This window comes from Primulina tabacum, chromosome 2 (assembly GCF_025594145.1).
Source record: "Primulina tabacum isolate GXHZ01 chromosome 2, ASM2559414v2, whole genome shotgun sequence".
NCBI lineage: Eukaryota > Viridiplantae > Streptophyta > Magnoliopsida > Lamiales > Gesneriaceae > Primulina > Primulina tabacum.
In genome coordinates this window covers 5,370,821-5,432,263 of record NC_134551.1, presented here as the reverse complement: position 1 = coordinate 5,432,263, position 61,443 = coordinate 5,370,821, and the positions used below count along the sequence as shown (strand labels likewise).

The window sequence follows — 61,443 nt, the reverse complement described above, 5'->3', positions numbered from 1 at the left end:
CGCAAAGTTAAAGTTTTGAGGAACAAAGATATCGGCATCGTTAAAGTTCTTTGGAGGAACCATTTGATCGAAGAGGCCACGTGGGAACCAGAGGATGAGATGAGAGAGAAGTATCCTGAGTTGTTCGTGCAGTGACGTCAATTTCGAGGACGAAATTCCTCTAAGGAGGGGAGATTGTAATAGCCAAGCCTGGTGTACGGTACGGTTTAAGTTTTCATAAGTTTATTGACTACTTGGTCAAGTTTAGGTATAGTTTGGATGTTAAGAGTTTCTTATGATTTATAGTATGGTTGGTTATAGATGATGTGTAGTGCTTTTGTAGCGGCGTTATGATTAAATTCATGATAAATTGTATATTGATCCAAATGAGGTGAGGTCTTTTCCATTAGAAAGATAAGACATAGAGGTGTAACTCTCTTATTTTGAGTTTTGTTCAAATCATTGTGGAAGGTAAGCCAAAAGTGCCCCGAAGTGTTTCCTGTGTTTCGACGTTCCTCCAGTGACACATGTTGGGAGAATGGGCATACCTTTTTACTCAGACGTCCAATTGATCTGAAATTTTGAGGGATTTAAGATAAGACATAGAGCTACAACTTTGTAGTTTACCACTTTTCCAAATTATGAAGGGAAGAGGCGTTTCAGAAGCGATCTTTGGAGTGGCAGTGCGCAGAGTGCGCGCCCGAGCGGGAATAAATGTCCGCCCGGGCGAGCCTACTTCGAAAATTTTGGATTTCTGGCCGAGAGTTATGCGCTCGAGCGGAAAAATATGTTCGCCCAAGCGGCCAGCAATGTTTAAAAATCGTGTTTTGGTATTTTTAGTGTTTAAATACAAGTGTTTGCCCTCATTTCTCTCATTTCCTCCATTCTTCTCGGTTCTTCACTTCAAGGGAGAGCTAGGGTTCTCATTCCTTCTTCATTTTCTTTTATTCAAGCTTCTTGTGAGTTATTTGTGTTGAGAGCAAGATTATTTTGGGATCAAGGAAGCTAAGGTAAGCTTTTGGTTTGGTTATTTCTTAGTTTTTGGTGTTGGAGATGTTATGGGTTTGTGTTGGTGTTGATTCTTTGGCTTTTATGGTATTGTTGTTGGGTTATTGGGTTATTGATGGTGCAAATTATGGTTTATTGTTGTAGGATTGCTACCAAGAGTATAGAATCAAGGTTTCAAGTGGTTGTAAATGGAATTTCATTCTTGTGCTCACATGATTATATATGTATTGTGTTTCAAAGGTTTTATTGTGTTATTCCCTTCATTTGATTCACTATTATGTATTGATACCTTTGTTGTATATTGTGGAGGCAATTGATGTCCCAACTTTGAGAAGGGAATACAAAAGAGAAAGAATATCAAAGTGTTTGATGAAATGTCACAAAGAAAGAGTTTAAATGTTTTATGGATTGATAGATACATAGTCAGAGATTGCATGCAATTAGTTGATCAACGACCATAGGCTTATATCCCTCAGAGTTGTCGATTTATATCGATGGGATAAGAGCACCACAGACAGAGTTACTATTGATATCAATCCACCATAGTAAAGAGAAATACCATCTCATTGTTATGCTATTGCTACGATATACATGTTTCAGAGTTGATGGTATTTTATGTTTTCAAAGCCATGTTTTACAGATTATTCTATGTATCATTGCTATGTAAGAGTTCCACTTGCTGAGTTTTATACTCATTTCAGTTATTTCATGTGATGCAGATAAGAACGACGGACCAGAACGTTGATTGTGGCCCGGAGTCATATGCATACGAAGTTGGAAGGAAGATGTTATTTTGCAAGTATTTTTGGATCATGATCATAGGAATGATATTTTGTATTTTATTATATCATTTGAATGATCATTTATTTACCTTTAAACATTTTATGGTGATGTATTTTGAAACTCCTTCCATTTGATAGAAAATTTTAAATTCCGCTGCTATTTTTATTGTAAACGGGTCGAGGTGTCACAACAATGTTGGATGCTAAAAATTATATTCGATCCAAAAGACAAAGAAGTATGGTATATGGGGAAGTTGGTTGTCTGATGCGATATTTTCAACAACAATTATCTAAAAATCCATCATTTTACCATGCTAATCAGATGGATGTGGAGGAACAGATAACAAATGTTTTTTGGGCTGATGCGAGAATGCTAATCGACTATGAGTATTTTGGTGATGTTGTGTCACTAGATACCACGTATTGTACGAACCGTGCATACCGACCACTTGCTATCTTCTCAGGTTTCAATCATCATAAAGGAGCAGTGATTTTTGGTGCAGCACTTTTGTATGATGAGACCGCATCATCATTTAAATGGTTGTTCGAAACTTTTTTAGAGGCACACAAGCAAAAAAAGCTTCTCACTATCTTCACTGATCAGGATCAAGCTATGGCAAAGGCCTTACAGGAGGTGATGCCTGAGGTATTTCATGGATTGTGCACATGGCATTTGATGCAAAATGGCATCAAACACTTGGGAAACTTGATGAAAGATGGTTCTCATTTCTTAATTAATTTTAAGAGATGCATGTATGGCATTGACGATGAGACCCGATTCGAGGAGGCTTGGAGTGTTCTACTAGTACAATATAATATTCAAGAAAACACATGGCTGCAATTCACTTACAATATAAAGGAGAAATGGGCAGCTTGTTACATGAACAAGGCTTTCACACTTGGTATGAGAAGCACACAACTCAGTGAAAGTGTCAATTCTGATATCAAGAGTTGTATGAAACCCGACTTAGATATAATGCAATTTTTTAAGCACTTCGAACAGGTCTTGGAGGAAAAGCGGTACAATGAGCTAAGATGTGAATTTGAGACACGTCAAAAATTACCGAGATTAAAGCTAGAGAGTTCTCCTATGTTGCGTCAACTTTCTGAAATTTATACCCTCACTATCTTTCATCTATTTCAAGTAGAGTTTGTTTTGTTCGCAGCTGTTTACATAAAATATAAAAATGAAACTCAACCATTATTTGAATATGTTGTCGGGCGAATTGATAAAGAAGGAGAATGGAGGGTGTTAGGATTTATTTTGTCCGACAAATGCTAAAAATAATAAAAATATCAGAATAAAGTTAGGAATAGTAAATTTGTGTTTTGTCAGAATTAAATGTTGTGCCAGATGTTACAACATCTCGGACAACATCTACATGCAGCGGAAAATTAACTTTTATAACACAAATTGACTTGAAATAAATAGATGGACGAGATTAAATATGCACAAGTATTTATACTTGTGCGGTGCCTTATGGCAAAAAATAATCACTAGAAAACTCAATCGTTTACAAAAAACCTAACACTAGTGATTGTATCAAAAATCAATTTCCTCAACAATTTGAGAAAATAAAGCTTTCTAAAATAAATAACCAAAACAAAAATAAACGTAATCAAGAAAGCAAAACTTGATCCCGGAAACCACTATCAACTAGATGCAATCTTCAGTCAACATTGTTACGGATGTTGTCTATAGATGTTGGCACCATTCAACTTAACACGGGAATCACCACTCTAAACAGCAACGGCTTCGAGAATAATTTTTCTCTGCAAATCTCTGCAACGTGTGTGTATGTATGGTCGATATTGAAGCGGCGGCTATCAATGAGCTTTTCTTCTTATTTATAGGTGAAGAATCATATCTTCTCAAGGAAACCTAAAATACAAGGAAAGTGAGAGTTTTATTAGGAATAAACTCTTTTTAAGCACTAATACCATATCTCTTGAATTAAGATCTCATTATCTAAGGAAGGCAAAATCATATCAAATATTTGCTCAATCAAATTAACAAGGAAAACTCTATTAGGGAAATAAATAAAATATATCATTTAAAATCGAAATCTTATTTCCCTTCATTCTCCCCCTTTTTGCCTTTTTTGGACAAAATGAGATCAAACTCATTTATCCTCGTTAAGATCAAATCAACTCCCCCTGAAAAAAATACTGTTAGTACGTGGTGTTGTTAGAATTGTTGGCAACACTTTACACAACACCTGCAACAGTTCCATTGACAGTTAGAGATATTAGCCAAGACAAGAATACAAACAGAAATATTAATAGACAATTAAGAGCAGAAATAGAAACATTTAAGCCAACAAAATCTAAACATCATCATCTTCATCCTCCTCATCCTCAGTTTCTTCATCCTCACTGTCCTCTTCCTCTTCATCATCCTTGGTCCCTGACGGACCAGCACCAGTTTGATCATCTCCCCCTTTTTGTCCATGAACGACCATATCTAACATGACACTGATGGCAGTAGCCAAACTCTCATAGTAGGCCAAGTCGGCCTTAGCCTGGGCAATTTTCTTAAGAGCATGATTGAGATGGGTATGGGCACCCGCTACGGTAATCTTCACATAACCAGGTTTAGGTGGTCGAGAGGTAGACGCAGGAGATGGTCTAGTAGCAGTCGGTGCGTTGGATGAGTCTTTCCATGGAAGGTCAACTTTGCGGTTTCCTTTGAACAGGGCCTTGGCAATTTTGATTGTTTCTCGGGAATCAGACAGACCCTCGTCAACATTGCGAACAAACCCTTGAGACACCAGTATCCCATAGATCAGACTGGGAAATGGGAGTTTGGATGACTTTAATCCCCCATCAGCATACTGCATCACAGTGTAAAATACCATACGCCCAAAATTAAGAGTGCCATTGCCAATGGCAAACAGAGTCAGTGCTTGAGATTTGGTAACCACCGTGGTGTTTGTGGACGGCGTCCAATTCCGGGTGGCAACCTTGTGCAGGACAGAGTATAGGATCATGAGTTTAGCAGCTGAGACCTTGTGTGGATGGACAGGGAATTTGCCAATCAATCCACCAGTTAGTACAGAGACTACCTCATCAAGATCTGGTGGAGGGCCTTCAGGAACAGATGGTGTGCTGTAGTAATCATTAATGATTTGCGGGTCAAAGTTATATATCTTGTTCCGTACAAAAACCTTGCCAAATTTGGCCGATCTTGGATCACTGACCCCCGATGAGAGATTGCCATAGAATTCAGCCACAGCTTTATGGCAATAGGGCAATACAGATGAGACGGTAGAGAGCAGACCACCAGTTTTAAGAAACTCGATCAAATTGTTTCGGGAGAAGGCTGCCATATCAGCGTTGCGTTCTTCAACAAACTCCCTGTTGGTATAGAGATCCCAGTTGGAGAGTGACTTCTCAGTATAAAACTTGGAGTTGTAGCTACCGTCTAGATCATACTCGCTAAGATCAGTGTTGTCAGAGGTGTCGGCAACATCGTTGACAGTATCCTCGTCCACTGCCTCGTTTGTTTCAGGGGCTTCATTGACTGCAGCAGGAGTATCAGCAGAATTGCTGGAATCAGTGGACTTTTCAGTTTCTTGGGGAGCAACAGGAGTGACAGGGGCGTCACTTTTCTGATTTTTCAGGTTGGCCATAAATTGGGCCAACGTGATTCCTTCTGCAGTGGAGGGAGAGATCTCTTGTGGAGGAACATGGGTTGTTTGCTCAGTGGTGTTAGTGGCATTGATGGAGGTAGAATTGCCTTCCGTAGGCGGAGGGGCACTCTTCTTGCGGGCCACAAACTCATAATTCGCATCATCAGAGTCATCACCGGAGGTGTCTGCTGGATCAATCAGCGAGGGGAGAGTGTATGGCTGACCCTTGTATCGGAAACGTTTGCCCGGCATGAGGTCTGGGTTATACCAGCTTGTCGTTTTGAGCGTCTTTTTGGAGGAGATGGAGGATTGAAAACCCTAATGATAGGTGGGTTATCAATATCCTGTGGATTACCAGGCTCACCTGGCTGAATAATCTCCAGGGCACTGCGTCTTCAACAGCAAGTATCAAAGGTAGCGGCGATTCCACAGTGGGTGTTGTAACAGATGTTGTCGTGCTGGGGGCAACATCATCTGTGTTTCCCATTTCACTTCGAATATCATGGGGGTCAAATCCCTTTCCTGCCATTGATGGTAGATCGAAAATTAATTTATGAACAGCGAGGAAAGTAAAAAAAATTTTGAAACAATGAAATATTCCTTCAGAGAGAAATTTCGAGATGCCGCTGTGAAATTTAGAGAACCGATTAAGTAAACAGAGATGAATTAGGCGGTGTAACTCACATAGATAATAATGAGCGCACAGTACAACGGTAAGAAAATTAGTAACAGATTATTCAAAAAGAACAACGGGTAGAAAAATAACCGTTACTGCCTTCAGAGATTATCGCAATAATTTTGTGCAATATCAGTTCAAAAATTAACTCCAGACATAAAACCCACATCGAATTATAGCTCCACTTACCATCAAGGTGCACATTAATTCGATTTCCTGCAAAGATTGGATTTGTCACAAAACGTCTTTGTTGTAATACAAATAACCTCATTACCCAATTCACACTGTTATGTTTATGCATGACTTATGGATGCCTAAAAACAGAATGGAACATAGATAAAAACATGAGAGCAAATATGAGATATGTTTACAGATGAAGTGTTGTCACAAATTTTGGCAACATCTCCAGTCAACACCCATAGTTCCTGAAAACAAAATTTGATAATTTTCACACTCAGTGACTTAATAATCTTTTTAACCTAGAAGTGGTAGCTCCCACACTAGAGGAACAGTCTTCCTTGGACTCTTCTAGGTAGCTTTTTTTCATTTTCTTCTATTTCTGTGTTAATTTTAGAAGGGGTAGCTCCCACACTAAAAGCACAGCCTTCATTGGGCTCTTTTATGTAGCTTTTTCCATCTTTCCTTCTAATCACAGACCCATCACTTGATTTTTCAATTTTACTTCGTTTACTTGTCACATTCGTTAGAGTCAAGTGACCACACTTCAAATCTTTCTGTGACTAAGTTCACATGTAAAGGTGTGAAGTTTGATAACAAGGAATTGTAGGTGCAACAGAGAATTATGCTACACATGTTCAACACATCATATCACAGTATGAATGCAATGCAGAATGTCTAAGTCCTAGAAATGTATATGCAAATGAGATGTTGTCCGAGATGTTGTAACATCTGAGACAACATCCAAGAATGATTAGGCAGAACACATGCTGAGAGATTTTCGAAGGTTGGAAAATCTCTCAAAATCCAATGCTTTGGTGAATATGTCGGCCAGTTGGTTATTTGTATCAACAAACTCCATTTGGATCAATCCTTTCTCTACAAGATCTCGAATAAAATGATGTCTTATGTCAATGTGCTTTGTTCGAGAGTGTTGTACTGGATTTTTTGAAATGTTAATTGCACTAGAATTATCACAATACACGACTAAGGATTCACTTTTAAGCCCATAATCTTCTATCATTTGATTCATCCATAAAAGTTGGGTGCACGCATTTCCAGCTGCCACATATTTTGATTCAGCAGTGGAAAGTGAAACACAGTTCTGTTTTCGACTATGCCAAGAAATCATATTATTGCCAAGATAGAAACACCCCCCAGAAGTGCTTTTTCTATCATCTAAATCCCCAGCCCAATCAGCATCAGAAAATCCTACTAGGTTTGAGTTGGCTCCATGTGTATACCATAATCCTAATTCAATTGTTCCTGCTATGTAACGTAAAATACGTTTAACAGCTTTCAAATGAGAAATTTTAGGATTGGATTGATAGCTAGCACATAAGCAAACACTAAACATGATGTCAGGGCGACTGACAGTCAAATACAGGAGGCTACCTATGATGCTACGATATAAGGTGTTGTCAACATTTTCGGCAACATCATCTTTGCATAATTTCTCACTCGATCCGATAGGAGTTTTCATGTGTTTTGGGTTTTATTTGCAAATTTCTTAATCAAATTCTTAGCATACTTGCTTTGACACAAAAAGATGTCATCATGCATTTGTTTAATTTGCAAACCAAGAAAGAAATTTAGCTCACCAACCATGCTCATTTCAAATGTAGATGACATGCACTCAACGAAATCATCAGCATGCTTTTGAGAGAAAGAACCAAAGATTATATCATCAACATATACTTGACAAATAAGAATCTCACCTTTGGACTTTTGAATAAAAAGAGTTTTGTCTACCTCACCTCGTTTGAAGTCAATTTCGAGTAGATATTCAGTCAATCTCCCATACCATGCACGTGGTGCTTGCTTCAAGCCATAAAGTGCCTTCTTCAACTTGTATACATGATCCAAATGGTGTGGATCCTCAAAACCCTTAGGTTGTCTAACATACACTTCCTCACTCAAAATACCATTTAAAAATGCACTTTTAACATCCATTTGAAAAAGTTTGATTTTCATGTAGCATGCAACGGCTAGTAGTAGTCTGACTGACTCAATACGGGCTACAGGAGCAAAGGTCTCATCAAAATCAACCCCCTCAACCTGTGTGTACTCTTGAGCAACCAATCTTGCTTTGTTTCTAATGATGTTTTCAGACTCATCGGTTTTATTTTTGAAAATCCATTTTGTACCAATTATGCTACCATGGTCAGGAGGTGGAACCAAGTCCCACACATCATTTCGAACAAATTGCTCAAGTTCATCATGCATAGCATTAATCCAAAACTCATCTTTCAAAGCTTCGTCAACATTTTTAGGCTCAATATTTGATATAAAACATGAAAATCTAACCTGTGAGTATGTAGAACTCATGCAAATCAGTCCAGCTATTTTTCGATAATCAATCTTTTCTTTCTTCCGAGTTTGAACATCTCCACGCATGTTTCCAATTATTTGAGATGATGCATGGTTTTTTTGAATTTTGCTTGGAATACTCGATCCATCATCTACTGTATCATCATTGCAATGCGGTTCTTCAGATTCAGTGTCTTCAGTGTCACATGTTGTGCCAGATGTTGCAACATCTGGGGCAAAATCTGCATTTTCCAGTGAGATTGGATTGTCCAGAAGGTCTTCAACGTCATCTTCAGTAGTTTTCCTCTTGAGATCTGCACAATCATCAAACACCACATTAATGGATTCCATAATAGTCCTAGTTCTTAGATTAAACATGCGATAAGCTCGACTATTTGTGGCATAGCCCAAAAACAAACACTTGTTGCTCTTTGAATCAAACTTTGCAAGTTGATCCCTGTCATTCAAAGTGTAGCAAACACAACCAAAAACATGAAAATATTTAAGGTTAGGCTTCTTTCCCATAATGATTTCATAAGAAGTCATGGTTGAACCACTTCTTAAATAGACTCTATTCGATATATGGCATGCTGTATTAATGGCTTCAGCCCAAAAACGCTTTGATATATTCTTTGAGGCTAGCATCACCCTTGCCATTTCTTGCAGAGTCCTGTTCTTGCGTTCGGCAATGCCATTTTGCTGTGGGGTTTTTGGTGCTGAAAATTCGTGTGAAATACCTTTCCTGTCACAGAAGGATGAAAATGATATGTTTTCAAATTCTTTACCGTGATTAGTTCTGATCCTTCTCACTTTTAAATTGTGGAAGTTTGAGATTCTTGTGAGTAATTGTTTAAACACATCATAAGTGTCCGATTTCTCCCTAATGAAGCTCACTCATGAGAACCGCGAGAAATCATCAACACACACAAAAGAATACTTCTTACCTCCAATGCTTTCTACTTCCATGGGACCCATAAGATCCATGTGCAGTAATTCCAGACAGCATGTTGTCCCAGATGTTGGCAACACTGGGTGCGACACACGCGTCTGTTTTCTCTTTTGACAATCTCCACACACATATGATATTCCAGATGAAAGATTAGGCATACGTCTAACTACATGGTACTTACTCAAGTTCTTCAAGGTTTTGAAATTTGCATGTCCGAGTCTTTGATGCCAAAGGTCAAGTTCGATGATTTGCACATGTTTGTACGAAAGTTCCTCACTTATTTGATAGCAATTATCTGAAGACCTTGTACTTGTCATTATGCACTTGTTAGATTCATCAAAAACTTCACAAGTATGTTTATCAAACTTAACAAGCAAATTATCATCACACAGTTGGCTTATGCTTATCAAATTTGAATTTAATCCTTCAACATGAAGCACATTGTGAAGCTTTGGTAGTCCTTCAACTTTCAAAGTACCATTTCCAACAATTTTTCCCTTAGCTCCCCCTCCATATGTAACTTTGCCACCTTTTTGCTCAACATAATTGGTGAGACATTCTCGTGATCCAGTCATGTGACGGGAGCTTCCACTATCAAAGTACCAATGACCTGCAGTGTTAGTTTTTAACGAGGTATAAACAACTTTACAGTGAGTTTTTACCTTTGAGACCCAAATTTGTCTTACTGTAGGTCGATGGTGGGAGGTGTTGTGGAAAGTGTTGGACAACATTCGGGGCAACATCCGACTCGACTTTTGATTCTTGCGATCATCCCTGAGTTTAAAACAGTAGGGCCTGATATGACCAGACTTAAAGCAGTAATGACCTACATACCTGCGTTTTCTTTTCTTAGCGATTGGTGCAGTAGGTTGTCTTTTTGATGAAGAGCTTTTGATTGGTGAATTGGATTGTGGTTGTGGAGATGTATCAGCTTTTCCCTTCATAAAAACCGTAGACTTGGAATATTCACCTATTTCAAACACACTGTCTTTGAACCCTAAGCCTTTCTTGTCATCTCTTCCCATCAAAATATGGATTCAAGCTTGGATGTGCTTGAATTAAACTTGGACAAGGTTTCTGTAACGCCCCGAAAATTTAAAAGATCCACGCAAACCACATGCATGCAATTATTAAATTCCTTGTATATTTTAATTAATTTTTTTAATTGCATTAATTAATTATTTTGTGCATTTTGCATGTTTAAAACATATATTTCTACATTGTTGCATTAAAATGTATTTTTAAAGGGTATTCGAGTTGCGATCGAGGAACGGAGACTGGTGGCTGAAAAATAGAAAATATTTTTATTAAATAGTTGTGTTTAATTATTTAAAATACGGGTGATGCTTTTTTCTTATTTTTGAAAATATGGGATTTTGAGGTGATTTTATACGTCGGGACATAAATTTTATCGGTGTTGGTTTTTTAACAAAAATACGAACTTTTAGGGCAACCCGGCTAATAAATTCACAAACCTATTTTAACAAAACTATTTTAATATTTTAATTAAATCTTAATTAAGACAAATGGGCCTAAGTTTGGGGCTTAGTGGGCTTAACATTAATTAAGGAGTTAATTAGTATAAATTATGTAAAACACCCCATAACCTACCTTATATGCACGCCACTTTTCTTGAGCGATTCAAATTCTCCCTTGCAACAATTTACAAAGCCACGGCACACACCTATTTCATCAAGGGAAAGTTTCAAAAAATATCTAGGAAAAACATCAAGTTTGCAAGGGTTCCAGCCAAGGTCGTCGTCGTCGTTCTTCGCAATCGTCAACGTTTATTCGTGCGTTTAAAACGCAAAGGCACGTCATATTCTCCTTTTACTCATCTTTCACACCATATTATGTGTTTGATACATGATTGCATGAAAAACATGATACAACTTTTATATTTTCGTTTTTATGGTTATACATGCACAAAACAAGAGTTTTTCTTTTTTAAAACTCTTCATAATGATGCACAAAGGGGCTGCCATGGTAGGGGTACTTGAAAGGATGTTTTTCCACATGTTTAAGGGTCCCTAGGTGTATGTTTAAAGGCTGAAAAAAATAGGAAAGGAATAAAAACGAAAATAGACTCCTTAAGGGAAAGGACTATTCGACTAGGAGTCTTTGAGGGTCATAGCTGCTAGATGCGGTTAGGGAGGGTCCACTAGACTTAATTGGGCTGCATAGGAGGGATGGGTAGTGGCTGGACATGGTGGTTAAGGGCTGGAGGCGAAGCTAGCTTAGGTTCGAATCATATTAGGACTAGGACTCTTGTGCAGAAAAATTCAGTAGCTTTCTAGGCATATTCAATGGACTTAATGGGCTGGAATTTGGTCAGATATGGGTTAGTTAGGTGTTATTAAGCTTTGGTTCAAGTTTGGTAAAGTTCTGATTAAGTTTCGAGTTCATACGAGTCAAAACTGGGAAGTACGTTTAAGTTTAAAAACGAATAAGCAGACGTTTCAGTTGGTATCAGAGCAAAGGTCCTGTAAAAGGTTGTGCCACCATCAGCGCCGGAAAGATCAGTCGTCAAGCCTCAGTCTGTAAGTTTACATGCTTTATATGATTTTATGATGTTACCTGCATAATTATATGAATCATATGTTTACGTCACATGTTTAATAGCTTTATGATAATATATGATTTTTATGCTTTAGAATTTTTATACGTGATACGATACGAAATGAAAAATTATTTGATTTTAAAGCATGTTGGTTTGTGGTGGAATTGGACTATGTGATTTTTGGGTTTTAGTATTGACGTTTTACTTTTTGGGCTATAAGTTAATCGTGAATTTTATGAATGCTTTGGGACATGTAGATTTTCTAAGAAAATATTATGATTCATGGTTACTAGACGAATTAATTTTTGGGAATTAGACATAAGTGATAATTATTCAAGGACTGCGATGATCTTGGGAAGTAAGAAAATGTATAAATTGGGATTTTAAGTTTCATGAAAGGTAAGATTGGTGATAGGAAATGATTTTTGGGTAAATAAGTTTAAAATTTCGAAATTTATGTTATGGGAAACCTGTCGAAGGAAATAAAGAATGCCAAAAACTTATGGTATAATGGTAGGATTTTCGAAATTTTGGGACCAATGTGATATTTTTTGGGAAAATTAAGAATCTATTTTGCAATTATTAAGAAATTTGGGGACTAGTTTAGCAATAAGCGATAATTTGATGGTTTAATTGGTAGGAATTTTCGATGATTTGGGCTTGTAAGAATATTTTGAACCTTGGGATAGTGTTATAAGGAATTTTAATCAGGGGTTTTTAAGCAGATGCGTTTGGGATTTTATAATTTAAATATGATAAGTCGACGAACATTTTTGGGTATAATATAGGGAAAGTAACATACGATAAGTGTGGTCATCCATTTCGAATATTGGGAATTTTAAGAAAAGTTGAAATTTGGGGTTATAATAGTATAGCACTAAGTTATTATGGGTTTTCTTAAGTTGTAAATTGCAAATAAGGATTTAGAAGACAAAATTAATTGGGATCAAAAAGACGTAAGGACATTCTAGAACTTAAGTTTGATCAGAGTAGCGCAGCGGAAGCGTGGATTTTTGGGATACTAGGACTAAGACTAAACTTTGGATTATCTAGGATAAGCGAATTTCGAGGACGGAATTCAATTTAAGGGGGGAAGATTGTAACGCCCCGAAAATTTAAAAGGTCCACGCAAACCACATGCATGCAATTATTAAATTCCTTGTATATTTTAATTAATTTTTTTTAATTGCATTAATTAATTATTTTGTGCATTTTGCATGTTTAAAACATATTTTTCTACATGGTTGCATTAAAATGTATTTTTAAAGGGTATTCAAGTTGCGATCGAGGAACGGAGACCGGTGGCTGAAAAATAGAAAATATTTTTATTAAATAATTGTGTTTAATTATTTAAAATACGGGTGATGCTTTTTTCTTATTTTTGAAAATATGGGATTTTGATGTGATTGTATACGCCGGGACGTAAATTTTATCGGTGTTGGTTTTTTAACAAAAATACGAACTTTTAGGGCAACCCGACTAATAAATTCACAAACCTATTTTAACAAAACTATTTTAATATTTTAATTAAATCTTAATTAAGACAAATGGGCCTAAGTTTGGGGCTTAGTGGGCTTAATATTAATTAAGGAGTTAATTAGTATAAATTATGTAAAACACCCCATAACCTACCTTATATGCACGCCACTTTTCTTGAGCGATTCAAATTCTCCCTTGCAACAATTTACAAAGCCACGGCACACACCTATTTCATCAAGGGAAAGTTTCAAAAAATATCTAGGAAAAACATCAAGTTTGCAAGGGTTCCAGCCAAGGTCGTCGTCGTCGTTCTTCGCAATCGTCAACGTTTATTCGTGCGTTTAAAACGCAAAGGCACGTCATATTCTCCTTTTACTCATCTTTCACACCATATTATGTGTTTGATACATGATTGCATGAAAAACATGATACAACTTTTATATTTTCGTTTTTATGGTTATACATGCACAAAACAAGAGTTTTTCTTTTTTAAAACTCTTCATAATGATGCACAAAGGGGCTGCCATGGTAGGGGTACTTGAAAGGATGTTTTTCCACATGTTTAAGGGTCCCTAGGTGTATGTTTAAAGGCTGAAAAAAATAGGAAAGGAATAAAAACGAAAATAGACTCCTTAAGGGAAAGGACTATTCGACTAGGAGTCTTTGAGGGTCATAGCTGCTAGATGCGGTTAGGGAGGGTCCACTAGACTTAATTGGGCTGCATAGGAGGGATGGGTAGTGGCTGGACATGGTGGTTAAGGGACTGGAGGCGAAGCTAGCTTAGGTTCGAATCATATTAGGACTAGGACTCTTGTGCAGAAAAATTCAGTAGCTTTCTAGGCATATTCAAGGGACTTAATGGGCTGGAATTTGGTCAGATATGGGTTAGTTAGGTGTTATTAAGCTTTGGTTCAAGTTTGGTAAAGTTCTGTTAAGTTTCGAGTTCATACGAGTCAAAACTGGGAAGTACGTCTAAGTTTAAAAACGAATAAGCAGACGTTTCAGTTTCAGTTGCCTTTTGAAGTTCTTCTTTGGTCTTACCAAGTTCCAAGTCTTTTTTGCTCAAAATTACTTCAAGTTTGGCAACTACGGATTTTAGTTCAACGTTCTCCTTCATGAGACTTGAGTTCAACTTGTTTCTTTTGGCCCAATCTTCAAACAGCTCTTCATAAAGCTTTTGCACACTCTCAAGAGTGAGTTCTTCATAATCACCTTCTGATTCATCATCTCCACTCAAATTTTCAGAAGTTGTGCATTTCAAACATACTGAATATTTGCAGATGTTGCGGCCAGGTGTGGCAATACCTAGGGCAACACCTAAAGGATTCACCTGCAGCCAGCAATTTTCTGTAAATAGTGCAGTCAAGGAGGTTTGAATTTCTTCATCAGTGGATTTCTCCTCAGCATCGGATTCTTCATCGCTTAGAGACACATTGTAGCCTTTGTTTTTTCGCAGTCGGTTAGCACATTCATTGGCATAGTGTCCAAAGCCCTTGCATTCTCTACACTGCACCGAATCGTATCTTTTTGAACTGAATTGTCCCTTGCCTTCATTCCGTGGCTGAAATTGTTGCTTGGCAGGGTACTGTTGTGACTTTTCAGGTGCAGGCAGGCTAGGAAATTTAGATGGTTGTGCATTCTTCTTTTTATCTCGGATTCTTTTCAAGTAATCACCAAATTTTTTTGTGATAAAGGAGATAGAATCCTCGCAGAGATCAGAATCATTGACTTCTTGAGATATTTGAAGGAGTTCATTGCAGGAGTCATTTGAAGCTTGGAGTGCAATTGTCTTCCCTTTATCCTTCTTCTGCATGTCCAAGTTCATCTCGAAAGTACGTAATGAACTGATAAGGTCTTCCAATGCCATCTTAGAAGTGTCCTTAGCCTCATCTATTGCGCAACTTTTTATGTTGAATCTTTCGGGCAGAGAACGGAGGACTTTGCTAACTAGGCGCTCATTTGAGATAGCTTCTCCAACACTGAATGCCTCGTTAGCAATTTCCCGTAGGCGACGATCATTCTCAAGTATGTTCTCAGATTCTTCCATCCTCATCATCTCGAATTTGGAAGTAAGCATCCTTAATCTGGTTCGTCGCACACTCTCAGACCCTTCACAGTGACTTTGGAGAATATCCCATGCACTTTTAGCCGAAGTACAGTTTGTGATTAAACTGAACATGTTCATGTCAACCGATGTAAATATAGCATTCAAAGCCTTTGAGTTGTGGTTCGAATTTTGCACTTCATCAGCAGTCCAGTCAGTTTCAGGCTTTGGCCGTTTGTCACCCTCTTGATCTATCATGACTGGTGGAGTCCATCCATTGATGACACGCTGCCATGCCCGTTCATCTAGAGATTTTATATAGTATCTTATTTTGACCTTCCATAGGCTGTAATTGGTACCATCTAGAACTGGTGGTCGAAGTGCTGCGCTTGCAAATGAATTGTCCATCGGATTAGTTCTGTCAAACAAAAACAAAAACCAGAATCAGCACTTAGTATATCAAGAACCCGCTCTGATACCACTTGTTAGGATTTATTTTGTCCGACAAATGCTAAAAATAATAAAAATATCAGAATAAAGTTAGGAATAGTAAATTTGTGTTTTGTCAGAATTAAATGTTGTGCCAGATGTTACAACATCTCGGACAACATCTACATGCATCGAAAAATTAACTTTTATAACACAAATTGACTTGAAATAAATAGATGGACGAGATTAAATATGCACAAGTATTTATACTTGTGCGGTGCCTTATGGCAAAAAATAATCACTAGAAAACTCAATCGTTTACAAAAAACCTAACACTAGTGATTGTATCAAAAATCAATTTCCTCAACAATTTGAGAAAATAAAGCTTTCTAAAATAAATAACCAAAACAAAAATAAACGTAATCAAGAAAGCAAAACTTGATCCCGGAAACCACTATCAACTAGATGCAATCTTCAGTCAACATTGTTACGGATGTTGTCTATAGATATTGGCACCATTCAACTTAACACGGGAATCAACACTCCAAACATCAACGGCTTCGAGAATAATTTTTCTCTGCAAATCTCTGCAACTGTGTGTGTATGTATGGTCGATATTGAAGCGGCGGCTATCAATGAGCTTTTCTTCTTATTTATAGGTGAAGAATCATATCTCCTCAAGGAAACCTAAAATACAAGGAAAGTGAGAGTTTTATTAGGAATAAACTCTTTTTAAACACTAATATCATATCTCTTGAATTAAGATCTCATTATCTAAGGAAGGCAAAATCATATCAAATATTTGCTCAATCAAATTAACAAGGAAAACTCTATTAGGAAAATAAATAAAATATATCATTTAAAATCGAAATCTTATTTCCCTTCAGATGGTGACATTTAATCCTAGCACAAAGATGATTTCATGTAGTTGCCGAAAATTCGAGATGACTGGATTATTGTGTTGTCATGCTGTGAAAGTATATGATGTGCAGAACGTAAAAAAACTGCCAGAGCATTATATCTTGAACAGATGGACGAGAAAAGCTAGGAGTGGGGTGGTACACGATTGCATGAGCAATGAAGTCGAAGAAGATCCCAAACGAGAAAGTACAGAACGATATAGAAAACTTTGTATGATGCTCGTAAGACTGACAACCGAAGCCTCCGTCCACCCATCAACTTTCTCTTTGGTGCATAATTCGGTATGTGATCTAACCAAGCAAGTCATGGAAATGCGTTTGACTGAAGTGAGCCAAGACAACAATAGTGGTGTCAGGACATCATCGATAGGACCTTCTATGATACAAGCAAAAGGATTCAAGAAAAGAAATGGTGTGAAAAAGTCAAGAAGGTTCAAGAGTTGGGTAGAACTTCAAGCAAAACGAAGAAAAACAAATTTGAGAGTCGAGGTAAATTAACTAATATTAATACTTTTTGAAATAAAAATTATCTAGATTTCTTATTTTTACAATCATTGTAGGACATCGGAACACATGATGAATTACCCGTATCTTGTTCAGCACCTCCGGTACCTCATGCATGTCTTCAAACAACTGGAAGTCGATTCAATTTCACTGAATTATTAATGATATGAACTTTAATGATATTTAGAAATTTTTTAGTTGGTAAAAATTTTAAACCAAAAAAATATTAATTCTTATATGGTAAAATTGATTTTATAATATTTATTCTTATTTAATGTATGCACAATTTGATCATCCTCACCATTTTCTTGAAGCCATGGATTTCAATGGAGATATATCCAATAATGCTCTTGAGTAGTTTTTTATTTAAAGAATAGCCGATTAACATTGTTAGTTGAAATGAAGTTTCAAAATGTATGAATTATTTATTTTTTATGGAAATGTGGTGTTGAATTTTAGTTTTTGATATTGCATGATGGAAATGTTCTAAATTTTAATTTAAGCATTAACATGTTATAGTTTTATATTGTTAAAAATTTTGTTCATTGGAAAAAAATTAATAATACTCATCAAATTCGGAAAAAATGATACGATTTTTCACATGTAAAAATTTAATATAGTAATTTTTAATTGCAAAATTATTAATTTAACATAAAAGAATTAAAATGTTTATATTATTTCATATAAAATTGTTCAATGTTTGTGGAAGATGTAAAGAAACCGAGGAAAATAGAAGAAAAACAAAAGAGAATAAGATATGAAAAAAAAGAGAGAAAAAAAAAAAAAAAAAAATTCAATGTGTGCACAGGCAGTAGGCGATCCGGTTCCCAAAATGTGTTTAACTTTGCACATCGTGAAATAAATCCGCGGGCAAGTGTGGAGTGGTCTAACTTGTTTGCCATAAATTTTGGATTTTTTTTAATATAAAATAATCTTTTTAAAAAAATTTATTTTAAACAATAAATAGAAATTATTCAATCAAAATAAAATTCGGCAGATTGTAATAATTTTACAAAACTTTTCAACTTGTGATATTTTTATAATTATTTTATTTTTATATTATTTTTTAAAAAAGCACGATAAATTTAAGTACACAAGCATTTCTTCAATTTGCTTGTCATTATAACAGCATTTACTTTGGTACCAATACCCTCACATGGATTGTCATTTTCGTTCGAAACAAATGTTCATAATGATAAAACCAGCTCACATCTTCTAAGAACCGATCAAATAATAAAGATATTAATCAAAAAGTTTTTTTAAAAAATAAATATTTGATTCATACAAATTTTATACTTCGGAAAATTTAGAATCTTTATTCTTGTGCATAATATACAAGAAAACCGAAGAAAATCACATCACAACACCAAAAAGAATGAAGGCCTTAATTATATTTTTCTCTCTTGCGGTATTATATAAATTGTTTGTGATCAAACACTAACGCTACAGCGCTGTGAAATCTGATACTTAACTCCATGACCGACTATGATTCCCGTGCTATTGCTATTTCCAAGCTTAATACTAACGGGGCAGTTCACATGGATATGATACCGAAACGTTGTAAGGGACCCGACTTTCCATTTCAAGCGGCCGTCGATTTTGATCGTCATCTCGATGGGGGCGCCGCTGCTATTTACCTGGGAGAGTGCGATTCCGTTGTACGACGCGACTGGGGACGTCGCTCCCGTAGACAAACGGCGACCAGACGTTGACGTCCTTGTGACCTTGGTAGACCGGTGGGATGACGGTGAAGAAGGTGATCTGCTGGTTGCTGTAGGTGGCGTAGACGTACATCTTGTCGTAGTAAATGCCGATTCTGGAGTTGGGGTTGCGGGAGTTGATGGTGACTTGGACGGAGTTGGAGATGACGTTGGGGGCGGAGACGTTGAGAGTGAAGATGGTGGCGTCTTCGAGGGTGAATCGGGGTTTCTTTGGCTTGAGGATGGCCCAGATGAGCAGGACTGTGAGCAGGATGAGAAAGATGGAGAATAGGAGGCAGGCGCAGCACCGCAACACGGACTTGCGCTGCTCGTCCTTGTGGTGGCTGCACACCTCGCCTCGCATGGCTTCTGCGTCGGTGGAGTTCTGTTCGGCAGGGGAGGGGAGTGGTACGTGTAAAGTAGATGGGGTTTGGGATTTTGGGTGTCTGCTATTTACCTCAGATCAAATGAAATCACGTCCATATAATTATAATACTTCAGATCAAATCATATAATTATAATAATATAATAATGTTTCAGGATATTTTTGTTTTTGTTTTTATTTTTGTTTTTGGGAACATATAGTAATGTCGGCAGAGTATGTCAATTTGAGACCAAAATTGCAAATCGAATTCTACAAAGATATTATTGGATTAATGTATTTTAAATTTATTGATTTTAAATATTTTTTTGCAGTTTTAAAAAAACAAGATAATAAATTTTTATATTTATATAATATTTGATGTTAATTATGATAAATTTTAAATTCATTCAATAATTAAAGCAATTGAAATCCATTCAACTTTGTGTAATTAATGTTTATCTGAGGTGGGGTTTGCATTTTGCAAACTAATTTATATATCCGGAGTTTATCGATTGCGCATAAGAAAATACATATATATTTCCATCATAGAATATATGTCTATCTCAATACTCCGTTAAGTTTGAGGAGGGTTAGTGTGTTCGTATGGTCAGTTTCTTTTTTTTTTTGTTTTCCATTTGATTCCTATTTATTTGTGAAAATATCACTTTTGTAAAATTCTTGTACATCTATTGTCTTTTATGACTATTAATTAATTTACAAAACGTCACTTTTCCAAATGTTCTTTATCTTTTATTTCTACATATTTTTATATTTTTTTCATTTTACCATAATGAATTGTATAAGCATGTAACACTACATATGTGTACTAGTATATATAATAAATTATAGACAAAAACTTGTGTGAGACGGTCTCACGGATCGTATTTTGTGAGACGGGTCTCTATTTGGATCATCCATGAAAAAACATTACTTTTTATGCCAAGAGTATTACTTTTTATTGTGAATATATGTAGGTTTAACTCGTCCGTCTCACAAATAAAGATTCGTGAGACCGTCTCACAAGAGACCTACTCTAAATTATATATCATATAAAAATTATTATATGTCATATTTAAATTTTTATATAAGTTTGTGTATAATCTATACTATTCTATTAAGTTTGAGACACTTAGAGTAAATAATTTTGGTGTCATAGTCTGTTTTAATAATTATACATGTTAATAAAACTGTTAAAATTTTAATGCAAGTTATATGTAATTCAGCGGATAGAATCATTGTTTCTTGGGGTTTAGTTATAGGTTCAATTCCTATTGAAATCATTTTTTTATTCTTTTATTTTTCAATTTATTTTTTAATTTATATATCAAAATTACAATTTAGTCCCTCATTATTTCTTATAATTATATTTTGATCCTCATTTAAATATAAATCAAATTAATTATAAAAAATATTATACAAGCACGCAACGCGTACGTGCGTATGTATACTAGTATATATTTCAGCCAGCGCAAAGGTAGGGGGTATTTAATCTAAGATGGGTAAATGATAAATACTCATTCTTTAAATATTCTTCTCGCTTTGTTTTACATCCTAAAAATGTAATAGATTATTAGAAAATTTTGCTTGAATTTGTAAGAAATGGGACGATCATAAGTTATATATTACTTCAATCCTCGATAGGTATGAAAAAGTTCGTGAATTCATGATATTTTGGATCGAATTTGCTTGACCTCTAAGTTCTGATGCATGAAAATTCTCTCTGTGACATGTTAAATAATTTATAATATCGTTGAATCCACTAGTGGTTTCTCCATGCATGTTTTCTGAGGGTTTTTTAATTCGAAGAGTTATTTTAGAAAGAAACTTTGTTCGGGTTTATCAAGAGATGATGTATACATCTAATAATAAAATAATGATTATTTGAAGTCTGAGTTTAAATCTAATTTAATTGCAAAATATTTGTTAGTTGGAAATTTAGAATATATTTTTAGAAAGTTTACACATTTATAATTGAATCCGATGATTTAAATCGAAATAAAAGAATATAAACATGGTGTTATTATTGGTGTGTTTGTGTTAGACACACTAAATTCTTCGAGACATGTTCGAGATAATGCTGATATCAGTGTTGATAATATTGTATGTTCTACAATAATGAGATCATGTTGCAAAATTGATATCGAAATATTATTTTTTACACTATTTAGTTACTTCGTGTTTTAAAAAAAACACAATGAAATTGCATATAATTGAAAAAAAATTACGATATCACACAATTAAAAAATACAATTACACATAATTAAAATTTAAAACATAATAAAAAATAATTTTACTCATAATTAAAAATTACAAATAATTTAAAAGTTGAATAATTCAACTATGCATCTCCATGTAAACTCTAAATATATTCTATCAATTCCTTTTAGAGTATGTGGTGCAATTCTCGGTTCTGAATGCCGACACGTCGCTCCATAAATGCGTTGAATTTGAGGGTATATATTCATCATCTTGAGTTATGAAATCACGATCTTTCAACATATTATCCATTTCGTCATCAACATTCGTTTTATGGAGAATTATACAAGTTTTCATTAAATAATCTTAATCAATTAGATCACACATGCGAGTTGAACTTCACATTATATGCCAGCATGCTTCGAGTATACCAAATGATCATTTAACATCTTTTCCCACTCTCTCTTAATATCGTGAAAAATCCTATTTTTTTGCAAAATGGCGGAGGTATGGTTTTCACAAAGGCAGTTCAAGATGGATAACTACTACCGGCGAGACAGTAACACATGTTTTACTTGTTCTCGTTCACCTCAAACAGAATTGAAGGGGGGAGTTGCAAGGTTTAAGAACAAATTGGACCTCTCCAGCACGTTGATGTCATTGTTTCATCTTGGTAAGCCGAAATATGCATGTTAGACCCATAAATCTCTCGATGCAACCGTCTGTAGTATGATTGAATGTTCTTTTCGGTGTCCAATTTGATATTGTCTTGTCCAAGCTGTTGGACAATTCTTCCTAAGCCAGTGCATGGGCTTCCAAACATATCGAGAAATCATCTTTCAGCATTTTCAGCAATTATTCAAGCAACGTTCGCATGTGTTGGTCGCCTCAAATATTGCTCGGTAAATATATCATACACCCCTGAAAAATATTTTCAAACATTCTGAAGTTGTCGATATACCCATCCTCAGGTATTCATCAACATCATCGCTTGAAACATCAAATGCAAGCAGTCGGATCGCAGTCAAAATTTCTAAAATGATGATAAACCGAGCTTATCGATTGCATCCCTCCGTTGGACAAAATAAGACGGATTGGTTTGTGAAGTTTTCACAATTCTTAAAAAAAATCTCCTAATTCTAAATCGCCTGCGAAAATCATTCTCGTTGTAGATTGGATCATAAGTGAAGTAATCTTAATATAATCTTTAAGTCTCAGCAACACGTTCTCGATTTTTTTTCGTTCATAGCCACAAGCACGGCTTGACTCCCCTTGCTTCAAGTGCTATAACAATATGTGTCAATAACTAGAGGTGTCAAAATTAGATACGACCCACCAAGTCGACATGGTTCAACCCGAAAAAAATCAAGTTTGGGTTTGAGGTTTTCAGGTTCGGGTCAGATCGGGTTGGACCCGATAGCTGACCGAAAAAATGATCGGGTTGTGTTCGGTTGACATGAAAATTTTAATTTTTTTTTAAAAATATATATAATTAATAAATATTATCTTCATTTTTATATATTATATGTCTGAAAAAATATTTATTGTATATTTATATCTTAAATTTTCTTAATTTAATATTTATTTTGAACATTTTTTTATGTTTAAACAATTGTTTATTTGATTTAGTAAATATACTTTATTTTTCTACAATTAGAATTTTAAATTTAAATCACACTAGTTACTCTGCACACGCGATGCGTGTGTACAGTCTTTTTTCATTATCGATGGACTAAAATGAAATTTGACAAATTATGGAAGAACTAAATTGATATTTGAAGTGTTGAAATAAAAAAATAAAAATAAAAGTGTGTTTTGAATTTTTTTTAAAAAACAAAAGTGTAATATTAGTATTATATAAGTGTAAAGTTGGAAGAAAAAATTAATGTCTTTCTTAGGTGGTTAGTATCATGTCATCAACTTTAATAAAATAAAATAAATATACGAGGGAAATTTCGTTGTTATGTGTTTAAATTAAAATATTATTTTTTTGAGTTTTATTTAATTTTCTTTAAAAATTAAAAAATTCAAAATCGAGTTGTTCGAGTTGATTCGAGTTCGAGTTTGAGTTAAGAGTTTTTGGGTTGACTCGGGTTCGAGTTGAACAATTTTTGAATAGTACTACTATTGATCAATCAGACTCAATTCACCCGAATTGACACCCCTAATGTTAATGGACGTCTTGACGACATGAGCAATTGATTCATGATGTAATATGATATATTTTCATCGTCCGAAGATCCGTGTTTGATTTGCGAAATATAGAATAATGCGTGTGAGAAAATAATGGAGATTATGTATGCTTAAAAAATTGAAGATTGTGTGTAAAATAAAATCAAAGTAGAGGTTTATTTATATATATATTTTTAATTTTATAAAATATAACAGTTGGATTTTTCAGATTTTTTTTTAAAAAAAATCCACATATTTTCTTACTTTTCTGTTTTTCAAAATATATTTTATTTTTTAAATTATTAATAACAATAAGATTAATCTAACTGTTAATCATTGCACTTGGAAAAATTCGCATGCTTTATGGGCGAGGAAGCTACGCAGGCGTGGAAGACGAACATCATCGTGCGTCTGACGGATATTATTCCCAATAATATATTAAAATACACGTCATTAAAAAAATATTTTTTTTAAAAGAAGAGTATTTAAAAATATCTATACTATTCTATTAAGTTTGATGCACTTAGAATAATTAAATTTTGGCGTCATGGTCTGTTTTAATAATTATATATATTAATACAATGTTCAAATTTTAATGCAAGTTATATATAGTTTAATGAATAAAGTTTCTGTGTCTTGGGGTTTAGGTTGTAGGTTCAATTCTAACTGATGTTATTTTTTTATTTTTTATTTATTTTTAATTTATATATCAAAATTACAGTGTAATCTCTTACTATTTCTTATAATTATATATTTTGATCCTCATTTAAATATAAATCAAATGAATTATAAAAAATATTATATAAGCACGCAACGCGTGCGTCGGTGCATTAGTATATATAAAAAGTTCTTTATTTTTTAAAAGCAGTTTAAATCAAGTATAGGAGAAAATTTATTTTAGAGAAAAATTTGTGTAAAACGGTCTCATAGGTCATATTTTGTGAGACATATATTTTATTTGGGTCATTCATGAAAAAAATATTACTTTTTATGCTAAGAGTATTACTTTTTATTGTGAATATCGATAAAATTGACTCGTCTAATAAATAAAGATTCGTGAGATCGTCTCACAAGAGAGTTACTTTTATTTCACACAGAAAATGTGTTTAAGAAAAGAGGAAATATCATACAAGAAAATGTTTAGGGGTGTAACTGATATTATACGAGAATACGTGGGTGTGATGAGGAAATAACCCTCAGTCGCCTCCTTCCGCCGACTGAACTGGAATTTCAGTTCATCACTTTGATCTGTTAATCAACTGTCGATGGTTGTTTTCTGCCTAAATTCAGTTTCAGATGAGGCTGTTACGACTTGTCTTTTTGGTTGCTTTGGCATCTGGGCTCGCAGCAATTTTCATCAACATCGTTGGTTTTTCCGATCCAGGTATGAATTTGTGCTTAAAATTTATTGTTTCACTATTTTTTCCTTTTTCTTATAGAATAAATGTGGTTTTGTGTCGATGATTCATGCGCAGAGGGGCCAAATCATCTTTCTAGCGAAGATCTGGAAGCCTTGGGATCATTGCGGGGTTATTTCAAAAAGTGTGTGGTAAGTATTTTCGTTTATCGTTTTCTTTACAATTTGATGATTCGGTTTTTGCATTTTTATCATTCATTGTTTTATAATAATAAATATATAAATGCTTGATAAAATTGCAATTAATCTCTTATAAAGATTTGAACATAGTGAAGGGAGGAGGAATGCCATCCAAAACAGAATGGTGGAAATTCCTTGATGTTAGATAATGAGATCTGCAAAGGAAAGGTTTGAAAGTTGAGAGAATTTGAACAATGAAAGGTTTAAACTTCGTATCATTAATTAATTGTGTATTGGTAGTAGTTGGATGAACTAATGCAGTGAGAGATGTAAGCATCACATTTATGTTCTCAAGCTTTCAAGTAACCTTATAAAGAAGTTCAACAGAATTTAGCTATCTGATCCATAATTAGAAAGATTGGTAAGATCTGCAAACGTTAACTCCTTCCAATCATGGGAATATCCGTCAGGTGACCTCTGAACAATGAATTTGGATGGTAAGGCTGAGATTAAAAGATGTATTAGAATTCAAGAACTATGGAAGATATTAGAAAGTAAAAGGTTTATGGGGCTTGCCTTAAGAATTGAATTTGGTATTTGTGGTGGTTGGAGATGGACTATTGGGGTGTGAGCTCTGAGCTTTTTACTGTCAATGTTCTCCTAAAATTGCACTAATTATATCCTCCCATCAACGTTCCAACTTCATGCATAAGGAGAGCTCCCGAAATTCTTCTTGGTTAATTTTGAGTTTCTGTGCTTGACTTGGTTAGCTTTTGTAGAGTTTTATCAGGTACTCTTTCCCACCTTCGAATACCGGGACAAGCACTTACTAGATAAAAGCCGGATTTTACTGATCCAGTAGGTTGAGTTCAAGCAGTGTTATTCAATGTCTTAGGCCCATCACGACTTATCACTTTTTGGCTTGGTGATTAGATAATGAGCATTCATGTTTGTAGGCTTTTCTGATCTTTTGTGCTGATCAGATTGTTGTGTTTGAAATTGGACAGCAGTGCTTTGTTTTACCAAATTCCACTGACCCACCCAACCACAAGAGATTAGATGGTTATATATTCGAGTTTAAGTAACTCTTGTTAGAGGTTCAACCTCTCGTTGTTTAAAGATTGTGCGCGTTCCTTCTTTTATTGGAAAAATGCGTTTAATGACTTTTTTTAATAAACGTTCACCGAGCACCATAATTTTTTTAATCATCATCCTTTAATTAATTTTTTTGATGTTTGTATATATATGTGGAAATTTAGGAAATTTGAACGAGTCTTGGTTGGCGCAATTTTTTTTCTTTATCTTAATAGGAAAATGTAGAACTTTTTTTTTTAATTTTGATTTAGTTTCTAAAACTGTTTTTTTTTCCCATGTGTTTATGTGGAATTAGGATCTTGAATTCGAGGTGAGAAAAAATGATATTTACATTAACTTGCCTTGTTTTTGCTACAATTTGTTGTTGATCTGATTGGTGCCACTGATGCATTTTAATGGATCAATCTTGATGGGCAGAGAGTCTTACAGTAGTAAAGCGAGTGTGTGGTTGTAAACTTAAGTAGGCTACTCCAGAATCCAAACGCTCATCCTTCGAAGTGTTTCTGCTAGTTCAGCCCTCTGATGCAGACTTCTCTTTCTTAGTTGGCTCTTACTATGGTTTTTCATGTCAAAAAAGGGAAATGGTCTGCCATTTTCGTTGTATGATTTGAGTTTATGGTGGTTTATAGAGATAGCAGAAAATATGAGTTTATCAAGATTCTGATCTATTTACTTCTTTTTATTGGTATAGTTGGTACATCAATGGTACAACCCCACAATTTAACTGAGATTTTGTCTTGTATAATGCATATCTATTTCACTTTGAGAGCTTCACGATCATGTGTTAGTTTTACTGCTTTAGCTTTTATTTTTGTAATACACAGAATACATTTCTACATAATGCAGAATGCCAATGGATTAGGTTTACAAGCATCAAGTAGAAAGGACCCTTGTGAGATTTCTATGAAGTTTCCCGGTGATACAACTCCAAAATGGGTACGTTTCCTAGCTTGATTAAATTGCCCCCAGCAGTCATGATGTTTTCTTGTGTATAACCACATACATGATGGCCTTCCTGATTTTACTTGGTCTGCCTTCTAGAATTTGGAGAGATATATGGTTTTAGCAGAGTTATATTTTCTAATATCTTAGCTAGTAGCAAGGATAAATTCATCATATTTAAATATCTTATCCAGCTTTCTCACAAAAGTTCATATGTTAAACTTCTGAACAGAAAGATCCTAAAACAGGTGAACTTGAAGGGCTGTCATTTGATTTTGATCTATGTGAAGCAGTAGCTACATGGGAACAGGTCAGTGTTCAATCTGCAAATATGTGTACTATCTTACAGAGTAAAGCCTGTTGTCAATTGATTAGTGCGTTTGTTTTTGTGTTTTCACAAGTCTAATAAATTTCCTTCTCATTTTTCATTGTATGATGTTTGCATTTTGAAGCTCTTGATATCTGTTTCTTTTAGAATGTTATTTTGTCTGCAACAATTGATTTGTTATTTAGTGAAGACTTGCTCAGGTAAGGAATAGCACCACGGTACTTACTCGAGAATTCATTGATGCTTTGCCAAATGGATGGGAGGAATATGCCTGGCAGAGGATTAATAAGGGTGTACTTCTGTAAGTATTATGCTGCGAGGTGCTAACCCATTATCTGTACAAATGCCCATTATAGTAAGCTTTGAATAAGTGGAGCAGAGGTTCAGAAGCATGAAATGAACTTCAAATCATATGCATTGATGTTTGTGGTTGATAATAGAATAATGATTCGGTTGACTTCTCCAAGTTGTGTGTCCTTGGTATCTCGTACGTAGGCATGATTCTTTGTAGTTCATTGAGTTTAATGTTAATCATTGTAGGCGAAGACAATAAATATCTGCCGATCACTAAATACTGTTTTATTCACTACATTTCTGATGCCGATAGATGCCTACTACTTTTCGTTTCTCCTAGTGAATATTTTAAAAAACAAACAATATTATTTGATTTGTAAATAACACGTCTTTTTGTAAAAAGGGAGGCTTATTGTTACATATTTAGCTGTTATATCACTTTTTGAACAATCACCTCCTTAAATACCCATTGTTGAGTTACTATTTCCATATAGACCTGTAACATTGTCAATGATGGGATGGTGTTTAACAGGCTTTATTTGAAGAAAAATTTGATGCCCAGCCTTGTGATTGTTTGTCTCCAGCTATAATTCGGTTTTTCTTATTGTTCCAATCTTATTGCTTTAATATGGCGAATAAACATTTGGTGCACTAAACACTCATGAATATGAATGCTACTTTTCAGTAATTGTAGATGTCCGTATGCACTCTATCCCTCCACCTTCCAAGTTCGATTTTTTTTTTTTGCTGCAGGAATCGATGTAAGAATAAAACTTTGTGCATGGAGAAACTTGCTCTGGTGCTCCCAGACGGACCACCTTACGTACCAAGGCAATTTGGTCGATGTGCTGTTATTGGTAACTCTGGCGATCTTTTGAAAACTAAATTTGGCAAAGAAATAGATAGCTATGACGCGGTTTTGAGAGAAAATGGAGCACCTATTCAGGTTGTCATTCTAATTTATTTAATTTCCGCTTGTGATATCCACATGCTCTCACCGTTGCCTTGTGCTTTATGCAGAACTTTTCAGAAAATGTAGGTACAAAAAGTACGTTCCGCCTTCTCAATAGGGGCTCCGCAAAAGCTCTTGATAAAGTTGCAGAGTTGTATGGTATGAACATGATTCACTAGTCTTGAACATTATTCTCGTGTGGAAGTTAACAAATTCGAATTTTCAGATGAAGGAAAAGAAGTCTTGATTGTTAAAACAACAATTCACGATATCATGAACAAGATGATCCAGGTGTTTATACTTGCCAATTTCCTCTAGTAAATTAAGTTTGATCCTATGTGATTTGTGGAAAATCTAATTTTAAATACTTATCTTTCTACTTTTAGGAAATTCCAATACTAAATCCTGTATATCTCATGCTGGGATCATCATTTGGATCAGCTGCAAAAGGTACTGGACTTAAGGCTCTTGAATTCGCTCTTTCCATATGTGACACTGTTGATATGTATGGTTTCACTGTCGATCCTGGTTACAAAGAATGGTACGTAGCCATTGGAAGAAGTTTCTGAATGTATTTTTTTTAAGTTTGTATCGTTTCTTATTTTGGAGCCTCTGTATAACCTCAGGACCAGATATTTCTCAGAGTCTAGACAAGGCCATACTCCTCTGCGTGGTAGGGCCTATTATCAAATGATGGAATGCCTTGGAGTAAGCTCGAAACTTAAATCTTTTAATGCTGAAGTTGTACAAATGATTTAGGTTTACACGATGATATTGCCTTGTCCTGCATATTCATCGTAAATCTGCATAACTGCCTAAACATGTTGATAAATTATAGGAATATAATACAACTTTTGTTTGATCACAAAGGTTGCCTTGCCCTTTGTTGCTGAAATGTTGCGAGTGATTATCTTATGGTTCTTTGTGTTATTCCCGTTTACTCTGCTAATTATATCAGTTAGAGACACATTTACTTAATATGACGAGGGTTTGCTATCACAAATTTTCTGTCTAATATTTTCTCTGTGTGTTATAAGCTTATCAAAATCCATTCTCCAATGCGGGCAGATCCCAATCGTGTTGTGAAGTGGGTACCAAGCCACAGTTTAGTTTCTGCTGCTCGGATTGCATCAGAGAAATTGTTGAGGTAATCATCAGTTGCTTTCAATTAAATTTTGTGTACTGTTCTATTTCATTCCTCATCTCATCTCATCTCATCATCTGCAAGTTGATCTTTGTATACGTTTTGCACATGATAGTTCGACTAAGCTGTACAAATGATAAATCACTGCCTAAATTAGACAATATAGATTCTTGGTATTTTTCTCTTTACCACAATTAGATGGTTCAACATACCAAGAATTTTTTTATTATTGGAAAATTCCCTATCATCATTGGGTGCTACAAGTGGATGGAGCCACGAAGCCAATTATCTTGGTTGAGGAGGTTGGATGTAAATTTGTGTTTTTGCCATTTTTCTCCAATTTCCAAGCAAATCATTTTGCGCCCATTTACAAAAATAGGCTAAAATGAAACTCATATTTCTCAATTTTCAAATGAAATAGACCATAGGATCGAAACACGCTAAAATGCCTGATTGTCGAAGCATCCTGGACAACTTGTAATAAACGAAATTAAAGAACATTAAATTTCGTGCCACATATTCTTGTCCATGAAGCGTATTGCGGATGTTAACCTATCGCTTTTAAGCTTCATTTTTCTCCTATAAAGGTGCACACTGGCGATGACCTTGGTTAAGTGCACACTTGCGATGACCTTGGTTAAATCCAATATTTCTTTTATGAATATTAGATCTCAACTCATACATTAGTTTCTTCTTATTGATAGGCGGGTTGGAGCAGGTTCTTCAGATCCATTAGCTGCATGTTCCATCACCGCCAAGAAACCCAAAGGAAAATCTTCACTTGCATCGGTGTCAAGCTTGAGAAAAGCTGCAGTTGAACACCAAAACTATGTAAGAGACGCCACCATGTATCCTTTGGAACACAATCCAGGACATGGTCTTCTGTGTACAGCCCCATAGAGATGAAGCTCGTTTCGGAGGCGAATACTGCCACAGACGCATGCACGTCTTCGTTCTTTTCGTAGCATCCACAATGGAACGCATGTTTCACAGTGCTGACATATTCATTTCACTAGGATTTGCGGTATTGCCTGAAGGATCTTTGAATAGAGAAGGCACAAAAGATGATCCCATGTTGCGATTGATAATACTGTCATATTAATGTCCTCCTTTCTTCGGGTTTTCGTGGAACTCGTATTTTTCGTGTTGTCTATAGGGTTTTTTATTTTGTTCGTTGGACTGTTTCTTGGACTTCACCTTGTCAATGTGAAGAAGTTATTTACGTTGACACAATGCATTAAAGATTTTTTTAAACGTGATCTGGATGAAAGTTCGGATGCTTGAGCGGATCAAGAAATTCCAGAAAAAGAAAAAGAAAGAAAGGAAACGCAAATGACGTCCTAATAAAAAATATATATTTAGAGCTTTTACTGTCTCGATACGAATCCATCAAATACACCCTCAACCTTTTGATGTAAACAAAGAAACAAATATCTGGGCTAAGCCAACTTAATGGGCCACCATGATACTGGGTTAAGCCAGAATATATACTGGTTATAAGCCCAAAAACATCAGAACGCAAGATACAAAAAGCATAATACTCAGTCCAACCGGAAACATAAAAATAAACCCACCAAAATTTAATGGATCAAGATATTTGGGGTCCGATTCAAGCTCGGACTTGCAAAAGGAACACAAAATAAAGCTACTATAGACAAATTGTTGCCCAACCAATCAAAAAACTCTGCCAACATTTAAACAAACACCAGCCACAAAGTGTCAGATCCAAGGGCAAATTAGTCAATTACAACTGCACAAGATCATCGTGACCGAGTATAATGGGGGTGGAACGACCAGAATTCCGACCATTTTCTGATGTTATCATAAAAACCCAATGGGTAATCAATCAAATAGGATGTTTAATGGGCCGTTTAATCGGGCCCAACCGCGTGGAAAAATGAGAAATTACCGCGTCTCTAACGCAGGCATGAAACGCTGGCGTTTTACCCTCATAGCTCGCATTCACGCAATCTTCGCAGAAAAATTTCTCCTCGATGTTTTTCGTGTAATCATCAAACTCTCGGGAAGGATTCATATCCAGATTGAGGTTTGGGTTTAGGTGCGTACCATAACCTGAACCAAAGTTCGGCGGATTCACTTCTCCTTCACCCCACGCTAACGGATAATTCTCTCTCTGAAACCTGAATCTCTGCAACTGATCATTCAAGTCCGCCAGCTCCGACTGCGGAATCCGGTCATAAAACGGTGAAGGCTGGTTCCGCTTCAAAAGGATTAGACTTTTCGGAGGCGGAGGTGGTGAAGAAAACTCGATCCGATCAAGGATGAAATCGGAGAACTCAACATCGTTAGTCACTCTCTCCCTTCGGTTCCTCGACTTCCGTGACCTCTTTAAGACAACCAGGAAACGACAATCCTTCTGCCGACATATCAATCCGAAGTTTACTTTCCCGGTAATCGGGATTCTCCGGCGATACTCTGTGAAAGGCAGCGCCGGAACCTTCCTCGTGTCGACGAGGTAAATAGAAATTTGATTAGGCGATATCCCGATCTTTTGGCTCAGCATGAGTTGAAACGGCTTGTACTGTAAAGCAGGGTTTATTTTCACACTTCCTATGTTCATCTCCTTCTCCCCGTCGAAGAACGCCACCGGAAACGCCGGCCCGCCGCTGTCCTCCACCATGGCGTCAACTTTACCCAATATTTTTATCGACCAAAAAAGGAGAAAACTGAATGACCGAAGAGAGGAATGTTTTATATATCGTGGGGTTGTAGGGGTATTATAGGAAACAAGTTTTGGCTATGGGGATATCTTTGGAATTGAAAATGCAGATTGCGTGGGGTTTACCGAGTGGCTTCAACGGCATACTATTGGCAATTACTTGTGATCCAAGCAAAAGTTTGTATGCAGTTGGGTCTGTCTTTTTGGTACTATAATCGCTGTTTTAGCACAAACGCTTTTGGAAAAATGCCCTTTCTTGTTGGGATTCTCGGGACGATGATTCTCTTTTTTCCACGCTTTTGACTCAAATTCTCGACGTACTTTTCACGATATTTCCTGACGATAATATAATTCTCTTAGGGAGCGTTTCGTGCGTGTGATTAGGCGGGATTATTTTTTTTTATCCTGCCTAGTCAGCTATTTGGTACGCGTGATTATTTAACCAAGTCAATCCCTCCTATGAATGATTAGGTTATATTAGGTAGGTTAAAATAATACATCCTCACCCCCTAGGATTATTTATCCAACTCTTAATACCTCATATTTTTCCAATTTTACCATTCTCTTATATTCAAACTCACCACCACTTCCCGCCACCAACCGCCGCCGGCCGACCACCAGCCGATCGCCGACGAACCCCGGCCGACCGCCGGCGCCGGACGATTTCCGGCCGTCTGTTTCCGGCCGCCGCCCCCGTCAGCCGTTTTCGGCCGACCATTTTCGGCCGGCCGGCCACTGCCGCGAGTCCGCGACTGTCGCCGTCGCCGCCGCCGAGTAGGGAAAGGGCAATTTTGTCTTTTCATCAAAAAATTCAAAATTATCCTACACTTAAAAATCTTACCAAACATAATATTATTTTACACCATATATTACAATCCTACCACAATCATTTTCTTTATCATTTACATACTAATCATTAGTTTATCTTATCCTTCCAACCAAACGTAGCCTTAATAAAAAATTTATGTGTTGTGTCTAGTTGAATTACCCCAACTCAAGTATTTTGATATAAAAATAATAGAGTAATTTGAAGATAGTACGTGTTCGGCAGTAATTTTGAAAGTGACGTAATGCTTAGCAATAGATTTTGTGCGATAATTAAGAAAATTATCATCCCAACAACCATGGGAAATTATTACACTTAACAATCTCTATCAATAATCGCACTTCTTGCAATTAATGAGAATCGAACCTTTGACATTGGATCTGATACCAATTGTAGAATCGAGCAATTACATCTTTACCAAAAATTATAGCTTGTGATAACCGTTGAACTCGAATATTTTAAACAGTACATCAGCTTGCTCTAACAATCATGAACAATTCTTACATCCAACATACAATGACATAAAAGAAGAAGTATCAGTATGCGTAATGATGTTGATTGTGAATTATTCTAATAAAGATTTAAAAATTATGTATTTATGTACAAATATATATATACATCCTCAAGGACCTCAACCGTTTAACATATGCCTAGGGATGGGTACGGTACGGTATACCGTTCCGAACTATGGTATCGTGTACGGTATATCGTACCGAAAATATCGATATGGAATTTTTCCATACCGATACCGATACCGAAAATTCGGTATACCGCACATTCGGTATACCGACGATTTTCTGTATACCGAAATGTTTTTCGGTATACCGAACTTAAATTTAAAAAATAATAAAAAAAAATTATTTTCGGTATTTTGGTAATACCGAAAAAAAAATATTTCGTATCGATACCGATACCGAAAATTTCGGTACAGTATAATTTTCGGTATACCGATTTTTTCGGTAAGTTCGGTATTTTTTCGATACGGTTTTTCGGTATTTCGATATTTTTTCCCACCCCTACATATGCCAACCCTATGTGAAAGAAGATTAGAAATTATGGTCTTTCTTTGAACCAATCGCCTTCAAATTTCCTTCTTCCATAACTAAGATAATGAGCTTCTATGATGCAAAAGTAGAACAAAAGGATCTTCATGAAATTGGTTAGAATTAACATGCAATCAGATATTCATTTATTCTTTTCTTTTGTTATGTTTTCTTTTTCCTTTATATACAACAGAAAATTGAATCTCTGTCATTATATTGTAACATAGGAGTGTGTATGACCCAAAGTACCAAAGTGATGTACTTACCATTTATTGATGGTACCAATCCCATAGAAAACCCATAAAGGGCAAAGTTATGGAGCTCTAGGACTGATTGATTAATTTGAGAAATGAGTTGAGCAACGAATTTTAAATGCCATCTATTTTACATGTATGTGAAACATACTACACAAAATATTGAAATTAGATAACTTGATATTCAGTAAATTTAAAATCACTTCAATTTTGTTATCCAACAATCCAGGCACAATCTTAAATGACTGAAGAAAATAAATAAGTGTTATTCACGTTTATTTTTCTATATAGGTGTTAAAAGCCCGACTCAAGGGCGTAAGTTGCTCATGAACGACTTTACCATTGTTCAAATAAAGCTTACCATCTCGAGTCGAGCTTTTACTAATAAATTTGTATATTATAAATACTAATAGTTTTTGTTCCCTATTTTTATCATAAAATGTATTGGTTTGTTGTATAAATATTAACCGATAGCTGGAGAACAAATGAATCGAATGTTGGAATCTATGAAGACCATAAATTTGTTCCCTAGTGCGCAAAAAATCCAGCGCCAGAAAGATGAGGCATATCATTAAAATATTACTGCATACACTTTTCATGACTACATATAATGTCTTTGATAGCTTCTCCTTAATTTTCCCACTCGCAGAACTCTGAGAATGAGATATTTGGATCATTTGATGTGGCTGAATAATACACCTGGTGTTGAATGTCGGACGAAACGAGATGATCAACTGATCATCTCGTGTAAAAAGTGCACATCACCATATGATGTGGTTTCAGCCACAGCTGATGATCCAAATCCGAGAATGAGGGCCTGAATCATCTTTTAAAGCTACAAAGAACTGCAGATAGCCAAAGGCCTGCTAGGGCAGATGCTTGCTCAGCGAAGGCATCCATTGCAAATTATATGGACAAGTGTCAAGTCCATGTTATCAAGGCATTCTGGAAGTACAGAATACAATTGTTGGAACAAGAAAATGTTTCTAACAGAAGAAAAGCCAACAGACAAGATTTGCATACACATTTACCACAGCTTCAAAACAAGCAAGAAAGAAACTAAAACCATCACCTAAATAAGAAAGTTGAAATGTCATCCTGGCCAAGGTGAATCTGACTACTGTGCTAATAGATGGTTTTCATCTATCACAAATTGGGAAACTCTCTCACAAGAGAAAATTTAAAAAATCGACAAAGCTTCACTAAAGACATGAAGTTTATCGAAATCTGTAAATACCTATTCTCATAATTTACAGCAAACTTGAACCTGCCTATAGGTACCTATGCTCATAAATTTTCAATGATGCACCTCAACATTTGCGATGGATCCATCTGCCAGTTCTTTACCAATGGTCCTTCATTTCTGGTGTATAGACAAATGAAACCTGACCCAGACAATGGTCTAATGTAAGATTAGGAAATTGTTTGGAAGCTGTGACTGATTAATGAAATCTATCATTCCGCATCTTAAAAAGCAGGCTTCAAAATATTTTGAAGATAGTTGAATGGAATCCCAAGTTCTTTCTCATATTTTACATGGTGTTTTCCTTCTTGGAATTCAAGATCAAATATAGGGTTAACAAAAATCAGTTAAGATATCTCGACCAATTAAACATTTTTCAGACTAAATGTTTCAATCCATCACACAAGCAAAGATGAGACAGAAGAGTTGCATGAGCCTGCTCCAAAGCTATGGGCATCCTGCCACATCATTTCCATTGATAGGCTTTCAAACGATCATATGCACTTTGAGTTTTGTATTTTCCCTCGAACGTCAAGTTTGTTTGGGTGATGGTGCCAAAATTATTAATGCATTATTTGTGTACGACACTAGAATACAATATTATAGTCGTCATTTGATAAAAAGCCTCTAAGCTTTTAACCAGCAATGATCATTTTTTATGTTAAAATTCATAACTTTCAAGATGTAAAAACTAGACGCACACCAGTAAAGTTAGCAGATTCTGTAACACTGTCTCTATTTGCATTTTGCACAACAACAGAATTTGTCTCATCTTGCCATCTTTGTACATATGATGGAGTACGTACAGAGGTGATGGCACATACCCTAGTCGAACGGTTGGTAGAGGAATGAAAAAGACAGTACTAAACACTGAGCTAACCTCATAAACCCAAGAAGCCATAACATCTAGACCAAGATTTGCAAGCTTTTTACTGCTTTGAAACAGATAAAAGGAAGGTATCAGATAATATTGTCTTCGTTTTACAATTATGGCTAAACTATGATCAAATATGGTTTTTTATATTATAACTTTTGTTGTTTAGACGTGTGAATGTGGTTACATTGCAAGTGTCTCCAGCCACAATTGTTGTTCTTTTTGCATTTGGGGTTTGAGGATGATACTCACGGAAAATTTATGGTCCGCTTCCAGCAAGTGTCACTAGTCCAGATGCAGGTTTTGCAACTACCCTGAGCCTGAAATCACGAATAAGACCGTTAGGAGGGGCCCAGGAGAGTGTCCTGGCGTAGCCCCTCCGACGCTCAAGTCAGTGACTGAGGATATATGAGGAGAGCAGCTAAGGGTGCTGCTGAAAATAATATAGTGAATTTTTCAAATTAACACTCAAACCCTGGTATTTATAGGAGAATACCTGGGCCCTTGATGGGCCTGTCTTCCATTTGGGCTTTAGAGATGGGCCGGGAGTTTGGGCCGGATCTTGATGGGTTCATCCCTGGGATATCACCAGTCTCCGCCTCCCGAGTCGAACTGAATCGTATGTTCAAAGTTCGATTAATTGTGTTGTTCTCGGTTTACAACATGTGAGTTGTGTGTTCTTCTTCTGCCTCTTGGTCAGATCGCTTCATTCCAATCAACACCTCGCTCTAGCAAGCCCATGCATCGCCGCTCATCACCAAGCCCGCACCTCGCCCTTCTCTTCCCCTTGCATAGCTCCATCCTCGCCTGTCGCCCTTGTCACTCGCGCGCGCGCCTCCACGCTGCTCGTGCATCCCCGCCCTCTCCAGTTCACCTCTCGCCACAGCCACACGCCCTCACCCACCCCGCGCGCTCTGCTCCTCAGCCACACACCATCTCGCCCACATCTATCTACGTGCCATGCGCTCTCGCTTCGCCTCGCCCCTCCCACGCACAGCCTCGCCCCCACTGCTTCTCGCCACTCGCCCTCGCCCATCAAGGCCCTCGCCGCCCACGCCTCTGCCCTCTCCCTCGCCCTGCCTCTCCCTCGCCCCTCCCCTACCTCGTGCGCCTCACTTGCACAGCGCACGCCAGCCCGCAGCCTCGCCCCTCGCCCTCGCGCAACCTCGCCCCAAACTCCCCAACGCGTAGCCTCGCCCCAGCGCGCAACCCTCGCAAAGCCTAGCCCTAAACGCCCCAGTGCATAGCCTCGCCCCTCGCCCTCGTGCAGCCTCGCCCCCACTGCTTCTCGCCCCTTGCCCTCGCCCATCAAGGCACTCTCCGCCCACGCCCCTGCCCTCTCCCTCGCCCTGCCTCTCCCTCGCCTCGCCCATCTCCCTCGGCCCTCACCTACCTCGCGCGCCTCGTCTGCACAGCGCACGCCAGCCCGCAGCCTCGCCCCTCGCCCTCGCGCAACCTCGCCCCAAACTCCCCAGCGCGTAGCCTCGCCCCAGTTCGCAACCCTCGGATAGCCTCGCCCCAAACACCCCAGTGCACAGCCTCGCCCCTCGCCCTCATGCAACCTCGCCCCAAACTCCCCAGCGCGCAGCCTCTCGCCCTAGCACTGCCCTCGTGCTCGCCCAGCCACCACCGCCACACTCGCCCCTTGTAAGCCCCGCACAAGCATGTTGAGATTTTTATTTCGAAGAGGTTACAATAGAGATATTCCCTTGTGAATGATTGTTTCTGATAAACCAAATAAATTTTTCTCGATCCCCGTAATTTTTGCAGCGGCAAACATTTTTCGTTATCGACAAACCAAATAAATTTTTCTCCTTTCAAACTCTGCTCCTCTACAAGGCGATTCCTAAGTAGAAAATTTTTATTTAATTCTCCTCCTTCACTCTACTCCTCTGCTAGGCGACGGCCTTAGCAGGAAAACAAAGATTTCACCTCGTCACCCTCTAACTCATCTGCTAAACGACGCCTTAGCAGAAAAATAAAAATTTCACCTCGTCACTCTCTAGCTCCTCTACTAGGCGATGCCTTAGTAGGAAAATAAAAATTCAACCTCCTCACCCTCTAACTCCTCTGCTAGGTGACACCTTAGCAGGAAAATAAAAATTCAATGCCCCCACCCTCTAGCTCCTCTGCTAGGCGATGCCTTAGTAGGAAAATAAAAATTCAACCTCCTCACCCTCTAACTCCTCTGTTAGGTGACACCTTAGTAGGAAAATAAAAATTCAACCTTCTCACCCTCTAACTCCTCTGCTAGGTGACACCTTAGAAGGAAAATAAAAATTCAACGCCCCCTCCCTCTAACTCCTCTGCTAGGTGATACCTTAGCAGGAAAATAAAAATTCAACCCCCTCACCCTCTAACTCCTCTGCTAGGTGATACCTTAGCAGGAAAATAAAAATTCAACATCCTCATCCCCTAACTCCTCTGCTAGGTGAGACCTTAGCAGGAAAATAAAAATTCAACCTCCTCACTCTCTAATTCCTCTGGTAGGTGACACCTTAGCAGGAAAATAAAAATTCAACATCCTCACCCTCTAACTCCTCTGCTAGGTGACACCTTAGCAGGAGAATGAAAATTCAACGCCCACACCATCTAACTCCTCTGCTAGGTGATACCTTAGCAGGAAAATGAAAATTCAACGCCTCCACACTCTAACTCCTCTGCTATGTGATACATTAGCAGAAAATAAAAATTCAACCTCCGCACCTCTAACTCCTTGCTAGGTGATACCTTAGCAGAAAAATAAAAATTCAACCTCCTCACCTCTAACTCCTCTGCTAGGTGACACCTTAACAGGAGAATGAAAATTCAACACCCCACACTCTAACTCCTCTGCTAGGTGATACCTTAGCAGGAAAATAAAAATTCAACGCCTCCACCGTCTAACTCCTCTGCTAGGTGATACCTTAGCAGGAAAATAAAAATATTCAACATCTCCATCCTCTAACTCCTCTGCTAGGTGATACCTTAGCAGAAAAATAAAAATTTTCTTCTACACACAGCTTCTCTACTAGGCGATGCTTAGTAGGAAAATGAAAATTTTCTTCTACACGCTGCTTCCTCTACTAGGCGATGCCTTAGTAGGAAAATAAAATTTTTCTTCCACCCCAACTCTGCTCCTCTGCTAGGTGATGCCTTAGCAAGAAAATAAAATTTCTCTTCCACCACAACTCTGCTCCTCTGCTAGACGATGCCTTAGCAGGAAAATAAAATTTTTGCTCCTCCCCCCCTCTGCTCCTCTTCTAAACGATGCCTTAGCAGGAAAATTAAATTTCTCTTCCACCCCAACTCTGCTCCTCTGCTAGGCGATGCCTTAGCAGGAAAATAAAATTTTTCTTCCACCCCAACTCTGCTCCTCTGCTAGGCGATGCCTTAGCAGGAAAATAAAATTTTTGCTCCTCCCCCCCTCTGCTCCTCTGCTAGACGATGCTTTAGCAGGAAAATAAAATTTTTCTCCTCCCTAACTCTGCTAGGTGATGCCTTAGCAGGAAAATAAAATTTATTTCATCCTCACAATACAACAACATCCATGAACTTAATATAAGAACTTAGCTTTATTAAATTCAACCGATAACATAAGACAAATTCAGAAATGAAATACAGCAAAATTCAAGTCAAGATTAATATTCTCTAAGGTGATAAGTGCTCCCTGGGCCTCTTTAGAGCATTACCCAGCGCATTCCCTAACTTTCTTCTCTGCTCCTCTTGTATCTCCACAGGACAAAGTTACCCACTTAGAAGCTTTTGCGAATGACTCTACAACAGTAAGACTGAGCTCAAGCTTCCATGCGAATGCTCGCGACCTCTCTTTTCTTCTTCCTTCACGATTCTTTCATAATAACGACGTGCGACTTTTTGATCCCCGCACAAGACTCCAACTCCTTTTCTCACAGGAAACTTAAGCTTCTGATGATAAGTGGAAGCTACGACTCTAAAATCCTTTAAGGCTGGCTGCCCCAGGATTCCATTATACGATGACGGAGTATTCACTACGGTAAATGTTATCATCTTTGTCACCCGCCGAGAGTCACGTCCCAAAGATAGGGGAAGAGTAATCTGACCCAGCGACGGGATGGCATGTCCTGCAAACCCATACAGCGGGGTGGAGACCGGCTCAAACTCAAATTCTTCCTCCTTCATTTGATCCAACGTGCTCTTGAACAAGACGTTCACGGAGCTTCCATTATCAATAAATATCCTTGCCACATCATAATTGGCAATGGTGGCTGTCACCACCAAGACATCGTTATGTGGAGTCACAACGCCTCGGAGGTCTTCCGGCCCAAAGCTGATGACGGGGTCTTGTGGTAAGTCTGCACCACTATATATCTCAAAGTTCTCCAATCTTCTCTCATGTGCTTTCCGAGCTCGCCCATAGCCTCCATCAGTAGCACCGCCCGAGATCATATGAATCATTCCTCTCGTAGGGTGATTATCATCATTCGTTCCCCTCCTCGGTTCGACGGGCTCCTGAACGACATCTTGACCTCGACCTTCCCCTCTCTGCTCCCCAACCCCCTGATTTATCCATGGAGGGCCTTGACCACGTCTAGGGGATGGGTGAGACCTCGGTCGACTCCCGGATGCGGATCATTCTCGTCTGTCCCGTGAAGAAAATCTAGCACTGCACTCAACCCTTCGTGACTTCTCCCACCTCATCGCGGGCTCCCTCACCTCCATCACCTCGTCACGACTCCTATCCAGGGGAACATGTGATGAGAATTGTCCTCTACTTCTAGTTATGTCTTCCTCTCTTTCCCCCGCACCCCTGTTCCTTCCACCTTTCTCCACTCCATCAACTCTACTTCCTCCGTGCCGGTTCTCCATCCTTCTGTACCGTTGGACATCTTCCAAGTTTACATATTTCTCAACTCGAGCCAACAGTTCATCATAGCTTGATGGGGGCTTCTTGACCAGCGACTTGAAAAACTCCCCTCCCCTCAATCCTTGTGTGAAGGCACTTATCATGATGTCAGGAGTAGCCGCTGGTATTTTCAGCGCTGCACTGTTGAAACGCTGGACAAATTCTCGTAAAGTTTCATTCTCTTGCTGTTTCATCACGAACAGTCTCAAATAATTTTTCTGGTGCCTCTTGCTGCTAGCAAATCGGTGCAAGAAGGCAGCTGAGAAGTCCTCAAAAGAACGTATAGAGTTGGGCTGCAAAGTGTTAAACCACTGCTGGGCTGACCTCACCAACGTGCCCAGAAAAACCCTACACCTGACTCCATTTGAATATTGGTGCAACAGAGCCGCATTCTCAAATTTTCCCAAATGCTCTTCGGGGTCGGTATGTCCATCATATTCTCCAACTTTCGGTTGTCGGAAACTCGGGGGAAGTCCTTCTTTCAGAATGGCAAGCGAAAAATGACTTCCTTTCTTGGGGGCCGACGCTCTACTTCCCACCTGTTGTCTCAACATCCGTATTTCCTTCCACATCTCTCCAATCTCTGCATTCCCTTCGCTTGGGAGGGGCTGGGTCTCTTCAATACTGCTCTGCTGGCCCTCAACATTTTCTTCTCGCTACTGGCGAGTGGCCTGCTCTTCAATGAACACAGCTTCTTGGTTCCTCTTCATAGCCTCATCCACTGTCCGAGTGATAAATTGACCCAACTGCTCCAGGGTCAAGTTCCCCACATTTTCATTAGGACGGGGTTGCTCGACCCTGGTCTCTTGACGAGGTTGTTCAGTTCTTGTCTCCTGATGGGGTTGTTCCTACCTCGCCTCAGCATGAGACTGTTCGGGTCCCCTCTGAGGACGCGATGACGCTGAGTTAACTCTTCTACTCCCTCTCCTCCCTACCATCTCTACATCTCAACTCAAATATTCCCACAGACGGCGCCAAGTGATACTCACGGAAAATTTAGGGTCCGCTTCCAGCAAGTGTCACTAGTTCAGACGCAGGTTTTGCAATTACCCTGAGCCTGAAATCACGAATAAGACCGTTAGGAGGGGGACAGGAGGGTGTCCTGGCGTAGCCCCTCCGACGCTCAAGTCAGTGACTGAAGATATATTGGGGGAGCAGCTAAGGGTGCTGCTGAAAATAATATAGTGAATTTTTCAAATTAACACTCAAACCTGGTATTTATAGGAGAATACCTGGACCCTTGATGGGCCTGTCTTCCATTTGGGCTTTAGAAATGGGCCGGGAGTTTGGGCCGGATCTTGATGGGTTCATCCCTGGAACATCGGAGGAGTACAGATCATATATACCCATTACAAACAAGGACACGGATATTATAGAGATTAATATATTCAGATACTATTCATCAGCAAATGTGGAAATTTCTATCCCAGTTCAGATTCAATTGAAATGGGATAGCAGTGTATCGAGATGACCACGAGGCACCAGTCACCAAATGACAAAATTGTGGATTTTCCAATATGCGACAGATGCCAAAGAAAAAGTAAGTAGTCAGCTTTGATCGAAGTCCAATACTAACACAAAATTGAATTCTCCAATTCAAACAAAACAGGATGCTAAAGGACAATCGTTGTGTCTTACAATCACAAGTAAGACACAACTGTGATCAATTATAAATTTACCCGGACAAACTTGGAACCTTGAGAGTAAAGTTAGATGGAAACTTGCGTATTCCGCAATCTGGATAAGTCCATCTCTCAAGGCACAGTCCAGAACTTCTAAAATGCGGGAAAGTATATATGGATCAAGACCTTCATCTTCTGTAGAGTTGACATGAAAGTCCATGAATAGTTTACATTCTTTAACAGATTAACACTTTCTCATTCTACAGAGATAATATCATACATCATTTTTTTCCTTCAAAGGATTCACTTTATCATATTTTCTTAACAGCACAACTTATCTAAACTTTTGTTAGTGTTCCTTCTGATACATAAAAAAAATTAACTTGCTGCTACATAAATACCTGCAAACTTGGCATTGCATGGTATCAGCGACTAAATGAGAATATGAAGTTAGATCGTGAACGAAGAGGAAATATATATATATACATAAACATTTATTTATATGTCGACATCCATATACATATATATACATATAGCTATACATACGCATATACACAATATATTCCTATATTCCATGAAAGGTCATATTCTGAAGAATATGGAAGAACAAAAGTACATGCACAAAGGAGATCCAATAAGTTGCAATTGTGGAAGATGAATATAGATCACAGCAATCGTAAATTAAAGAGATTGATCCACGAAGATGGTCACAATGAAAACATAAAAATTAGCAGAATTTTAATCGCAAACAACTACAAAGATCTCAAAATGGCTCATTAATACTCACACAAGCAACAAGAAACTAGTGACTGCAGAAGCAGGGAATCAATGAAAGAGAAAAAACGACGGCAACAAATGGCAAGTACTTGAATTTCTACACTGAGCCTTACAAACGGGCCATAGCATACGTCTGCAAAACAAGAATCACATTAATATGTAGAAAATGTAAATTAAAAAGAAAAAAACAACCAACAGTCCTCACCTTTGTCAACTTGTCTGCAGTAAAAACCTACAAGACCATACTGCATCTTGTCAATTTCACGAGAGATAGGAGAGTTCACTGGAACTTTTTGTCCAAGGCAGTTAGTTGTCGCACATCAGTTATCAGTTCTCAGGTTCGAACATTATGTGTTGGACTGGTCATAGTTAGGCCACTCGTTCTGCCTATAGTTGAGTCAGTTATAAACTTAACGCTCCAAATGTTCATTCCTAGACACGAGAGATGTGTTAGTTGTCTAAAGCAATGCATCATTGCAATAGCCATGCATGAGGTCGTTTGGTCCTTTCGACCATTCAAGAAACCGTCACTCTGTTGAGACTAGAGGGCATAAGCCATAAAGCTATCCCTCTCTAGGAATCAAGCAAAAGGTTTGGTAAGATTAAATATGCTCCACCTGAAACCTAACTGCTCTAGGCAGGCATTCATCTACATTTGTAAGACACACTCACACACTATACATTATGGTACATTAGTATGTTTTTGTCTATATCAGCACACAAAAACATCCCAATTCAAGGTTCAAAGTTTAAACAATCTAATTATCTAGTTCCAAATGTTAAGTTTCACTCAATAAATTTGAAAAAGCTGGTCAATCTAATTAACTGTTGCTCCATGACACATCAAATATTAGTCAATATATCGTTTCTCAATTAAAATTTTATATAATTATATCCACAAGTACTTACACTTATGAACTTGCAAGATCCCTATTCTGCAACAACTCATTAACAAAATCGCCTAGGATTGGTGGCAGCCGGCAGGTGGATTTAGCAGAGCCTCGTTTCGTGTTTTAATGTTTTCACACATCCTGCGTGTGTAATAAACTGAACATTGGGAATCCATACCCAAATTAATATCCAAATCATATTCATGCAAGTCGGCAGGGCATTTTACAACAAAGATATCAAGTACCATTGACCAACTAAATTTTACATCATTTCGATCACGCTTGGCCCAATATCTCGAGTTTTTATAGGCAGAGCAATCAATATTTTATAGTTTTAACATTCACCACGAGTCCACGACAATACATTAACAATTAATTCCAAAGCATTAACTCAAATTACTTTTAAGTGCAATTATCATTAATAAATTCAATTAGATACATACTTTTATTTTCACGACTATTTAATTTATTTTATTAACTATTTTTTTGATTATATATATATATATATATATTAGAAAATTTATATTATGATAAATAATTATCAAATCAAATATACAATTACAATATTGATAAAATATAATAAATAAATATATGTCACCAAAATCTGGAGGTATTGTTTTCGAACGATTAAAACAACATTAATCATCATTTTAATTTTTCAAAATCTGATATTGATCCTTTGGAATATGGGAAAGTGTTCAACATGCAAGTTATATAACATAAAAAAGGAGCTCTTTTAGAAAAAAAACCGATGGTGCGTGGCGGCCGGAGCACCGATACGACAACGCTTGAAAAATCTCACTCATTCCTGATTTACGTAACTCTAGTGGTCGAAATTTTTCACACTTGATTTAAACATTTCTAGTAAGTTTTATAATTTTTCTGCTTGTATTTTAAATTAAATATAATTATTTTATTATATTTTTATCAATATATCAAAATATATTTTAGATGTGAATATAATTTGTTTACTAAGTTATAATTTTAGTAATATATAATTATAACAATCTAGATAGAAATTAAGGGGGGTGTATTCATTCTATACTTTCAAAGATTTTTAATGACTTTTTTTAAATGATGGACTTTTGTGGAGTTGATAGATTTTTATTGACTTTTATGGAATCTCATAGAATTGTAAAACAAATTTCATATAGACTTTTTTCAAGATTTTTGTAGACTTTTGTAAACTTTTTAATAAATAATAAGTTCATAATAAAATTTTATTAAAAGAACACTCAAAATAATGAGTAGTCTTTTATAAAAAAAATCTAATCATTACTGACAATTTGATCAACATCGTTTTACATTTCATTGGCTATGATAAAAAAATACCGAATTTTCGATATACCGAGATTACCATAACAAAAAAATATTGAATTTACCGAATTTTAAGTATACCGAAGATTTCGATACGGTACGGTAACAATATCGAATTTTTCGTTACGGTAACGATATCCAATTTGAAAATTTTGGTATATACCGAAATACCGGAAAAATATACAAAAATTTTAAAATATATAATATTTTAAAACAATAAATTATAACTTTTTTTAAAATGTAAGGTTTTTTTGGTTCGGTATACCGAAAATTTTGGTATAGTATCGGTATGAATTTGCTTATACAATAATTTAATATATAGATTGACTAAAATTAGAGAAAATAATTAAAAATAAAATGTCATATAATAATTAATAAAAAAATTAAATTTTAATTATATTTTTAAAAAGTACAAATAAAAGGAAAAATAAATAGATGAGAAAAGAATAAAAGTTTGTATTGAATTTAGGAGATTTCTCAATTAAATGTACATCCAAATCTTTAGGTTGAATCAAAGACTTTTGTTGACATTTTATTGTTGTACCTTAGGCTATAATTCTTGTACTTGATAGAATTCAATAGAGTCATTAAAAATCTATTGACATTTTGAATACTTATAGACTTTTGTAGAGTTTTTAAAAGTCAAGGTTGAATACCACACTACTTTTTAAAATTCTACAAAAGTTTACATTGAATACCACTAAATTTTTATGGAGTATATAAAAGTCTAGTTTGAATACCTCTAGATTTTTAATTTGTTGCTTGAAAAACCACGGAAGTTACCATAAATTTATAAATCAAGTGAAAAACTTGCAATCATTGAAGTTAAATAAATTATGAATGAGTGAGATTTTTCATGTTTTGTCGTATTAATGCTTCGGCACACTCTATCGATTTTTCCAAAATATTTATCTTTTTATGATCTATAAATTTCATGTTGAACACTTTTTTGAATTCGAACGGATCAATATCAGATTTTGAAAAATTAAAAAATAATTATTTCTGTTTCGATCGTCCGAAAAAACACCTTTAGACTCTGGTGGCAAATTTTTATTTATTATTTTTGTATCAATATGATAAATAAAAAAATTATTTGTACATTTGAGTCAATAATTATTTATCACAATATAACTTTTAAATAATATAACTTATTAAAAAAAATAATCAATGAATAAATAAAATAATCTTGAAAATAAAAGTGTTTGAACTTATTAATAGTAATTGTACTTAAAAGAAAATTAGATTAAAAGTAAAATAAAATAATAACTACATATTATATGATATGATAAGTTTTTTGGACATGCAATTTTAGTAGAACTTGATAGTAACGTAATTAGTGACGGTGCATATTTAATTATAATTATAAATAAATACATATATTAATTAAATGAAGATTAACGCATAAATGAGCAATTAATGGTGCATGCCAGCTCTCTCAAACAGTAAATTGATATTAATCACAAAATGAATCCGATATACATGAAGTTGACATTTTCCGTTTCATAATTAAAACTTGATGCTGATGCACACATTTAATTTCATCTCCATTTTTCATCTTCCTACGTTCTACTATCATTATTATTATTATTATCGTCGTCATCGTCGACACCATTAATTTAATTTTTCCACAAAGTAGAAAATTAATCTTAGATCATATTATGGTATCAAAGTCGATGTAATTTATCATATTTCTACGACTTTCAAGTTATTGCAACTATTAGAGAGGATCGAAAAAAAACAAAAATTATACATATAGGAAGCTTGGAAGAGCGATAAAAACATGATATTTATATTATTGTACGATTCAAAATATTTGAGTTATATTTTCATCATAATCATATAACTTTATATTTTGAGAAGCTAGCTTCATATGCCCAATATTTAAATACTTATAGCCGAATTCTGATTGTGCGGTTGGTTTGAAGACAAATACATTAAGGCATAGTTTGGTACATGGGATAAGGGAGGGATTGATAAATAATCATCATTATCTCATGTTTGGTACCTTTTTAAAAAGCTCTTGATAATATCATCGGCCCTTGATAAATAATTTTTTAAAAGGATAAAATATTCCTTCTATTAGGTGTGATAATTTTAATTTAATGATAAAATACACTACAAATGACTTAATTGCCCTCAATTTATAAATGATTTTTATAAATCTATGCTAGTAGGTAGAAATTAAAATCAAATAAATATTTTTATTTATTTTTATATATTATATAATATGACTTGACTTGACCTTAAAATTGATATTTGACATGATTCACAAAATCAATGGCTCAATTATCATATTATATAATATATAAAATTAGGTAAAAATAAATAAATCATGTAAGCAAAAAATATGAACTCAAGCAACTATTTTGAAATTATAAAATTTATTATGATAATGTTAATTTTGTCATTACAATCTAATATATAAATTTAATCACTTTATTAAAATCATACTAAACATTAAATATAATATCCTACGTCTTATTTATTCTTAACTTATCCTTATATTATATATCACATGTTTATCCTATCATGTGAACCAAACTATGCCTAAATGTAGACAATATTATTCATAACAATGGAATTTTTATGAAATACGCAAAACACCTTCACTGGTGTGTTTTGGTCAAAAAGAGAGTCGATGAACAACAATTTATTTTACACTTACTAAGATAAGGATAAAATAAAGGTTTTATTCTATGAAGATACATATTATGTAATAAAAGCAAATATAGACTTGTCGTTGGCGTAACAAGAAATCAAATTTTATGTTTTATGTCAGATAAAAAACTTAAACGTGTCTTCAATTATATCTAAATTTCGGTTTTAAAAAAAATCTAAATTAATTACTTTTGAAAAAGACATGCCATCGTTGACTCTCTGTAGTTTGTACATAAAAAATATGAAATAAATAATTATATTTTTTTGAATCAAAATAAAAAATCATTTATATATACATATATGTATGTATGTCACCCACGCTATCCGTTCATTATGCTTGTTTTTTTTTAAAAGGAATGAAAGAAGTTATTTTTCTAAATTTATAATCGACGCGTTTTCATTTTTTTTCAACTGGAATATTGTCTCCATAGATCATATAATATTTTTCCATATTTTTTCCACAAATATTTCATTTATTTTGTATTATCTAACGACTAATTGGACCACTTGAAAAAAAAAAAAAAGCAATAATAATGTCCATAATTTTTCAAAATTCCTTGCGGCAAGAAACAAGGCCATGTGTTTGAATAATTGAATATAGGGGTTGGGAATATTCATAATCGGAAAAAGGATACGTTTAAATATATTGGACACGGGTCTACACTCTCACACATGAAAGCTACCTCTTGGACCATTATTAACAAATTAATCTCCCATTCAATTTTATTTATTTACTTTTTTTATTGTTTGATGCCTATCACTGGAAATTTTTTGGTCACTTTGTCTTATTTTTGAAGTCACCAACTCAACCATTTAAGGGAGTGCTTCGCTCAATGCAAATTTTATAAAGAGCTTATGTAAGAAAAAATTATTACAAATTGTAGCTTCTTGATCAAGAATTACTTTATTGCAAGTAGTCATACACAAATCAATTTGGTGAGAAGGGAGATCATTGTAGTTTACTGAAAATGTAGTGACATGAATCTTAAATGTATATGGATCAATTATAGCATTAATAACAACCAAGTTATTAATTTTCCTAAATCTACTTAACCCCACAAAATGGAATCAAAAGCAATCCTACAACTCCAATGATCGACTCGCTCACTCTTAAGATTGAGTTTAACTTAACTCAACCTCAAAAACTAGCTTAAGAGAAAATGATTGTACAAGTCCATATATGCAACTCTCGTAGATTTTATATAACCGATGTGGGACAATTAAAACACTCCCTCATAAAGATGGAACCTGGGTCATGATCAGAACTTGTATCTGATATCATGTTAAGATTGAAACTTGTGCTTAACTCAACCCAAAAACTAGCTCAAGAGCAGATGATTGTCTAAGTCCAAATATGCAACTTTCAGATATTTTATCCAACCGATGTGAGACAACTAACATACCTCCTCACGTCCAGTAATAAACATCTGAAACATAAAGTTTACAAATGATCCAACTATAGATATTCCAACACATAACGGTGGATCTGAGCTCTGGTACCATGTTAAAATTGAGATTTAGTCATAATTCAACCCAAAAACTAGCTCAAGTGGAGAAATTTGTCCAAGTTCATATATAACTCTCATATGTTTATCCAATGGGACAACTAACACTCGCATAACGTAAAACATGTCATCTACATATTTGCAAAACATCAAAACAAATATACACGTCAAGCAGAGTTGGGAACTCGGGAAAACTGGTCGAGAGAAGACATGGTGGCTCGGGACTGGTTATTTGCGATGGAACGGGGAATGGGAAGGGCGAGGTGGCGCGATCGAATGGACTTTGAGCAGAGTGAAACAGAGAAAGGTGAGACCCGAGGACTGCATGGATTCCGAATAGTCGAGATAACTTAAGAAACTTGTACATAAATTTCAACAAAAATAGACATCAACCCATCGTCCCTCTCGGCTCTAGCCACGTACCTGCTGGATCCGCCTCTCCTATGCACATTCTATCGCCCATCGGCAGAAGTGAACGACTCCGCAAATCCCGCAGGCCTGGCTGGAATACTCCCCTTACTATCCTCAAGGTCCATATAACTAGAAAATTTCCCTTCTGCCTCTTGCCAATCTTTCACCATTTGGTTAAGCGGAAGGCTATAATCAATACCACAGTATTCCACCGTATCCTCGTCTATTGGCTTCCATTTCTCGACCAGCGATGCCAAGACATTGACAGCATATCCCATATCGGGTCGTTGGCCAGGCTCCCGCGCGGTGCAGTGTCCAGCAAGATCCGATACGCTTGAAATGCTGTCATATATTTCATCTTTTATGTCTAACGTTTGATCAATGGCCGCCATTAACTTTTCTTTCTTTGATTTGACTTGCCAGAACCATCCAACCAAGTATTGGCTTTCCTCAGGCCTTTCCTCGTCCATGGCCATCATTCCGGTTAATAGTTCCATTAACACAACACCAAAGCTGAAGACATCAGCTTTTGTGGTGATTTTCCCTGTCACTGAATGAAGTTGAAGAGTTAACTAAGTAAATTTTATCATGTTTGCAGTAAATGGTTAACAAATCAAACGTTGAGTTTAATAGAGAGCCCATGAAATCAGCAATAATGCTTACCAGCATATTCAGGAGCCAGGTACCCAAAAGTTCCTGCTAGCCGTGTCACCACAGATTTTTCTCCATGATCGGGGGCAAGTTTGACCAGTCCAAAATCCGACACTTTAGCTCGAAAATTGTCACCGAGTAAGATATTCGAAGATTTGAGGTCGCGGTGTATGAATCTTTGATGAGCAAAAGTATGAAGGTACTCCATTCCCCGAGCAACATCCAGCGCTATGTTTAGCCTTCTCTTCCAGGAGAGAGGCTCTAATTGAAATTTCTTCCAGTGAAAAAGATGCTTGCTGAGGGCCCCTTGATGCATGTACTCGTAAACAAGAATCCTTTCATTTCCTTGGATTGAATATCCCAAAAGAGATACTAAATGCCGGTGACGAACTTTGGAAAGAACAGCGATTTCAGATTGAAATTCGTCCAACCCCTTGCTGCTAATCACCCCACCTTCCATCCTTTTCACGGCTATTTTAGTCCCATCATCTAATTCTCCCTCATAAACTACCCCAAAACCACCGCGGCCAAGTTCATTTTCGGGAGCGAAATTCTTGGTCACGTTTCGAAGAACTTGAATCGATATGACAAGATTTCCAGCCTCAACCACATGGGAGTCGCTACTGTTTATGCTTGCCGAGCCACTCATGGCTAAAGAAGACGTGCTTCTATTCATGTTATCAGCAACGACAATCTTTACCGTGTTTTCTGAATTGGATGGGTCTCTTGGGTGAACCACAAGGGAGGAGCTTGGAGTAGGGTCCCTAGCTTTTTTGGTCTTACAAATATAAACTGACAATGGCACGACCAAGCAAACAAGAATCGCAAAACTCGCAACAGGCACCACAATGGCGAATATCTTAGGATTCTTGGAATGGCTTCCTTCTAAATATGTTGAACTAGTAGAATTAGATATGGAACCAACCGTTGGCGAGGCAGGTGAGGGTCGTAAACTGGGAGAAACGGTGTTGTTACCTTGTGAAGGTGACTCAGGATTCGAGTTTAGTAGAGAGTTTCCACTTAGGAAAAGCTTTACATTGTCACTAAACTTAGGAACAGGAGGGGAGAGGTTGTTTTCACTCAAATTCAACAAAATTAAAGATTTCAAACCAGTCCAATTTGTAGGGATGGGACCGGATAGATTGTTGGATTGCAGTAATATACGGGTAAGCGAATCAAGCTCTACAAGTGAAGGGCTTAGAGTACCGAAAAGATTAGAGCTTGGCAAGTTTATGGTAGCTACTTTTCCATGATCACAACTCACTCCGAACCAAGACGCGCATGGATTATTACCAAACCACGATTCCACGAGCTTGGAGGGGTAATTTACCCCATCAAGAAAATCTAAGAGCGCCATAACTTCTGGTGCGCAGAGAGTTCCAGGGTTTGGAAGACAAAACGGATTTGATGCAAAAGTAAAATCAACGGCTTTGAACTTTGGTATAGGACCCATGAAATGATTATTGTTCAAATCTAAATGGACTAATGCCATATTTGCTAATCCGGCAGGAATTAAACCAACAAGATCATTGCGATTGAGATTGAGATCTTGCAAAGATACTAAATCACCAATATTCTCGGGGATTTTACCTGAAAATCGGTTTCCATGGAGCCAGAGGCTAGTGAGCGAGGCCATGCTTGAAACCACATCAATTGGACCAGTCATACCATGTGTTTGCCCATTTAACCATAGAGTTGTCCAAAGAGATCCCCGAAAACTCTCCGGGATGGTACCTGAAATCCGATTCGAAGACAGTTTCAAGACCTCCAAAGATGACATATTTCCCAAGAACTCAGGTAAAGGACCAGCCAAATTGCAGTTCATGAGGGTGAGATTCTTCAACTGGGCCGAATCTTGTAAGTCAGAAGGTAAAACCCAGCCAGTAGTGGCATTCAAAGGGATGTTATCCAATGCCAAAACCTCCAAATTCACAAGCCCTTTAAAGAAATCAGACGGGATTGTGTCAAAATTATTGTAATCCAAATAAGCATATCTCAATTCAGACAACCCACTGAAAGAGGGCAAACTCCCGCTAAACTGGTTCTGCTGAAGGCCTAAATTCCGCAGCATAGACAACTCGTTGAAATTTTGAGGTAAAGGGCCTTTCAAACCCAAACCTCTGACCTGAATCTGTGTAACCCTGCCACCAGAACAAAATACATGAATCCAGCTCGGAGGACCACAAGGGTCATCGCCATTGACAGGCCAGTTCAAAAGCTCGGTATTTTCCAAACCTTTTCTGAACTCATTCAAAATAGCTAAATCATTAGGGTCCGTAACACTATAAACAACGGAAAACCCAAAGAGAAAAAGCACCGCAGCGACACTAATCTTGGCTTTCACCTCCATTACAGACACTTGAAGCAAAGATATCAACTGTACAGGTATGAGAGTACTTCATGAAAAGGAAAATGGAAAGATTATTCACAGTTTGCTCAAGAACCCGATCCGAAATCTTGCGAGAAAAAAGTGGTGGAGAAAATGAGACATGGGAAACGAATTTAATTCAAATTAGAAAAATCCAAGAACGTGAGGGGAGATCATAGGAGTGAGAATGATGAAGAACACTTTGCAGTAGGGTGGCGTAACCAAGAATAATCATAGACAAAATATATTTTAAACTAGAAATGGAAAATTAGTTCGTTAAAGCTTGGGGTGGAAGCGAAGACGTGGATCTTCGATGAGCTTTGCTCAATCTCTAGATGAAGATAAACGTAAATCGAGGAAGAAAAAAAAACGAGGTGACGAATGTAAATCATACGATCTTATATCAATTTTGTGAAACGATCTCATAAATTAATTTTAAGAAACGATTTTTTCGTTTCGATATGATCGTGCATATAAAAAAATATTAGTAAAAAAATTACTCGTAATTAATTTGAAATTACTATTGTTATGTTAAAAAATGTATGATATATTTAGGTACTGAGAAAGGGACATTTCGTCTTTTTATTATCATGGAATGTGACTGTGCGTGATAAACTTTATTAGTAAAAAAACTAACAAATTGCATTTATTATTTATGGCTTTATCGAGAGAGGGTAATTCTTGGTCGTTCGGGCTATACGTGAAACTGGTCTTTCCTATTTGGTTTGCTTTCAGATGAAATAAAAATCACTCTTGGGATTGGTCAGTGGAATTCTTTAAAATCCAGCCGTTAAAACTTAGTTTTGATTTACTACAAAAAAAAAATGGAAATTTAATAGAAAATTTGATTATATCCGTGATATTGGTTTCCGAATTTGATCGTTTTTACGGTCGATATATTTTAAATAATAAATAATATATTTTGTGATGATAAAATCATAATATATGTGTTGTAATACAATGTATTAATTTGGTGTATCTTTTGAAGTAATATAATTTTAATTTGACACAACAGTTATAATATAGAAGGATGCACTTTTTTTAGAAATGCGAAATAAAATTAAAAATAATTGAAACTACTGTTTTCTTAGAAAATTAATTAAAATCTTAAAAAACTACATATATATAGTTACCATTTATATATTTTTATTTCAGCTCAGTGCAGGTGCGGAGCCCCATGATTTAATACCCGGGCTTTAGCCCATATGGTCTAATTTTTTTAAAAAAATTCATATGTCAATTTTGGAATAATACGATATTAGTCTGGGTAGATGAATTTAAAATATTAATAGATTCTAGAGTTTAAAATTCTAGTCCGGGCATAACTATATTTCTGATTCCGTCACTGGCTCAGTGTCTAAAAACTTTATTGAAACTATTTTTGGAAAAATTATCTGCTCTGTTCGGGTGTATTAAATTACCTGATAGATCAAATCATTCATTCGACTTAAAAAGTGTAAAACTAGGTTCGTGTATTTTAAACCTACCCGAAAGTAAATTTGCGATGAGTGTTGAATTTTTAATGATTGTGAAAGTAACAAGCACACACACACACACATATTTATTAATTGTTTTAAGACAAAAACATATATATATTTAATTTTGGTTGGTCTAAATAATTAAAGCTGGAACGACGTCGACTCCTCGACTTGTTGAATCGGGGTTTAATAGTCAATTAATTTCCACTGTACAGGTGTGCTTTATTTTCAGTTAATGTATGTTGCCTAATTATAGCAATTAGGCCTCATCATTGAATGCGCATGTAGTGCATGTCCGTGTGTATAAAATAGAAGGTGATGTGATAAAAAATAAATAAATAAATAAATAAAATTCTGGATTCCGTGCATGACGTGATTTTCATTGAAATCTGAGAACCTCGTATCATCTACGGTATGTGTGAGGACCGAATATTATTTTTAATCAACCTTGTAATTGTTATTTTCAAAAAAAGTAGGATATTGAATTCTTTGGTTAAATGAGATTTTATTGTATTAAAAATTTTACATATTGGAAATCATTACTATCAAATCAACAATATTTACACCAAGGCATGCATATATTTCGAAAATTGAAAAGGAAATTTACAAAATTAGAATATCGTACAAGTTTAGAGGAATTAAGACATGAATATTGCAAGCAAATTTCGAAATATACATGACATTTTTGCCAAAAAAGTGTTGGTGCTTAAAGATGAGATATTATGCAAGCTTGAGCCAAGAGAATGGAAGCAAATCCTCCTCTTCCTTGCACCATATTTTCGAGCCAACCAAGGGGTGGAAATCAAGGAATGAATCTCATAGTTTAGGTAGCTAAATCATCAGTCATGACAAGGATATTTGGAGTCAAATTTGGTGAGATTTGGCACAAGTTTGGGCATGATTTAAGTGCCGAATTTAGCTCCATCATCTCCCCTATAAATTGTCCACTACTCCTAGCCTTCCCTACACCCAAATTTTCGAAACCTAGTGCTGCAAAGTTTCGAATTCCAGCAGCAATCCCTAACCGAAACCCTGTCCAAAAATCGTCCCAAGTTAATCTAGCTCGTGAGACGAAGTACTGCCCGAACAAAGAGCAAGGGACGATCCAATCCAAAGCCGTGCACCTACATTTTTAGCATTCAAAAACCAAGGCAAGTGGGCTTATTTTAAAGATAAAATTTTGTTTATACATATTTATTTCGTTTTCGAAAATGCGATCGAGTACACTTATTCTTCTACTCCGTTCTTATGTTGGTTGTCATATGGTTTTGGGCACTGTGAGGATTAGAATGTATATGGGTGGGAATCCAAATATGATATGTTATGGCTCTTAAACGGTGGGATTATACCCATTATATGGCATCGCCCCATTATTGTACTCGAACGACCCTCATTTGCTGAGTATTTCTCAAAATACTCACCCCCTCACAATCCTTTCCCAGATAAGCCGGAGGAACAATTCGAGGAGGAAGAATCAGACCAGTTTTGGGGCTGGTGAAATTCGAGATTTGAGACTTTTCCCTTTTAGTTAAGTTTAAGTTTTTATTATTCAGTTGTAAAACGCTTTCGCACTACTATTTCATTTGGATTGTAAATACAATGTTATTTCTTTTGAATTATGATATATACTAGTTTTGGTTTTGTGGGGACCCGGACGCTAATTCATTACTTAATCATCTTTGGGAATAATTAAATAACCAGGGTCTAAATTTTTTTTTTAAATACAAAAGCGGAAACATATGAAATAAATCTTATTTCATTTACAAGATCAGTATCCAGATCTAAGTACAAGTCATGTACAAAAATAAATCATAACAACTATTGTTCATTCACTACATGTCCGGTAATGAAACAGATCTATTTCTGGGTTCTAATCTCCACGCTAAACTAGTCCTCTCTCGTCCTCGTCTTGACCCTGATCATGTCCCACCTGTTGTCATGCACACATACAAACAAGACAACAGCTGGATAACTCCGGTGAGAAATACATTTCCAGTATAAATCATGTATGCATGCAATCATATAAACAGATATAAAAGCATGAAATAAATATCGATAACATGTATCAAATCTGAAAGACATGAATCAATATAAAAATGTCAATCAAACTTTGACTCACAACCTCTGACTCAACTCTTTCATAATCTAGGATCCCGATCTGAATAAGAACATAACACCCACCTACTCTCTCGATCGTGGTGGTGGTACGTTCTCATTCACGGACTCTGGTCCTCTCTGTATCGAATCTCGGCGATAGGAGCTGCTCTTCTCCTAAGCAACATCGATACGACCAAACGTCCGGTGTCTTGGCGACTCAGCCGAAGACTTGGCACATCAGCCAATGACTAGGCACATCAACCCAAGGACTAGGCACATCAGCCCATAACTCTACATATCACATATGCTTAATTATAAATCAATAGAATAAACATAACGATCTCAAACATTGCAACATATCGAGGCAATGACAACTCAGTATGTGATTTTGGAAAACTCAAGTTGAATCAAACTCGAGTTGTGCAATCCCGAATCAACATTGATTTATACATTTCTTTCTGTCAATCTGACTCTGTCGAAGTCTCGGATTCAATGCCTGTCAATACTCAATGTGGCAATAACAATATCGAGGTATCGTATCAGTATACAACTCAAATCAATACTGGATATAATCATAACTGAATCAGATTCTGTTTCAACAGTATAACTGTACAATCTCAATATACCCAACAATACAAATCAGCAGACATCGATTCCCACAATTCATAATCAATAACGATACAAATCTGATATCAAATCTCAATCAAATCAACTCAGAATATCATAACAATTTTATACGGTATCCGTTCTTCAATCCGGTTTCGATTATACGATGTCTAACATATCAGAAACATCATATATGAATCATATCCGATTTTGGCAGTATCATAATTTCAAATGATAACAAAACGTAACAAAACTTACGTCCAGTTGAAGCTCTCGTCGATAGCAACACGGTACTGAAGTCGGATTGAAAATGAGACAGATGGATCAAAATATAAAGGCGTAAGGATTTTCTGCGAACTTTCTCGAGCTTCTTTTCGTTCTTCTCATTTCTATTACTGAAGCAAATGAATGATTATGCATATATATACCTCCATTTGCATGTCCATGATACGTGTCTCTTTTTTCCAACATTTCTGTCGGCGCTCGGGCGGTGCTAAACTACCGCTCGGGCGTGGCATTTTCTGTCCGAGCCTTTGCTTGTCATATATGGCGCTCGGGCGGTCAAAAACTACCGCCCGGGCGCCGAACCTTCTGTCCAAATTCAACACTTGTGGTGCATTGGCGCTCGGGCGGTCTTTTCTTACCGCTCGGGCGCCGATAGTTCTGCCCACTTCTTGGCTTATTATGCACCAACGCTCGGCTTCTCCTTTCACGTCTTACTTTAGCCCTTGTAATCTCAATTCTGTCAATAAATCAATATCTGATTACAGTAATAGAATCTCGGGCATTACAGGTTTATACTGTGCTAAGAGGCTGGTTGTTTTCGATTGTGTGATTGTTAAACAACGCCGGTGTCAACACCACCCTGAGTCTCGGGGCATGACAGTATGGAGAGGTTAAATCTAGATGGAGCATAAACAACATCTCACCTCGTATTTTTTAGATCTTAGACAAGCACAAAAAATCATATTTTAATCAATAAATATGATAATATAAATATCATGAATTCTAAAAATAAAATATATACAAAATATGAAATTCATGTTTCGATCAAGTACATAGTCACTAGAATATATATTACTCAACTTGTAATTTTGAAAGCGAAAGTATTGATTAATCATTTTTCTTGACTTTTTTACTCGATCAGTAAAATAGTCTAGTCATTTAGTATCTTTTATATCATATTTGATCGAAGATATATTTCAAGGAACTTTAACTTGAAAAAAATCTTTTCGGCAGATGCACATTTTTATGGATAAAAAAAAATGCACCCAAGTGTCGAAAAATCACATTAAACGGATCGGTAGAGAGAGAAATCGAGCGATAACGAGCTTGATCGTCGTAGAATATAGAGTGAAATATTTGTTTTTCAGTGAGAACTCGTGTTTGAGTGTCTTTCGAATTGATTATTGATTATCGATTATTGCTTTTAATGTTTATGAGTGAGACTAAAAAAGATAAATAGAAGATGAGACTTCAAGTTTTCATGATGAAGCACATGTATATTAATAATTATTTATGAGATAAATTCATGGTTTAAAAATATTATACAATATGAGTGATTTAAAAAAAAAATAAAAAATTTGGTGCCACCTGGTGGGGCTGGTCCATGCTCAGGCTGAACTTGCAGTACAAAATTTTGGGGACTAATTCCACCAGGCTAGTTGGTATACACATATGTGTGTGATCGTGTGTAAAGAAATAGTACATCTATGATTAATTCTAAAAGGATATAAATTGTATTTTTGATCTTATAATTTGAGTTTCTAAAAGGATAAATTGTATTTTTGATCTTATAATTTGAGTTTCTAAAAGATAAATTGTATTTTTTATCTTATAATTTGCGTTTTTCTTTTAATTTTTTGTCGTGTTAAAAATGAATCTACATTTTTAATCTCACAAATTGCACATTTTTTTTTTGTCATGTTAACAGTGTGTTCATGTAATTTATATATATATTTTTTTATTTTTAGTCATGTCAACGATGGATTTGAATTTTTAGTTCTTTGGTTTTTTTTTTTTTTTTTTGTCTTTTTTACTGGATTATGTGTTGTTTGCTGGAAATTGTTTATGTGACTAACGTTGATGTTGACATGAATTTTTGGAATAAAACTTGCATATGTGTCGTGATTTTATTAGAATATTATTTGGAATAAAATACGCCGGACTCCGGTTAAAAATGACAAAATATTAAAAAAACATGCAAATTACATGACTAAAGATGAAAATTCACCTTTAATAAAAAAATGTAAGTTACTATAATAAAAATGTAAATATATTGTTAACAACATTAAAAAAAACATATAAGTTATTTGACTACAAATACACATTTATTTTTAAACGGAGCGAAAATGAAAAAGAAAACGAATTACATGACAAAAATGTAATTATCCCTAAAATCCACGTGATAATGTGATGATAGAATGCTTAAAAAACATTTTCTCATGCATAAAATAATATTTTTGTAATTTTTTATTACGAAATAAAATAATAATTGGATGTATAATCATCTCATTTTGCTCCAAAGAAGATCCACACCAGGTTGGATAAGAATTTTTTTATTTTATTAATTACTTATAAAAAAAATTCGAGAATATAAAATACAATGTTAAATCGAAATTACGAAATACTCCAAAATCAAATAGATATTCTAGACAAGCACCCATAAATATTAAATATTGTCCATTTTGCGGTTTGAATCAGATGTGATTGACGCTGTCGCTGATTAATTGCTCGCACCACCGATTACGTGTTCTATTTTAAAACGAACTACGTGGCCTAGTTTTTTTTTTTTCCAATATCCGATAAAGTGTAAATTTTTTGGTAAAAAACATATATTTATGGTTATTTGGATTGGTAAATACGAAATAATAAAATAAAATTTCAAGTTCGCTCTTTTAATGCATAGTATTAATTTTGCACAAACCGTCTCGGTCTCACGAATCAATTTTATGAGACATATATTTTATTTAAGTTATTCATAAAAAATATTAATTTATTATAAATATGAGCTCACGGATAAAAATAAGTCGAACATTATCACAGAAGAACTATAAGCAGGGGCGGAGCTATGTGGGCTTGTACTCGGGCTAAGCCCGGGTGGCCC

The 61,443-nt window shown here is 36.2% G+C and overlaps 4 protein-coding genes, 1 long non-coding RNA gene and 1 pseudogene across 6 annotated transcripts; 2 read left to right on the top strand and 4 right to left on the bottom strand.

The window, feature by feature from the left end:
* Positions 1–2,007: 2,007 nt before the first annotated feature.
* Positions 2,008–3,051, top strand: LOC142537417 (protein FAR1-RELATED SEQUENCE 5-like). The gene has a single exon (XM_075642939.1). It carries the CDS (start codon positions 2,008–2,010, stop codon positions 3,049–3,051), a length of 1,044 nt encoding a protein of 347 aa, XP_075499054.1.
* A 3,319-nt stretch (positions 3,052–6,370) lies between these two features.
* Positions 6,371–16,004, bottom strand: LOC142537416 (uncharacterized). The gene is made up of 8 exons (XM_075642938.1): positions 14,858–16,004; positions 14,594–14,767; positions 9,992–10,123; positions 9,502–9,856; positions 7,860–9,306; positions 6,602–6,817; positions 6,449–6,502; positions 6,371–6,391 (listed from the first exon to the last, which is right to left on the bottom strand). The coding sequence occupies exons 1-8, from the start codon at positions 16,002–16,004 to the stop codon at positions 6,371–6,373; spliced, it is 3,546 nt and encodes a 1,181-aa protein (XP_075499053.1).
* A 2,803-nt stretch (positions 16,005–18,807) lies between these two features.
* On the bottom strand, positions 18,808–19,625 carry LOC142527443 (NDR1/HIN1-like protein 1; annotated as a pseudogene).
* Positions 19,626–25,018: 5,393 nt separating this feature from the next.
* LOC142527431 (sialyltransferase-like protein 2) lies at positions 25,019–31,398 on the top strand. 2 transcript variants are annotated; one of them, XM_075632238.1, is made up of 12 exons: positions 25,019–25,265; positions 25,357–25,430; positions 27,360–27,449; positions 27,688–27,765; positions 27,984–28,084; positions 28,831–29,023; positions 29,098–29,188; positions 29,256–29,320; positions 29,416–29,570; positions 29,656–29,737; positions 30,067–30,176; positions 30,878–31,398. In XM_075632238.1, the coding sequence occupies exons 1-12, from the start codon at positions 25,178–25,180 to the stop codon at positions 31,071–31,073; spliced, it is 1,323 nt and encodes a 440-aa protein (XP_075488353.1). In that variant the 5' UTR covers positions 25,019–25,177; the 3' UTR covers positions 31,074–31,398. The 2 variants fall into 2 exon arrangements, with proteins under 2 accessions (XP_075488353.1, XP_075488360.1); XM_075632245.1 differs by lacking the exon at positions 29,656–29,737 and having other exon boundaries at positions 29,416–29,479; positions 30,098–30,176.
* Positions 31,399–43,355: 11,957 nt separating this feature from the next.
* LOC142537330 (uncharacterized) lies at positions 43,356–44,669 on the bottom strand. The gene is made up of 3 exons (XR_012818523.1): positions 44,562–44,669; positions 44,367–44,489; positions 43,356–43,771 (listed from the first exon to the last, which is right to left on the bottom strand). It is a non-coding gene; the product is annotated as an uncharacterized LOC142537330 (long non-coding RNA).
* A 6,062-nt stretch (positions 44,670–50,731) lies between these two features.
* LOC142527421 (receptor protein kinase TMK1-like) lies at positions 50,732–54,524 on the bottom strand. Its single transcript, XM_075632227.1, has 2 exons — positions 51,801–54,524; positions 50,732–51,687 (listed from the first exon to the last, which is right to left on the bottom strand). Exons 1-2 carry the CDS (start codon positions 54,136–54,138, stop codon positions 51,179–51,181), a joined length of 2,847 nt encoding a protein of 948 aa, XP_075488342.1. The 5' UTR covers positions 54,139–54,524; the 3' UTR covers positions 50,732–51,178.
* Positions 54,525–61,443: the final 6,919 nt, after the last annotated feature.

Bases quoted from the DNA above. Each gene is read 5' to 3' on its own strand.
- LOC142537417 (XM_075642939.1), top strand. From the start codon at position 2,008: ATGGTATATGGGGAAGTTGGTTGTCTGATGCGATATTTTCAACAACAA.
- LOC142537416 (XM_075642938.1), bottom strand. From the start codon at position 16,004: ATGGACAATTCATTTGCAAGCGCAGCACTTCGACCACCAGTTCTAGAT. The intron at 9,857-9,991 runs GTACTTTGAAAG...ATACTTGTGAAG, and splicing joins GGGAAAAATTGTTGGAAATG to TTTTTGATGAATCTAACAAG. The intron at 9,307-9,501 runs GTATTCTTTTGT...CTTCTGTGACAG, and splicing joins GAAAGCATTGGAGGTAAGAA to GAAAGGTATTTCACACGAAT.
- LOC142527431 (XM_075632238.1), top strand. From the start codon at position 25,178: ATGAGGCTGTTACGACTTGTCTTTTTGGTTGCTTTGGCATCTGGGCTC. The intron at 29,024-29,097 runs GTTGTCATTCTA...TGCTTTATGCAG, and splicing joins AAAATGGAGCACCTATTCAG to AACTTTTCAGAAAATGTAGG. The intron at 29,571-29,655 runs GTACGTAGCCAT...GTATAACCTCAG, and splicing joins GATCCTGGTTACAAAGAATG to GACCAGATATTTCTCAGAGT.
- LOC142527421 (XM_075632227.1), bottom strand. From the start codon at position 54,138: ATGGAGGTGAAAGCCAAGATTAGTGTCGCTGCGGTGCTTTTTCTCTTT. The intron at 51,688-51,800 runs GTAAGCATTATT...AACTTCATTCAG, and splicing joins CCTGGCTCCTGAATATGCTG to TGACAGGGAAAATCACCACA.